Source organism: Choloepus didactylus, chromosome 4 (assembly GCF_015220235.1).
Source record: "Choloepus didactylus isolate mChoDid1 chromosome 4, mChoDid1.pri, whole genome shotgun sequence".
Taxonomy (NCBI): domain Eukaryota; kingdom Metazoa; phylum Chordata; class Mammalia; order Pilosa; family Megalonychidae; genus Choloepus; species Choloepus didactylus.
The window spans coordinates 84,442,671-84,514,759 of record NC_051310.1 but is presented as its reverse complement, the minus strand read 5'-3'; positions in this window follow the sequence as shown (position 1 = coordinate 84,514,759).

The following is a 72,089-nucleotide window of genomic DNA, read 5'->3' as shown; positions in this document are numbered from 1 at the left end:
TGACATCTCCCATGAGAAGAAAGGAATTTTGAAGTGTCAGTCTATGTTCACAGAACTTTAAATAACTAAGTTGGAAGTACAGGAAGAAAAGAAAGGGAGAGACGAGATGCTATCAGGTTTCTGTGAGATCAAAGAGGAAGAATCTTCTTTTCCATCAGAAAAGCGTGGGTGGAAGAGAGGGCTGTAGGGATTGCTCTGTGATCTTCAGGCAAAACACCACGTCACGGGGTTTGAAAGATTCAAGTGACTTGATAGATTCAGCTATTTACCCTTATTGTAAAGCTTTTATTAACATGGATATAAAACATACAGAGGGACAAGTATCCAGCTCAGTGAGTTACGTGTAATCAGCACCACGTCATAAATTAGGATCCTCCCAGAATTCCCAATTGCAGCACCCTTCCTCCACCCACTTCCCCAAATCACCCCTCTTCTCACTTTTGGGGTAACTATTTCCTTGCTTTTCTTTATACATTAACCACCTACATATATATCCCTGAATATAATAGGTGAGTTCTGTCTGGTTTTGAACTTCATTTAAACTTTGTATTCTTTTGTCTCTGCCTTCTTTCATCCACATTACATGTGTGAAATTCCTGATGTTTCATGGATAGCTATAGTTCACTGATTTTCCTTACTGTATATTACAGTATTGTATGCCCCAATCCCCACCAAATTTTACCCATTTAATTATTAAAGGACATTTGAGCTGTTTTTGGTCTATTAAAAATAATGCTTCTGTAAACTTTCCTGTATCTGTGTCTTGGTGCATATTTGAAAACTTTTCTATTGGTTATATACCTAGGATATTGAAGGATCACAGAAAAAGCTTTAGTAAAACTTTAGTAAAAAATCCCAAACAGTTTTCCAAAGTGGTTGTAACCAATTTACATTCTTGGCAGCAGTGTATGGGCTTTTTTTTTTTTTTTTTTTTTCCTTCATATTGCTGAGGTTTTGTGGTGTTTGCTTTTTCTTAATATTAGACTCTTTGGGGAATGCTTAATGGTATCATCTTGTGGTTTCTATTTTTGTTTCAGTTATAAGTGATGATGTTGAGCCATTTTGAATATTTATTGGCCATTTGGATATAGTCTCTTATGAAGAACTTTCTCCACTCTATTTTCCGTTTTTCTATTTGGTTGTCTTTTTCTTCCTATTGATTTATAGAAGTTCTTTATATAGTATAGACTCAAGCCATTTGATAATTTTAGAAGTTATAAATATTTTCTCTCACTGTGGGACTTGTTTTGTCACTCTTTTAATAGTTTCTTTTTATGAATGGAAGTTTTAGCTTTTATATAGCCAAATATATATTTTTTTCTTTTGTAGTATGTTTTTTTGATTCCCTCTTTAATCATGTTTTAAAATTGAGAAATAATTCATTCAATACATTAGATTATAGTCTAAAAGCTTTATTGTTTTGCCTTTCACATTTTTTCTACAATCTGATGGAATTGATTTTGTGTTTGGTGTGAAGTAGGAGTCAAGTTTCTCTTAAATCCATATGGATTTAAGAAGCATTTATTGAAAAGACAGTCTTATTCCTACTATGGGCAATGCCATCGTGGTCATAAAATTAAGTATCCAAATATCCATGGGTCTCTTTTTCAGCTGTCTGTGCATTACATTGGTTTCTCTTTCTCTTTCTATTCCTTCCCAAAAATAGTCACCCTTCCCCTCTAATATTGATCTCTTTGTCTATCTTTGCACCAATACCAGGCTGTCTTCACTGCAGTGCCTTTATACCAAATCTTGGCATCCAGTAGAATAAAACCTTCATCTTATAATTCTTGAAGAGTGTCTTGCTTATTCTTGATGTTTAAATTCCATGTCCATTTTAGAATCAATCTGATAAGCTTCACCAAAAAAATCTGTCAATATTTTGATATATATTGCATGAATTCTATAGAGTAATTTAGCGAGAATTGAGATCTCACAATATTCTGCCTTCCAATCCACTGATTTTGGCATTCTTCCTTTTCTGTGAATAACCTTTTATAGTTTTCTACATAGAGATTTTGTATACCTTAATTTGGATTTGTTCTGGGTACTTGATATGTTTTATGTTGTTATAAGTGGCATGTTTTGTCAGTTTCATTTTCTGTTTGTTGTTGGTATATAACAAGGAAATTGCTTTTATTTGTTGGCTTAAATCCAGCAACTATGCTGAACTTGCTCATTGATTCTGAAATGTGTTTATTGAATTTGATATAATAATTATATAATCTGTAATAATGACAGTTTTATTTAATCTTTTCTAATTCTTACACCTTTGACTTAACTTCCTTGTGCACTTCACTGGTTAGGATCCATAGCAAACATCTTTTATCTTATTTCCAATCTCAGAAGGAAAACTTGGAATATTTCACTGTTGAAGAGTGACTCAGGTCCCTCACAAATGGCATGTTGAAGTCCCAACCCCTAGTCCTATGGGTGTGAACCCATTTGTAAATAAGGCCCTTGAAGATGTTATTAGCTAAAGCATGTCCAAACTAAATGGGGGTGGGCTGTAATCCGTTTTGGCTGAAGTTCTTACAAGCAAAATAAATTGGACACAGAAAGAGAAGCCACAGAGAGCACACAGAAGCTGGAAGTCAACAACCATGAAGAGAAAGGAGAAGATACTGCCTTATATATTACCATATGACAGAAAAGCCAAGGACCAAGGATTTTGAGCAGCCCAGAATGACACAGTCTTGGGGCTGGGGGCAGGGAGTGGGGGTGGGGGCAAGAAGAAGCATTGCTTTGCTGATGCCTTAATTTTGGACTTCTCCCAGCCTCAAAACCATGAACCAATAAATTCCCATTATTTAAGCCAACCCATTGTATGGTATTTGTTGTAGCAACTCAGAAACAAAAACATTCATCATTATATATATTTCATGTATGTTTTGGCAGATAATATTAAATTAAATAAGTTTCTTTCTGTTCCCACCATGGTGAGATTTTTAATAAGATTAGGAGAGATGTTAATCTTTATTATTATTTGCATCTATCAAAATGTTCATATCATTTTTTCTTTCTTCTCTTAATACAGTGAATAAAATGGTTTTGAATTTCAAATGATGACTAACTTTGCAATGCTGGCCCCAAATTCATCATTATTTATTGCTGGATTTGGCAATTTTTATTTAATAGTTACACAGCTATATTAGTGAGAAAGTCTTGACTATAACTCTGTGTACTCCTAATACTCTTTGCAGATTTTGGTATCAAGGTTATGATGATCTTTTACACCAAATTAAGGATTATTCCTTCTTCGTTTATTCTCTGCAGTAATTTGGTTAAGATTTTCAACAAATGTACATGATTTGTGACATTTCTGATAAAGCTACCTAAGCCTGGAATTTTTCTTGAGGCAAGGATTTAAAACCATTGATTCAATGACTCTATAAGTTATACTGTTATTCTACTTTTCTATGTATTTGTGTATTCATTTTGGTAAATAACATGTTTCTAGGAATTTGTTCATTTCACCTGAATTTCTAAAATTATTGGCATAAAGTTACTCTCATAACATCTTCTTTTTATTTTTTGAATGCCATAAGATCTGTAGTGATGCCCCCTTTATTGTTTCTGACATGAGTTATTTGCAACTTCTCATGTTTTTTTCTTTATCAAAATCAAAACTGCAGTAATTTTCATTAATTTTCCCCAAGAAACAACATTTGGCTTTGTTTATAGTCTCTATTATATGTTCATTTTCTATGTCATTAACTTTGTCTCGTATTTACTATTTCATTTCTGCTACTTTGCTTAGGTTTAATTTGCTGTTCTCTTTATAACTTCTTGGGGTGCAGTTTTCAGGCTCTCTGCTTTACCAATCTGTGAGTTTCAGACTGTAAATTTACTGGTAAGCATGGCTTTAGCATGACTAAAAAGTTTTTAGTTATCATATTTTTTATTATCTCTCAGTTGAAGATTATTTTTAAATTCTCACTTTGACCTCTGGGTTATTTAGAAATGTATATGTCAATTTCCAAATTCTAGGGATTCTCTAAATAGCCTTTTCTTATTTATTTCTAATGTAATCACTTACAATTATTTGTGACTCCTTGAGATTTGCTTTAAGGCCCAAAATATGGTCCTTTTAAAAAACATTCTTTGTAAGAAGAAAGATAACACGTTAGGAAATTTTTGATGTGAGTGTTCTATATAAGTCCTTTAGTTCAATTGCTACTCATGTTGCGCAAATCTTCCATCTCCTTATCAATGCTTTTATCTGCTTGATCTGTCAGTTACTGAGATAAATATGCTAAATCCAAAATAATTGTAGATTCAACAATTTGTGTCATTTTTTATTTGTGTATCTTGAGGTTATGTTAATGCAAATTTAAAGTTGAAAATGTTTTTGGAGTTTAAGTGTTATGAAATCACTCCTTATCTTAGTACTTTTTATCTTAATTTATTTATGTTACTGTAGTTAAACCTGATGATTTTGTTATGTTTAGAAGACCCATACTTTTAATTTCAACTTTTCTGATTCTTATGTTTTAGTAATGTTCTTTGAAAATAATTTATAGTCAGGTTTTTTTTTTTTTGTCCCAGTGTGGGACCTTTGTCTTTTAATTGGAAGATTCATTTAGATTTAACATAATTGTGACCTACTTAGGTTTCAATCTATCATCTTTCTCAGGTATTTCTATTCATCTCATACTTGAGGTTATCTTCTCCCCTCACTTTGCTCTCTTTTAAGTATTTTTTATGATTCCATTTATCCCTTTTTTTTATCTTTGATAATGTAGACTCTTTTAATTGCTTATTGCTAACTTAGAGCAGTGATTATTAACTTGGATCAACTTTGCCACCATGGGACATATTGAAATATCTAGAAACACTTTTGGTGGGATGGGGGTGGGGGAGTTTGTTATGGCCTCTAGTGTGTAGGTGTCTAGGATGCTTCTAAGTATGCTACAATTCACAGAAGAACTTCCACACAAAGAATTATCTGACCAAAAATGTCAGTAGTGCTACTGTGAAGAAAGCCTGCCTTAGATGTTACCACATACATCATTGGCTTATCAAAGTCTAATATCAATTCATATCTTCACTCTTTCTAATCAATGCAAGATCCTTAGTATACTTTTCCTCTATTTGTCCCACTCCTGATTTATATGTCATTGATTTTGTGCACTATATTTATAGATGAACAGATACATTAAAGCCAAAAGATAGTACTGTTGTTGTTTTATAGTCAATTTGTAAGTAGATTTACCCAGATATTTATGCATTCCTTCCTGCATCTCTGAGCTTTTATATGACATAATGGTTACATTTGTCTGAAAAATAGCCTTTAATGTTTATTTTACTATGGGTCTATTTATGACAAAATTTCTTGTCTGATAATGCCTTTATTTCATCTCCATTCTTGAAAGATTTAGTTGCTGAACAAAGAATTCAAGATTAATTGGGAGGTATTTTCTTTCAATTATTTTATCCCATTTTCTCTCACCTTCTATTTTTCTGTTGAGAATTCAATTTTCACCCTAATTATAACTCTTGGAGGTAATCTTAAAATTCTCTCTGTGTGCCGTAAGATTTTATGTTTGTATTTGATTTTTTTTAGCAATATTACTATGTATGCCTTGTTGTGGATTTCTTTGTATTACCCTATCTGTGGTTCATAGTGTTTCCTGAATCTGTGTCATGATCTCTTTATTCAGTTTTGGGATGTATGAAGCCATTATTTCTTCAAGTATTATTTCTATCTTAGTCTCTCTCTATTCTTCTGGGACTTCAATAATATGTTAGTATACACATTTTGTCTGTAACCCTTCTTTATTTTCTGCCTTTGCTTCCTTGTGTTTCTTTCTGATATTTTCTTATGACTAAACTTTCAGTTAACTAATGCTCCATTTAACTGTGTCTAATTTGCTAAACACATCTATTGAGTTCTAAAATTTCTAACTGGTTTATTTTCATAGTTCTCAGCTCTATACTGAAATTATCTACCTTTTCTTTTATCCCTTTGAATCAAGTAAGCACATTTATTTTAAATTCTATATCTGATGGCTCCAAAATCTTAAGCCTTTAAGATGCTGTGTGTTTTGTCTCAGGTTTCTGCTAGTTTTTCTCCCCATTATTTTATTTTTATAAGTTGGTTAATTTTTACTGTGTGCAATAAATTATACTTTCAAATCTGTTTGGATAAATAATGTGATCCTAGGATGATGTTCCTTCAGAGATGATTTACATTTGTCTCTATTAGGTTACTAGAGGCATTAGCAATCCAGAATTCTCATAATCCAATTTGCTGATTGAGATGATTCAAAATTGACCTTCAATCTCTGTGAGTGCCCATCTACTTCCAGTTCACTCTTTCCTGTGAACAGCTGTAGCTGTTTGGTGGCTCAGCTCAAAGGAGAGCTGTTCATCTAGGCTCCTTTTGTTGAGTTCCAGACTCCAATCCCTGGTGCCTTAGTATCCTGAGATTGTCAAATTCACTGGCCATCTCTTCAGTTTCTCAACTACCCATTCTGAATGGCAACTTCTCCCAGTGTATAAGTGGCCACAAATACCAGGCTCAACTTCACAGGGCCTTTGTCCTCCCTATATCCTGGTTTAGACATTCCTCAGAGTCCAGTTAAGTTACTTAATTATACAAAGAGATCTATATACATATATTTATATATAATATGCATATTCAATATGTGTATGTTTGTATGCATAATGTATATATACATGTGTGTATCTTTGTGTATGTATAATTAGTGTTCCTGGTTTTACTCACCATGAGATTTTGTCCACATTGCCCATTTTATTATTACTAGAAGCAGAAGTCCAGTCAGAGGTATTTTTCTTACCCAATTATAAATGAAAGACAAGAATGTCCTTGCTTTTGATATATCATTTTAACTAGGCAGCGTAAGTTATCAAGCTTACCTTATTGACTGTATCCTAACTTGTATTCTGACACAATTTGCTTCCTAACTCAAGTATATCATTAGACTGTATGGCTCTGAGTGGCTGTCCCTTTGACAAGTATATACTGATTTCAGGTTTCCTGCTAATTCCTTTCCACTGGACTTCTGTAAAATATGCTCATTTTTTAGCTAGATCCTGGATTGTTCATGTAATATTTTTCTGCAATGTCTGGCTAGCTTCCTCAGGAGATGGAATTATGGGTTGATCACTTAGATTTGCATATAATTTCCAGGATTTCTTTGCAGAAGTATCAAATACCAACCATGCAAGATTAGAGAAAAGAGTTGTGCCATGCCTCACTAGCTTAGGAATTATTGGCTACCTTATTTCATTTAGAATGCTCTTGACTGAAGCAAAAGAAGAGTAAAAACATGGGAGCTCTCACTTGAGAGAATATTTGGCTCTCAAGTCACCTGAAACTATTCCAAAATTAATTCAGGGTTTACAATGAAGACTGACAAGAATATGGAGCTATATTCCTACATGGGCATCACAGTGGAATGCATTACCCAGAACTTCATGGAGCTGACAATAAAAATGAAGGAAAAGTAGTCAGTTTAAGAATGTTGGAAGAAAAATCCTTGTGTTTAGATTTCTAGTTAGAGTGAATCTGTATTGTTTTGTCTGTACTGAACCTCTTCTTTCTTTTGGGAGAAATGACTGCTCTTTCTCTAAACGAATATGTGACCTAAAATGGTGTCTCCATCTGCTTAAATCATTTCTTGTTCCTGGCCAGACTATTTTATCTAGGTGTTGGAAACATCTGCTGGTCAGCGTACCCATCTACCTATCCACGATTATCTCTCTAAGGGATGGGTACCTGACCTGTGGCTGGTGAATCAGAGAATTTGTTTAGGATTATGAGAATTAAAACTCATTTAAAAGGGCTTTTTCTTTTGTGGTGGCAAATGAAGGAAGCTATGAGCCCATGGTGTCTGGAAAAATGAGACAATAGAGGTAATGACACTCACACAAAGAAAAGATAGGTTGAGTAATGGTGAATCTTCCAATGATGTTCAAGCTCCATGTCCCACTGATCAGGAGGTCCAACTGTTCTCCATGCCCTTCCCACAGTTGGACAACCATCCTTTAAATTCCTCTTTTTTCAGTATAAGTTACTCTGAGTTAGAGTCCTTTAATTTGTTAGCTACATTTATAAGATTGCCAGATAAAAATGGAGGCCACCCAATTAAATTTAAATTTCAGATAAAAAAACAAAAAATTTTTAGAGTATGTTCCGTGCAATATTTGCAACATAATGATACTAAAAATATTTTTATCTGAATTCAGATTTAACTGGGCATCAAATATTTCCATTTACCAACTCTGACAACCCTGAACCAAAAGAATCTTGGTCAATATGAACGTCATATTCTGATTGTTCATTTTAAACTTCCATGGGTAAAATTCTTTCATTAAAACTGTGTTTATTTTTTATTAACTAATTTTTTTTCATAGAATGATTGGTTTATTTTTACTAAATCTCAATTTATCAATTCTACTTTTATTGATTACAAGACCCTGTGCTGTTTGCAAAAGAGGATAAAAATAGATGTGCAATCTTGGCTTGTAAGGATCTTAAAATCTATATAGGGGAGAAAAACTACCTTCATTGACATCATTAGTGGAAAAATAGAAAGTAGGCTAAGAAAAACTCCAATTTATGAAACCGAATGATTTATAAAGCATTTTCAGAGATCTGTTCTTATTGAATTCTTACAAATTCTGTGTGGTAAGATTATTACAATTGTAACCAGTTTCTAAAGAATAAATTGGAGTTCTAAGACATTAAGCGCCTTTCCTAGATCTCCTAGATAATATGTAACATCACCAAAATTTAACTCCAGTTACTTACAGAGTTTTCTGCTCTATAATTCTGCTATTCATTATTAAATTAAACACTGGAATATGTGGTATAGAGTATAGACAAAAGGTGATATAAAGTAAATATATAGTGGAATCAATAGAAGAGTGATTAGTCTCTTCAGGATAGAAGTATAGGAAAGTTGGTAAATTGAACTCTGACTATTCTGTGCCTATACTTGCATGAAAGAGAAAAACATCACCGTCAACTCAAGTTGCTGCTAGGAAATGAAATCACATCCTACTAGTCCATTAACATGACCACTCATCTAGGCAACCATTTCATGATTTTTCCTATTTATTCAAACTCCCAACTACCCTCCCCCATCTAACTCAGCTAATGACATTTATTTCTAGTTTACAGAGAAAATAGAAAGCATTTGAAAGAATTTGCTGATGTCTCCCAAATGCAAATCTTCAGACTAGACCTAATTCCTGAACTCCATACTTGTATTTACAGCTGCTTTCTCAACATATTCGTTTGGATATGCAGTAGGTTCTTCAAACTTCATATAACCAAAGCCATGTTGCTGATTTCTCCTACCCCATACCTGCTCTTCTTACATCTTCTTCAGTCTCAGCGAGTGGAAACTTCATTATTTACACATGCTCATGCCTAAACTGTTGGAATTATCTTCAACTCCTCTTCTTCTTTCACACCCCTTATTCAATCCATCAGGAATTCCTTTGGTGTAATACTTAAAATGTGTCTCGAATTTAACCACTTCTCACCAGCTACTGCTACACCCTTTGTGCAAAGCATCATTATCATCACCAGGATCATTGCCATCATCTCCTAACTGGTCCAACGTCTCCTAGCCTAGGTCTCCTTCAGCCTATTATCAATACAACATTCCAGTGACCCATGCTACATTTCTGCCATGGCATCCCATATCCCTCCTGGAAGGCTCAAGTCCTTTCAATGCCCTAAAGACACCAAACACCCAGGCCTTCTGTAATCTCTTTAACAAACATTTCTTACTGTCATCACTTCCTTTTCCTGAATTCCAGTTACCCTGGCCTTCTTGCTATATTTCAAAATCACATGACCAGCTCCCATTTCAAGGCTGTGCACTGGACATTCTCTCTGCCTGAATGTTTCTTTCTCTAAACTCCTGTCCTGGTGTTCTTCCTCAATGATTTCAGTTCTTTTACTCTCCTTTCAAAAACTTCATCCTTAACACCTGCAACTCTTATCCACTTTCCCTGTTCTATTTTCTTATATATGCATTTATCATAATACGATATACTATATATTTTTACTTATTCCTTTATTATCTGTCTCCCCCCAATAAATCATAAGCTGCATGAGAGCAGGGACATTCTTCTCCCTTACTGGATTCTTTGCACTGAGTACAGTGCCTTGCACACGGCAGACCTTCAGTAACTATGTGTTGAATGAATAATTGATGGAAGCCAACCCTGGTGCAATCTATGGCAGGCTTTGAATTCAGGCAGGAAAGTATAGGAACATGAGCCACTAAGATTGTGGGCAAGAGGAAAGTATATCAGAACTAATATGGCAGGAATACCCAGGATGTATTATATATTGGAGAAACTAAAATAATAATTCACTACCTGAGGGGTGGGAGTTGGACAGATGGAGGTTGTAGAGTCCCCTAAGAGCTTCAAGGGGTCAAGGGAGAAGAATTTCTTAAGATATTCTCAAGCTATAGGATGTGATCACTACATTCAAGACAGACCAGATGGGAGGCTGTCATAGGAATCCAAGTTTGAAATGACATGGGTATGAATTGAGGGTGTGACTAGCAATGACAAAGACAAAATGGCACAGATCTGAGACCGTTAAAGAAAATATATGGGATTCGAGGACAGATCACCATTCGAATGGAAGTTAGAAATAACAGGTGACAGATTTCCAAATTAGGGTACCAGAAAAATAATAGCACTCCTGATTTAAAAGAGCTGTATGGTCAAACTAAATAGTTTTGTTGTTGTTGTTGTTGTTTTAGAAATATTTTGTACTTTTATGATTTTTGGGGGGTGGCAGCAATAGTAGGTAAAAGGTGGAGGCTGAACTCGCAGTCACTAGTCGCTAGTGACTTCCCAATTTTGGTGATCAAATGTTTGAATATTCTCTGGATCACTCCAGATCTGCTTGGAGTGTGTCAGTTTCTACTTCCTCTCTCTATGGCATGATGGAAACACAAATTTCCTATAATCTTTTTATTAAAAAGGAACTTTTGTAAATTGTTTTGTTTTCCAGTTATGCTATCTGTAAAGTTGTGTTTGGTGGCACTATTCCAAAGTGAAGTCAAGGTCACTTGGGAGGTTTTTGGCTTTGCTGGGAATTCCCACTCACTAAACTCCCAGTAGTTGTGTACCAGAACAGGTCACTGTTACGGTTTGTCAGCCACGCTCAGTGGTGGAAGCTCGCACGCCATCTGTTCTGATATGGCTGGTTTTGCCCAGAGCTATTTGTTCTTCTTTTTCTTTTTCTTTTTTTTTTTTTTTTTTGCAACAATTTCCACAAATACCAAGCAGGAAAACCTTAACAAGTTTTGCTAGCATTGGGGTATTTGCATATTAAATGAATTAAACTTGGGGAGACCATGTCTTTAAGGGGATCTTGATGAAGTTCATACAGAGAGAGCAGATGAATTTTTTTTTTAGCATCTAGATGGACTTGTCTAAAAGGTTAAAAGATGAAGGAGACAAGTCTGTCTCTCTCTCCAGTGCAGCTCCTCTTGCCCACCATTAAAGCTGAGGAAAGAAGGGAAGCTAGCATTTACACGGTGTTATAATTACCTGCAGCAGCTAAGAGTTAGTATGTACTGGGCTCAAAACCAGGCATTTTCCGATGAGGTCAGGATCAAGAAGAGGTTCAGCTAGTTCCATCTATTCATTCTCTTTAAGACAGAGTCCATCTTTAAATATTAGAAAAAAGAACTGCCCCTCATCCCAGACTGAAGGCTCTGAACTCCAGGGGAGGAGTCTGAGAATCTGCCTAACAAGCATCCAGATGATTCTCAAGGTCAGGCAAGTGTGGGGATTACTGGAAAGGGACAAGTTGAGTTAAGAAGTCAGAGAAACTGATGTGAGGTCCAGGTCAACACTGGCCAGCTGAGGCCAGTTTATCCATCAACCTTCATAAATCTTGGTTTCCTTGGTATAAAAATAAGAAGTATAGTGTAAATACCTTTTAATGAAAAGTGAAATTGCAATTGCTCAAATATACTATCTGGTACCCAACGAATATAAAAGAAACTAAAATGATTATTAATTTAAAAATTAGAGAAAATAAATGCTTTGATACATTTGAATGAAAAGCATGTTCAACGATAAGTAAAGTTGTGGGTAAATAATCTTATGCACCTTCAAATTTAGTAACTTACTAAGAACTGAAAGCCTTCAGCCAGATATGAAACCACTCAGATCCTTTTGTTAACCTACCCTGTTAAACCACATAACTAACTGAACCAAATCCAGATGATCCGTGCCATGGTCAAAGGAGAGCAGGCATGGGGAAAATCCAAAATATTAGTCAAGCCATTGTTCTCTGGACTGGAGCTTGGGGTATAATATCAGATATTTTATAACATTGTTACTTTCTTGTTGAGTTTAGTTTTGTTGAGCTATTTTCAAACAGTATGTACTCTATTATAGGCAGTTTGGAATGAAACTTTTGATAAATGTTAACTATAAAATGGTTAATGTAAGTAGAGTTTACAATATCTATATGGGGCTCTCTCTCTATTCCTTCATTTAGAAAGTATTTATTTAGTGCTTCTATCCATAATGCACAGTGTTCGGCATGGGGAGAAAAGGACACTAACATTTAAAAGATGTCTCTACTTTCAAGGGATTTATAACTTAGAGGGCAAAAGAATAGAGGACTCAAGAGTAAGTCAGACTCCCAGGGATGAGCCTGGACCTGGCATTGTGGGACTGAGAAAGTCTTCTTGACCTAAAGTGGGGAGAGAAATGAAACAAAATAAAGTTTCAGTAGCTAAGAGATCTAAAGTAGAGTTGAGATGTCATTCTGGAGGTTACTCTTATGCATTATACACATACCCCTTTTTAGTTTTTAGTGTATTGGAATAGCTAGAAGGAAATACCTGAAACTGTTGAACTGCAACCAAGTAGCCTTGATTCTTAAAGGCGATCCTATGACTATGTAGCTGACAAGGTGTGACCGTGTGATTGTGAAAACCTGGTGGCTCACACCCCCTTTATCCAGTGTATGGACAGATGAGTAGAAAAATAAGGACAAAAATTAAATGAACAATGGGGGGATGGAAGGGGATGGAATGTGTTGGGCGTTCTCTTTTACTTTTATTTTTATGCTTTTGGAGTAATGAAACTGTTCAAAAATTGATTGTGGTGATGAATGCACAACTATATGATGGTACTGTGAACAACTGATAGTACATTGTGGATGATTATATGGTATGTGAATATATTTCAATAAAATTGAATAAAAAAAAGAAAGAATAGTAAAAAAAAAAAAAAAAAGATTAAGTCAGAGAAGACAACAGTCACCAAGGAAAGACTGAAAAACCAAGAGTTTCTTCCAGTGGAGATACAAAGCTTCAAATGCTTACATACCATATGTAAAAATCCATCTCTATATACGCATATTCATAGTCCTCCTGAGGTTCTAGTTCTACAGACTTGGAGCCAGACAAATATTATTGAAACTACACACTGGCCATGCTTCTTCAAGGCCAAGGCTCTATCCAGGGAGTTCAGAAATTAAGGAATGAAATGAAGCAAAGCAGTTGATGCAACAGATTGGAGCGGCACAGATTGTGGGGTGAGTCCTACTCCCACCCCTTGGCTGCCGTGCAACCTTAGGTGACATATTCATATATTCTGAGTCTCAGTTCTGCATCTGTAAAAATGGGATCATGATAACAAGAGTCTCTAGCAAACCATCCAGTGAGGCCTTGGTAGAGAAACAGGAAGTCTTTAAAATTCTGCAAATCGACTGGATATTTAATGATAACAAAGGATTACTGGTATAAATGTTTAGCAGTGACAATGATATTAAGTTAAAATATTTAAAGAGGCCATATCTTTTCAGGATATATACTGATAGATATGGACATTCATTATAGTATTATCTCTACTTATATATGTTTGAAGTTTTTCATAATAAAAGTGGAAAAAAATAAAAGAGCAAAGTATTTGAAGAATAACATGAAGGGAATGCCTTTTCCTAAAGCCCAAACATTTTTTTTTCTTATCTTTACCATGGGCTTTTGCATTTATTGAGTACACTGAATATACATAGGCAACAAAAGGAAAAACTATGGGAATAATTCCGCAGTCTCCATAAACTGAAAAGGGAGACCACTGCAGGCTGCCAAAATTTTGGAAGGCCCATAGCTTCCCCACTCTGAGTCCCCCTTTTATGGTGCCTAGTACAATGTGGATTTATGTTCACCAGAATATCACCCTCTGTATAACAAGTCAAGTATAAAGTACCATATTGGACTACCATATGGCTACTAACCTCAGAGGTTGGTTGCAACTATCAATGTAAAAATTTGAGAGCAGAATGAGCCTCAGGATAGAACCAGTTATCACTCAAGCATGCTATATAATTGGCTGTAGTGAGAAACTAAGAAATGTCTCAGAAACCAGATGGATTTGAAATGTTCCATTATTCATAAACACTTTTTTTCTTTTCTTTTCTTTTTTTTTTTTTTTCTTTTCTTACGGCTGTACTTGTTCCCATTCCCAAATATTCTGCCACAGAAATTTGCTGAAGACAGTGTGAAAAGGGGCAAAAAGCCTTTGCTTGTTTTTCTGGAAGGTGTCCCTGCAGCCGTGGCACCCCAGGAGCTAGCACAAATGTCTGTGGCAATTTGTTCAGGATGCCTCTTGGCTGTGTTCAGGATGTGCTGTATGTGAAGGTCTGTGTGGAAGGGACTATGGCGAGGGTGGGAGGGTTGGTCATGGACATAGCCCCAAGTAAGCACAGGCCTTTTGGGCTATGGTTGCCCATCCTCTCCATCCAAGCTGCCTGTTCTCCCTCAAGTGACAGTCATTGAGATCACTGATAATTGTTCTAATAGCAGTGGCTCCCTGAGGGGGTGACTTGCCCAGTCTACTTCCTACTCTCCCTGCTCCTTTATTTCTCAACCTCCTTCCTTCCACCCACTCCTTCTTCCAGCCAGAGAGTGAAGTCAGGGACATGTCAATTGTAAGTGAAGAATTTCTCAAGTAAATAATAAGCCTGAGCAACAAAGGAGAAACTCATCAGTGATACATATAAACCACAAGGGGTTATAAAACCTCAGAGAAGTAGCTTTGCAGTTTGGTAATTTACATACCGGATGAATGCATGAAGGAGCACACCTTTCAAAGGGTATTTGTGTGAAAGATGCTAAAGAAAACTCTCCTGCTATGGAAGGGACATGGTAATGGAGAATGCATGATTGCACAACAACTCAGGGACACCAAAGTTATGGCATTTCATCAGACATTTTCATTCTCCTTAGAAACAGTGTATCTGCCCTAGGGATATTGAGAAAATGTTTACTTAAGGCATTAGTGTGATTATTGTTTAGGGGGCAATTTGTTTTTGTATGATTTATACTGAGAATGAAAGAACTGATGGATTTGAGGTCAGTAATATATGACTAGTGTGAAAGATTAATCCTATCCATGCTTTCACACCTAAATCTTACTCATCACAACTTCAGTTAGTTAAATCAAAATTGCCGATGGTTATAACAGGAGAAAATTCACAATTGAGAACTTCAATTTAAATGAAGTGAATTGTAACTATCACAGTGATAAAATATAACATGCATTTTGTTGGGTTGTTAATGATTTTATTATAGGTACCTAATATATTTGTAGGGTAGTTTCTCAGTTATGAAGAATGCCCCTTTAGATGACTTGGATGGCATATAATCTATGAATGACTTAGCTAAGAATATATTTATGTTTTTACAGAAAATTTACCAGCCATTATCATATTAGTCCTGCATTAATGATGTTTTGAAGTTCTCTGGGCATGTATTGCTTGGCAATAGGAGTCCTTTCAAAATCTAACTGAGGCTCTCAAGCTAAGGACAATCCCACCTCCCACAAACTTCCCATACAGTTTTTTCCAGGGATGATCACCACACGTTTGTTCTTTAGTGTATTAGCTAGGATTCTCTAGGGAAACAGAATCAATGAAAGAGATCTATGAATATAAGATTTACAAAAGTATCTCATGCAACTGTGGGTATGCACGAGTCCAAATTCCAAAGGGCAGGCAACTCCAATGAAGATGTTTGAAGAACTCCTCAGGAAACAAACTGGCAACTTTGACGAACTCCTCAGAAAACACTTAGCTGGTCAGCTGAAGAAGAAGTGAAGGTCCTCTGTCTAGCTTAAAAGTCTTCAACTGATTGATTGGATTAAATTCAGCCAACTGCATTCTCTCATTGTGAAAGACATGCCCCTCGTTGACATCATCAGTCACAGAGGCAGCCAATTGACTGATGAATTAATAAACCAGCCTGTTGGTTTACTGACCAGCCACAAACGTCCTCGCAGCAATGGTTAGGCCAGTGCTTGCTTGACCAGACATTTGGACACCATCACCTGGCCAAGTGACACATGAACCTAACCATCACATTCAGGTATTCACTTTCCATAAGATATATTATTTCTGCCATACATTATTGCCTTTAGAAGCTCCCACTCCATTTTGGCCTTGGAGAAAGCTTAGAGAACATCACATTCAATCTTCTCTTTCTATAAACTGAGGAACTTCAAGTAACTTGCTCAGGGTCAAAGCTATCTACAAAACCAGGACAAGAAGTGAAGTAAACATATTTTTCTCAGACAATAATACCATCATATTATAGGTTGTTTTGTATCATTATGCAATTGCCTTTGATTATGAGATGCTTCACAAAAGGTTTAGAAAATCTCTCATGGCAGGGACACTTCATATATTTTCTTTTTCTCACAGAGCATAATGCTGAAAACATACTAGACAAGCAATGAGTAATTGAATATGTTGGGTAGTGATGAGAAATGCAATTTTGAGAATAGAAAATCACCAACTACAGCATGTTTTTTGGTACAAAATATGCCACTTGACTCTTTGGTAAGAAGTGCTGTGCAAAGATTGCTATTTATCTGCCCTGGCCATTTGTAGGAGGGAACTGTGACACATCCAGACTTTATGAGATGCATATGATTTTCCTAAGATATGCTCCATTCATGGGCCCTTACAAGTTCATACTGATGCAGCAACCTGACTAAGGAGTATTGGATTCTTTAGAATCATACTTTGCTCTCTATGATAGGAAGAGTTATTGATCTATGCTAATATTTTCAGTTATCTTTTGGAGCCCAAATATCTACTTATCTGCAATCAATCAACAATTTAATATCCATAATGTCATGTGCAAGTGCTTGTGCCAGGCATTCTGAGACACTCCGAAAGATATAAGGTATAGAAACTATCCTCAAAGAAATTAAAGATTATATGGAGAAATGAAACTGACATGCTTGAAAGGAAGAAAATAATCTGGCTTAAATGATTAGAGCGGATCCAGAAAAGATAAAATTTGAACTAGGTTTTGAAGATTGTTAAAAGACAGAGGAGAGAGGCTAGCATTCATGTTGAGTTGTGTGGTGTATGCACAAAGACACAAAGTAGGTTAACATATGGGTATGAATGGAAGACAGAATTTATGCATCAGAGTAGTGGGTGATGTGAGTTTGAAATGATAGTCTAGAACCAGCTAGTGGAAGATTCTGAATGCTCATTTGGTCTTCACTCTGAAGAACAGCTTCCTAAAAAGGGCATAGACAATTAAAAAAGGTTGTTGAGGTCAATTACCCCAGCAGAATGGACTGGAGAGGGAAGAGAGTTATAAAGCTTTCATGGTTATCCAGACATAAAGTGATAAGAAAGGATCTGAATTAAGTTAAAGACAGAAGAAACTGAAAGTATATGAGAGAAACTCAATGATAAAATCAAAACAACTTGGTGACTGTTTTAGTTTGGTGTTCGAAGGAAGGAAAAGAAGGAGTCAGTGGTGACTGTGAGGTTTCGAGTGTGGCAGACTGAGCAAATGGTGGCACCTTCCTAGAGTAGGTTCACCTGGAACAAGGGATAACAAAAATGGTAGGTCAAAGAACAGAGTGAGATGTTCAAGGAGAAATGTGTGCTATGTCATCATGGTAGAGAGGAAGCTGTGTCTAGTTAAATCTCTGACCTTTCTACAGATAGGGTTTTGAAAGTTGTTTCTATAAGGTGATATTTGAAGACGTTTGAAAGTAAATATGATCTTTGAGGATGTCTCTGAGTCTGCCTACTTGGGGAATCCCCATTATCTAGCCCAGGAAACATTTGTGATATTTTTATTTCAATGAGATATAAATCTCAGAGGAAAATCCAATAATTGAGATGACTCTCCTTTTTTCTATCAAGAACAATGATTAGCAAAATCCATATTTTATCTCTACTGCCTCCAGCCATCAACCTGAACCTTTGAATCTTCCATCTTTGAAAGATCCTAAGATTCCAAGCTGGTGTTGCTATTTGGTGGTCGGTAGCTCCAGAAGGAGGTGTTTTGACTATGGATTAGAGTCAACATCCTCTGGAACCAACCGCATACACATTTCAATATTGATAAGTGCTTATCTGACCATTTTTTATTACTCTCTCCATGGCACAAATTGAGATTCCATAGGAAAAGAAAAATCAATCAGCACATTTCATTGCCTTATTTGGTATAAAGAGGGACAAGCTTCTTCCTAATCTGTCTAAGGAGATAAGTGACAGAAAGAGCAGTTGATTTCTAAGCAAAAGAGGTTTAATTGGAAATTTTTAGATATTACTCACAGTAACCTTCCAGGCAACAGTGCAGATATCACCAAGGAGAAATGATCATAGTTGATGTATGAGCTCCAGCTGTTCCCATGAACCTATAACATTTTTACATGGTGGTTCCAAGTGTCCAAAATCCCAAGCAGGAGGTTCTGCAGTCTTCCCTAATATAACAAAAGAGAAGAGATGAATAGTGACACAAATAATAACATTTTCAGGCAGTTACTGGGTGTAAAGCCCTGTCCTGAACATTACCTTGTTTAATTCTCACAACATACATTAAAATGATTATTAGCCTTATGTTATTGATAAGAAAATGGAAGCTTAGAGAAGCTTACATTTCTAGGACAAAGGCAATACAAATACAGTGTTCTGGGCTATGGACTATACTTTTAGCCACATGGTTATTGCAGAATATTTAATTTTGGATAAAGAGAATGAAGGGGAAATTACTGGAGGATATAGAATTGGCTCTGAGGAGAAATATTCAAGAAGAGGGCTTATTAAGACATGTCAAGGAGGTACTCCTTGGAAATTAAGGAGAATGTAGATTAAGAAAGGACGTTAATCCAGAGACAGTGATATTTTGAGAGAGTACATTTGTAAGTTAGTCTTGATAGTAGGTATCAGATTCAAAAAGTTTAGGTGTTATTGGGTAGAGCTAAAAACAAGACAAAGCAAAACATAAAAATACTGTAATTCTAGATGTCTGACAGTGAAAAGTAGAATATAGTAGCTACCGCTGACGAGCCAAGTGTGCTTTTCTCAATGTGGAGAAACTTGTGCTTGAATGAAGGCAGGCAGTTGCTTATCGACCAAAAGGAAGAACCCAAAGAGTTTAGAGAAATGAGGGAGACCCGAAGGAAGAAATGAGAGCAGGAGCTCCAGGCAGGGAGTAAGTATTCTAAGGAAAGATAAATGCCATTTCTTCTAGGAGAGGAGGAGGGTGAAAAGAAACAGATGGCTAGAAAATGGAATTTCACTGCCGTCACCTTGCAAAGCCCAACTTGTTATTTATTTATTCATTTATTTGTTCCTTTGGAAAGGATGTCATTCTCCTACACCTCAAGTTTGAAAAATTTGGACCAATTTTGACCCAGGGTCCACTGCCTTGCTTTCAGGTACACTCAGGTGCTGAATGCTGATGGTTGCTTTTCTGTCCAACACTCCTTTCCATTCCCACCAGTCCTTGCAGTCTTTCCACTAGATTGTAGTGTTTTGATGAGAACACTAGTGCTACTATTTACTGAAAACCTGCACTGTGCCAGCACATTACATCCACTGTGGTCAAGCCTCAGAAGAGTGCTGCAAGAGACAGGCATTATCCAGCCATCCTGTGAGAAGATGCTGACTGTTTCAGAAAGTAACTTGCTCATGTCTTCATGATTATACATGAAGACAGAAATGCAACTCAGTTCTGTCTGTCTGCCAAGGCCATCTTCCTTCTACCACACCCCCATTCTTGAAGGCATATGTCTCTTATTGTACAGAGCAAATACAATATTTAGAATTTGTACTGACAGCACTGATAACCCCAATAGATTCAGATGGCTTGGGGGTGTATTGAGTCACTTCTACCCAATTCAGTGTCTTCCCTTAGGATGTGGGAACAGAAAAAAACAGACTTTGGGAATCATCACAGGTAAGGATTGTCATGACAAAGAGGACAAACTGAAGGCCAAGAGCTGAATCACAGTCTTGAGACTCAAGGAAAATGAGATTAAGCTCAGAGAAAAGTGAAAGAATCTCATCTGAGGGTCTTCTCTGTTGAGCCAGTTGGAATGATGGCTTCTATTCTCCATCTTCAGCCTTGAATGTGTATTTTGTCTCTAGCTTTTCAGGTTCTGGGTTCCTGTAACTCCTGATCTTAATTTATTCTTCCTCATCTCAAGCCTTTTCTTTTTATTTAAATTTTACACTTTTCTTTAGTTCAATCACTACACTCAGTTATAAAATGAGTACCAGATTTTAAAATATTTATATATGTATGTTTAAAACTGCACCACTGTAACAATTTACTGTGTTTCCAAGTTTCCACTTTCTCTCCCAGTCCTTGAACAAATAACATTTGAATTTTAAATAGTTCCAAAGATGGAAGAGATGTCATATTTAACTGCACATCTCATCGTTCTATAGCTTTCATAAGTTTTATTGGCTGTTCCATCCAGTTGCCCTCATTTTATCTAATCAACCCCTCTGATGAAGATTTAGGTTATTCCCAATCTTTTAATATTGAAAACTTTACTGCAAGAGACTTTCCCAGGAAAATAATTTCTTTCATTTCTCTTTTTTCAAAACTGTTTCTTTAGTTAAAAATTTCAGAGGTGGAGTTACTAGGTTTAGAGATTCTCTTTTTTTAAGTCAGTCTTTTATATTCTCTTTAGTTAGTATTTCATTTTTCTTTATCATCCCTCCCATGAACATGTTGATCCTTTTCCCAAATGTGGATTTTCAAAGACAAAACAATAGCTTCGTCACTCATACCACTTTTATCTCTGCCAAATAGCAATTTATTTAGAATGCACAGGTAGTTGGAAAAATTATTTATGACTTTGCGGTAAAGGACTTGTACTTAGAATAAAGCATTCTATACATTTCTAAATACTCAATACATTGGCCATCTTTTCTTCCTTTGAAATATAAGTTTATTCATTCAATAAATATGTATTTCCAACCACCACAATCCATTGCCATCAGATTTTCTTTACTAGAACAGTCAGTTTTAAGAACTATGGTGAAGTTTAGCCCAACTGGCAATAGGAACACCAAGGAGAGTCACCCTACTCAGAGAAGGCATGAGAAAATTATTTTTATTTCTTCTATTGACAAAAATGCACCATAAAATATATACATATGGGCTTTCCATTGTGAGGATCAGATTTAGAGTTTCAGGATTCTTTCTGAATGCTTTTCTGTGGACGAGTTCCTCACCCCAAGTAGTCTAGCACGAAGCCTCCTTACCCTAGTGTTATTTTATCACTTGCTTTAGAAAAGGAATAATTGAGAAAAAAGTAACCTAGCATCATAGGAAGTCATAAAAGTACTCTTTGTTCAATTTTATCTGGTTACTGGAAAGATATTCTTCATAGATGCCTGAAGACATCGGGCATTTGAAATAACCATTGAAGGGTTTCTGCTTCATAGTGATTTCCTCTGATCTAAACTGAGATCGCATGAAGTTTTGTTTACTTTGGTATTTTCCTTGTAATTATTTTAATAAAATGCAATATAATCTTAAAAACCCTGCCTTTTGGAAAATATAATGTATTCATTGTCTTTGCCATGCTCGTGACTTGCCTCTCTAGCCATACAACTATTCTGAGGAAATCTAATCATTTTCATGTGGTGGGTATTTCAGTTGTTTTACAACATATAAAAGGAAACAATATAATGAGACATGTATTAATTCATAATTTTTATTATGGAAAGCAATTTATAATAAAATATACTGACGTGGCTTTGCAACCAAAATGCAAATTCCAGGTTTATTTTCCTCTAAATCTTTGTATAAAGACAAATACTTACCTGAATCTGCTTCTGTCTTGAAAAGTTCCTTTTGCTTCTTAATAATCCTCTAATTGGTTCATGAGAGTTTTGTTTCTTTGTTTGTTTGTTTTTCCTATTACACAAAATGGTTCCTGCCATTTCTATTCTTTGGCATCCTTAAGCAACCTGATCATCAGGAATATTTTGAACATCCTGTGACTCCCCACTGACCACTGCCACCAAAGAATGGACACATGTGCTCTGTGCATCAGATATTTATTTATATTATATTTGTTGTCACTTTGTTTTTTGAAAAGATTCATTTCCACTAAGATTTTGAATCGTCACAGAGTATATACTAATTTAAAGTAGAATAGAGATGAATTCAAATTAAGAACTAGAGAAGTTATAATTTGAGGAGTGTGGAAATTGATATAAAAGTATTTTGTGAACTTTAAAACACGAGACAGACAATAATAATAACTAGCCTACTAAAGAAGATCAGAGTCAGGGTCACAAAGCTCTGGCTTAAGTATTTCTTTAGATGATTGATGAGGAAAGTATTTGGTAGACTAAGGAGATGAAAACCTTGAAGTGCAGAGGGGCACAGAAAAGAATCTGAAACTTAGGAGAGCAACTTCCTAGAGGCACTTCACCTCCAGCCTGTTTTCCTGCCTCTGTTTTTGGCCAACGTACAACCATCCTTCTCACCACCACCCCCATCTCCTTATGTCATTCATATGTCTCTATTCCTTGGAACAAAAAGAAGTATCCCCTTAGCCCCATCCCTGTCCCAACTCATGGCTCATTATGCTTAACTTACGTCAAAGATGCTCTTCAACTTAGAAATTTCCTATAAATATGCCCACAACCCTGAAAGGGGACAGAAGGCAAGAAAGAACAAAGTAGGGTATTTAGAGTATGTAATAGCATTGAGGTTACAGGGAAATGGAAAACACACTTGAAATTCTGCAATTTTATTTTAAAAACGTCGTCAACAAAAAACAAAAACAAAGTGCTTTACCAACAAGAGTCACCTTTCCTTGATATTTTTATTCCTCTTTAAGAGTTAGTTTCATTTTCAGTGATTCCTTGGGTGAGTAAAATGACATTTCACTCAAGAGTTAAAAGGGGTCACTTGAGTCTGCTCAGGGGTGCTTTAGATCTTTCTTGCTGACCTAGAATTAGTGCATGTGCATCTGAGTGCTACTCCAACCACCCAGCACACCATAAAATATGTTTTCCGCTACAATGATATTGCTGGCAGTGCATAAAACAAATGGACTGGGTCAGAAATAGCCTGACTCCACCTTTAAATGGATTCTTCCTGGTGTATATATTACTTTAGAGAGCACTTCCAAAAATCTCTTTTCTATTACAATTCTATCAGAAGTTTAACTTGGGTCTATAGAAGCTATTCATTAACTCAGTTCATCCTCAAAACAGCCTTAGGGTATAAGTTCTGTATTGTAAGCCCCATTGCACAGATCAGAAAACTGAGGCTTGGAATCTTTCAGACTAATCTGAAGCTAAGCTGGGAGACTGACCAGGTGCCTGGACCCTCAGGTCTTTGCTTTCTCTACTCTCCTGCAGTGCCTCATCTAATTCGAAACTGCATCAGATGGGATTTGGGTTCAGCTGGATACAACAGAGAACCCAAATAGCTTCAGCTTGAACAATAACAATAAATTCAAAGCTAGGTATTCAGAGCTGGTGAAAGGGAAATCAGGAACACGATGTTAGCTACAATTCCAGCCCTCATGAATGCCATCGCAGACTCAGCAAGGAGCTAGAAAGCAAAACTTTCCAGAAATACACAGTTGATGTCCACTCACATCTCATTAGCATAACTGTGTCACATGAACAAACCTAGCATTTGGTCTCCTTAGAGGAGGCTGATAAATGTCATTTTTATCTGGACACATTGCTGTCCCAACAACATAGAGAAAGAATAAGTAAAAATAGCATAAGAAAAACAGGGCAGAGGTGGATTCTATATAAGCAACCAGTAGTATCTGTTCCCAAGTTATCTGTATTTTTAATTCAAAAATAATCAAATGTTTCCTTTTGGGAATTTTTGCCACAATAGCAGACTCCTACTCCCTATTATGTATTTATTTATTAATTTAGAGTTTGCACATGTGATTACTGAGAGTCACTTTGGCTGACTTCTTCCCAGCTGTATAAGGAACATCTAGTTGAAAGCTTAAAGCAAATGTTTAGCTGTTCTACAGGTTTTTATGTTACTCTAGTTTACATAGACCCTTACTAAGTAAATTTACAAAAAAAAATATTTTCTAGAGAAATAGGAGGGAAACAGTTTGGAATATGTAATTTAATTATTTCTGGGTACTGGAGAACATAATAGAGAATGGCCACAAAGAAGAAAAATATTTCAGGGCATCCAACACTTCAACCATCAAGAGATGTCTTTAATGTTGAAGCTGACAGTATTATCCTGGGTATTTGTTTCTCTCCATGTTATTTATCTTAACCACTGATTCACACTGTTCATCTTCCCACTTGGTAGTGAAAACTAAATGGTTTTTGATTCACAATCTCAGAGAAGAGATTTATAATGAAAGAGATTTATAATGGGAACTAGTTACCCTTGGCCTCCTCTTCCTCCCCCATAAGTGCCTTCTGGACTGTGGGATTTTACAAGGGACTCGATGTCCTCAGGTCTTACAGAGCCAGCGAAGGTTTTTACAATGGGCTGGACTGAAGCATCCCTGCCACCAAATTTGCTAATCAGTTCCAGATTATGCTGAATGTGCAGGAAAGAACATTAACTTTCTAGCACGTGAGTCCATCATTTAACATGGGAGTGGGGTGGGAGGCTTGGGGGTGGGGAGGAGATCTGAGAAAGGGCTGACCAATGGGTTTGGAGGAAAGCCAGGAAAGTATGATGCCTCCAAGGACAGAGTAAGAGCTTCTAGAAGAATGGAGAGTTCAACGATGTGAAATACTCTGACTTCCGAGTAAGATGAGAACGTTGGGTTTGGCGATTAGGATGTAATTGATAAGATTTTCAAGGCAATTTTATAGGAGTGGTCATGGAAATAGAAAACTGAGCTCAGTGGAAATTTAGAGAAAAGGGGAAATTTAAAGTAGGGCTGTTAGTGACTGATTGATCATCTTTTGAAAGGATTCGTGGTGAAGTGAAGGAGAGCCAGAGAGCTAGGGTTAGCCATGGAGCTGGACAATGTTGATGCGGTGGGTTATTAATAAGGTGAAATCATGGGTATCATTTTATCTTGGAAGGGTAAGTAGAGAGGGAAAGATGGAAATGAATTTACAAGGATATGGAGCAAGATCTGGAGGAATAGGAAATATGTTATATCACATTTAATTAATATTGAATTAATGTCACAGATAATGTTTTTCTATAATGTTCGTTAAATCCATAGTGTTTGTTCTCCAAATATTAAAATAATATGCACACATATATACACACAGATTTAGATAAACTATAAGTGTGTACAGTGTTAGAAACCTCTGTATAATCTTAGTAGAAGTTAGAGCCCATTGCTTACCTCTCACTACAGAAAACTAAAAATTCTAGCTAGTTGCTTGGAAAAAGGAAAAGGAAAAGGAAAAGAAAAGAAAAAAGAAAAGGAAAAGAAAGACCTGAGTGTATACAACCAAAAATACAATATGGATAATTCAGAAGACTGATTATTTAGATGAAAATAAATATTAGCATTAAGAAAAATAATACATTTTAGAGTTCCTTTAAATGTTTGCCTGTCCCTCCATACAATTAGATAATATGTTTTTTGGACATTTAAATTCTTTTCAACTTTCCAGGTGCACATATCATAAGAAAGATAGGTTCTACATCTATTTTGAGTTATAAAAATAGAAAAAGGAATAAAAATACAAGTTTTGTTCCACTATGGCACGTGAAGATGAGAAACCATAAGATAGGAGGAGGATTGTTAATATTTTTACATATTATCAACATCATTGTAGAGCTCCAGGTTGTTTTTATACCTCCTCCCATATTAGTCATATTTACTGTCATTTTTTGGTGTTAATTTTCTTTTTTCAGCAAGCTCCTATAAGTGGAAAACTCTTAGATTTCAGATAAAATGCATTTATTGTGCCCTCATTCTGGGAACAGAATTCTAAGTTGGTCACTATTTTCCACTGATACTTTGAAATGGTCATTTCATTGACTTCTGGCCTTTATTACTTGTGTGAAAAGTTTAGAGTTGATTTAATGAGAGGAATACATTTGTAGGTGATTTGTCTATTCTCAATGGTTGTTTTAAAGATTTTTTTTTTTTGTAGTGTCCTGAAATTGTACTGCCTGTCTAGTGTGGGACTCCTTCTCATTTCTTATGCTTCAGTTACATAACTGTGGAATATGAGGGGCAATCCTTTGTCAATTTTGTGAAACGGTAAGACATTAATCATCCTCTCAAAATATCCTCTCCTATTTTCTTATCTGTAGCACTTGATTTCATCATCTTATTTTCCATCTCTTTACTTTTATGTTGAATTCCTTGATAATTATCGCCCAGGAAAAAAAATCACTCTTTCTTTCACTAAAAACATGATTTTCTTTATAGATATGTCTAACTTGTCATTTAACCAATGTATTATTATTATTTTTTTTTAGTTTAAGGACAATATTTTACAAACACAACTCTACTTGGTTATTGTATCAGGTAGGATTCTCTAGGGAAATAGAATTGACGTGTGTGTATGTATATACATATATATGTAAATATTATGAATTTTTTTATAAGAATTGGCTCATGACTGTGGGGAAGGGCAAGGGCAGGCCACAAACTAGGAACTCTAATGAAGGTTTTTCAATGAATTCCTCAGAAAAAGCTGGCTAGCTGAAGCAGAGATGGAAATTCTCCCTTCTGACTGCTGAAATCATCACTTCTTGTATTTAAGGCCTTCAATTGATTAGATGAGACTTCTCCTACTGTTGAAGGCAAGTTCCTTAGTAGATTGTAGATATAATCAGCCACAGATGCAATCAACTTACTGATGGTCTAAATCCATATCCTCACAATAAGACCAGTGCTTGCTTGACCAGACAAATGGACACCATCAGCTGGCCAAGTTGACACACGAACATAACTATCACAGTTCTTTTTTTTTTCACCTTTTGTCTATCAGTTTTGCTTTTTTTGTGTTGAAGTTTTGTTCCTTACTTATTTTTAAACCTTTTGAAAAATCTATTTTATAATTTTCAACACCTCTGTATTTACTTCTTGAGGCACTAAAATTTGTTGTGTTTCTCCATTCTTAAGATCTTGGTAGAATTTTTATTTCTCTATTTTCTTATTTTTTTTTTAATTGTAGACTCCACTTCAACAGGGATTAGTTTATCCTTCTGTGGGATTTTTGAGCAAAGTCAGCCATAATTTTTAGTTTTTCAGAAAAGGATGTTGAGTATATACGACTAAGCTGTTTGCCAAGGAGATAGGGGGAGTTAGAAAAAGAAAAAGAAAAATGATGCCTACTTCATAGGTTTACTCAGAAGCCAGATGGAACCACTCTACTCCATTCTTCACAGGATCACATAAGAATTAGAATTAGATTATATTACCACCCTGCTTAATAACTTTTAAAATAAAGCATAAACTCCTTTCCTTGGTGAAGCAGCGATCAGATAGAGCCTCACCAAATCTGTTTGTATTGGACATGTAACTTAACTACAATTCCAAACTCCTTTGCATCCCGGTGGGACCTTGCAGACTAGAATTCATCAATAGAATTAAGTTTATCCCACCGCCCTCTCCTGCCCATTGCCTTTGGAGGATGTTGAGCCACATCACAAGGTGAAAGGAGTTTGGGTCCCTTAATGACAACGTATTGCAGAAGTTCCTCACCACCTTCATTCTACCACATCAGAATGCACTATGAGGTGTGGAAGCTAGCATAAATTTTTTTATGCCACTGAGGTTTGTGAGATCATTTGTTATTGCAACATAGCCTAGAAAGCCCTGACTAATACACTCAGCCAATAAAGCCCTGCACGATATACTTCTTGTTTACTTCTCCAGCTTCGCTTTGCTGTATTCTCCCCTTTTTTATAACATTCCAGGCTCATTGGCTTTTGTTCAGTTCCTTATATACAGCAGCCCTTTTCTACTTTGAGGCTTTTGCACATGTTGTGGGGTACACTCTTCCTTTCATTCTTCACCTAACACAGTCTGCAATTCTCAGATCATACAGGATTTCCATAGGGAGGCTGTTCCTTATTCTCTATTCTGAATCACCAACTTTCATTTATTTTCTCTCTCACAGAATCCTGTTCTTTTCTTTACAGCATTTTGCTCAATGTTTGTGTGTTTACTTGTAAACATCCCTCTTCCTTCACTAGACTGTAAGTTTCATATGTGCAAGGAAAAGAATGGTTTTGTTCATTATTTACTATTTACAGGCCACAAGATAAGGGCTCAAAATACATATTGATTGATTAATAGTTAGTTGTTGAATGAATGGCTCATTTTGAATACTTGCATTTGATAAGCCCCTAGGTGAATGACGTCTAGTTGAAAAGTATCACAAGAATGTATAATTTGAATAAGATAGTATATATGAAAGTCTCCTGAAAACCTACTTGACATGAGCAAATTAGCTTTATTAATTATTATAACACACTAACTGTACAATCTTTGAAGACATGCCTAATAGAGTTCATTCAATAGATAAATGTATGACAATAACTTTATGCCATAGTTTTCCTTGAAAACAGAAAACCAAATAAAAATACATATATAATATATAAATATCACATACATAAATATATTTCAATGTTGATTATATAATCATTTTATTTCTTGTGTCATGAGCAATTTGAGGACAGAAAGTTTTTCATATTTTTTCTAGATCCCTGGGCTTTGTAGCATATTGTTTATCATATAGTACATGTTTAACATGTATAATAATTTTTATGAAAAAACATTAATGATTTTTATGAAAAAAACAAATGAATTATTAAATGAACTCATCTGCATTGGATTAATGGTTGTTCAAAGGTAGTGTGAGCTTTATGCAAAACAAAAATAAACAATTATAGGAATTTAATTCTAGAGCTTCATTTTCTTTAAGAAAGGGCTCATCCATAGACTCTGGGTTGGAAAGATGATTTAATAAATAAAAATGTCATAGAGTAAGAGCTTTCCGAGACTCTGAATCAAGTCCAGGCAGACATAAAGAACAGTGAAATGATAATATAGTACATGACCTGTTTGATATTCTTATGACTACTCTGAAAAATTCCAACACAGCTCTATTCCAAGCCAAACATAGAGATCTTGACAATTGGGCTTCAGTTTTGAACATAATTTTATTGTTCATTTAAACATGCAAGATAATGCTGTTTAATCAGAAAATGATTTTGTTCAAAACACATTTAAGAATTTTTTTTTTCCCATGCCAAATCAATTGCTTCTGCTAATACAGGCAAAAAGAGCACTCAGTGAGCCAATTCTGATGTAATATCGAAGGACTGATTAAGAAAGGTATTTAAAATAGTACCTCCCTGGCTTTGGTTCCTTGAAAACAAAGGAAAAAGAGGCACATGTCAGACAAAAGAAAAAGGAAAGTAAGAAAGTGGTCATGAAAAAGAATAAAATCCAGATAGCCAAAAAAAAGTTTCATTAACACATGCAGAACTCAAAACAAAACCCCCAAACCCCAAATCCTCAAGAGCTTAAAAGAGGGCTTCCTCTGTGTGTGTATACTGTATTTAATAATGGCTTACAGGTTAAACATCAGCAGACTCCGTCTCTCACTGAGAAGTTGAAACCTCACACTTAGGTTTGCAGCCCGGGGCGGAAGCTGATGGATGTGTGTCAGGGAGAAGAGCTAAAATGATTTCTCATTGTCGACTTCATTCCTGTCAAGGTTGTGGATGTATAAAAGGGACAGAGTAGAGAGAACATGAACACACAGGCACAAACAGCTTGGAATGAATCAAATATATTACGCAGAGAGAAGAGCCAGGACACTTTGTTGTCAGGCTGATTAGCTTGTAAACAAAACAGCTTGAAATCCCCACTGCCCACCGTTAACTAATCTGGTCCCTGAATTTGTTCCCGTTTCTGGGGCTGGGCAAGATTCATCTGGAGACATCAGACTACCACTCATAACAGTAACTTGGACTTTCCTTATGGGGACCCCCTCTCTTTGGGGTGATTACTTCTTTGCACCTTAAAACTCCTGACCTGCTCCAGCTTTTAATTCATTATTCATTGATTTTCACAGTCCACTTGAAAAACAAAGGTAGAAGGGTTGCTGTTCGAATATGGGAGTGGGGACTGGAGGGGTGGGGGGGTGGAGAGTGGCATTCTGGAAAAAAAAGGACAACCCTGTCAAAACATGACAGCTGATCCAATGCCTGTTTTATACTATTCATAGAAAATGCCAAATTCTGCAAATAGTAACCACATGTACATGGGCTTCACAGATTCAATGTTCTGCTGCAAAATGAGACGTTCTTTATTTTAGTGTGTCATCAAAGGCGGTGAAAATACCATTCTAGCCTTCTAGGCTTAACCCTCTGGGCTCCCGATTGCTGGAAGTTCAATTTGAGCGGTAGAGGCAGACACCTCAGCACCCACCCCGAAAGACGATTCAATTCACAAATTTGTTACTGGGCCATTTTCAGTCATATTCCAGGGACCACTACGGTGATAAGCCCATATCTGATGTGTATGATCTTGCTTGCTTTGCCAGAGTGGGGGGGGGGTGGGAATAAAGAATAAATTTTAAGAAATAAAACAGCTTGGGGGATCTGTGACAGGTGGAAATGGCATAGCTCAGAATCCTGCTAGTTTGCCAGCAGATGATGGGATTCTGAAGAGCTTTTCTTGTCCAGGCTCCCCTGGCTGGTGCCTTCCGGGTTTTGTTATGATGCATCAGGATTGGCAATTTCATTCAAATCTGTTGTATAATTGTCCTTTTATGTGCCTGGCTGATAGCCCTCTTGCACTAACATTGATTTAAAAGAGCCCTCATGCAGAACTGAACCAGGGATGCAGGTTTTGTGCAGAGCGGACTTAACTGGACAACAACCAGCTGGAGCTCCAGCCGGTCCTGCTCTTGCCCAGGAATGCTTCTAGCATCTTCCACATGACCACTGGCTCTGAAGGGGCCTCCTGTTTCTCTTCTCCTCCTTAACAAACAGTCTCTGTAGCTGCTGCAGTAAATCTCTTTCTGTCTGGAAGCCTCAGCCCTTGGGAGCTCACCCTCTTTGCTCCCAGGGCCTGTCTGGCTTCTCCCCCTCGGCTTGCACTGCTCTGTCTTTGGCAATTATTTCAAAATGTCTGCACTTGTCCTCTTGAAGAAAAACAAAAGATCCCATTAAGTGCAAGGAAACTTCTCTCTATTTCCTTTCAGACTTCAAAACACAGGCAGGGCAGCGTGTCCCGGGGAAATGGCATCTGCCTGCACTGCTTCCCAACTGAAGGGGAGATAATAAACGGCGGGGGCTTCTGCCTACAGCCGGCATGACCCAGGGCCCGGCTTATCCTTTTTAAGGGCAATAAATAAATGACGGAAGTTTTAGGCACCAGACTAGTGAATTGGTGGTTAAGCCTCAGGCTTTTATCTCCCTGACCCCTGTTTGAACTCAACCTTGGTTCCTAAGTGCAGGGCAGACAAAGTGGGGATGGGAGGAAGGCTTCTTATCGACACGAACACCACTTCCAGCAAAACGTAAAGAAATATGACGCCCCTTGTGTGCCTGTGGTTCAGGGGCTAAGGGGAGGGTGAGGAGGGATTTGTAGGAACAAAGTGAGAAGAGAGCTAAACACCAGCTACTATTTCTTGATGCCTAGTCTAAGGTTAGAAAGTGTAATAAAGAAAATATTAATTAATTAATTACTCTTCTATCATTTGAGGGGTGAGGCTCGTTTATGTGCAAGGCACCGTGCACACTGCTGGGAAGACAAGTTAAAAAAGGCAAACCATTTCAGGAACTGCACAATGAATAATCCGAGCACTGATACTATTGAGCTATAAATATGCAGTTGCTGTGTCCAAACACTCTGTAAGCTTTATGTCATTTAATCCTCAGGATAACTCCATGAAGCAGGTTCTACTGTTTGATGAGGAAGCTGAGATTTAGAAAGGTTAAAAAATTTATCCAAGGTTACATGCCCAGAAAATGGTGGAGCTGGGACTAAAGTCCTGATCTATCTAATCCAGATTACATCACCTCCTCGAAAAAGTGGTTAGCACATAAATTTCACTAGCTTTACACATGATGAATGTATTTCCCAGTCAACATCTCGCATGAATAGTCTATCAATTCTGAATGTATTTGCAAGGACTATGGAGACAGACTATTCTGTCCAGTCCACTTTCTCCTCTGAAAAATGAACATGACAATAGTGATCTCCAATGTCCTTTTGTTCGTTGAGATGGTTTTCAGAATGGTTTGGACAGTGAATGACACTTGGGAAACGAGGTTGAGATAACTCTTAATGGCAGCTGTTCGCCATGTCCTCAAGCAAGATTGCCAAGCTCACGGTCAAGTCAGGGCTTTCAAAATTACTGGTAACATGCTGAATTTTTGAGGAGTACTATTCAAATTAAAAATTGAGTACTGCTCTGCATTAGTCAGGGTTCTTTAGAGAAACAGAACCGAGAGACAATATATAGAGAGAGTTTTTATTATAGGAATTGGCTTGCATGACTGGGGGGGATGGCAAATCCTAATTCTTTAGGGAAGGCTGCAAACTGGAAAGGTCAGTGAAAGTGAAGATGAATTCCCAGGAAAAGCTGTCTGCTGAGGAAGAGGCAGGAATCCTTTCTGACTTCTTAAATCCTTGGTTCTGGCTTTGAAAACCTCCCACTGATGAGATGAGGGGACTCCCCCTCATCGCCGAGGGCTATCTCTTCTGTTGATGGCAGATTTGATCAGCTACAGAAGCAGTTAACAAAGCACACCTACAAAGTACTCTCATGGTAACAATCAGGCCAGTGCTTGCCTGACCAAACAACTGGATGCCATAACATAGCCTAGTTGACAAGTGAAATTAACCATCACATCCTCTAAATAAAACAAGGCAGAGGCTGAGCTTCAGTATCGTCTGTTGTTTTGTAGTGATAGCTGTGTGGATGACCAAGAAAATTTGGTCCTGTGGGTTAGTGCATGTATTTGGTGGAGGGATCACAGGGAGATGCCACAGATCTATTTTCTTGTTTAACAGTGAAGAGCAAGTGGGCATTGTCAGCATTTGCATATTTATGCTTTATTTTCTGCAAAAGAAATGCTTGGATAGCTTAGATGCCAGAGGATTTCATCTCACATTCCTGACCACTTTCCTAGAAGTCCATCCCCCTCCTTTACCAAGATAAAACTTATAGGTTCAGGCTGAGGTTGTCCAATGGTGTAAATGAAAACAATGAAGGTGTGATACCCCTAAGCAGAGGAGTTTACAGAGAATGGCCTCAGGCACAAAGACGCAAGTCTTAGGGAGTCCTTGAAAGGAAAACAAATGGCTTAGGTATTGGAACATACCCAGGTATTTCAACACCTACTAGAAAATTCAAATCTGTTTATGTACCCATACTCTTTTCACCCACACTTCCTCAACCACAACAACATTGCCCTAAACATGCCTCCCATTCTTCTTCCAAAATCACCGCTTTTATCTCTTACCTGAAGGTCCATGTCTGTCTTTCCTCCAGAGTTGGATCAAGATAAACATCTAAACGCCTGACTGATTCCATCTACTACAGGTGACAAACTACGGTAGGAAGCACCTGGTCTTAAATCAACCCCTCTACTGTTTAAATCATGAAATCTTGACTCTAGAGCAACTTGTCTGTGTGTCGTTTGTTAAGTTCTTTAACCTTTGGAGTCTCGATGCCCTCATCTAGAAAATGGGGATGAGATGACCCATCTCGCAAGGACACAGAGAAGCTGAAATTACGTGAGATAACACGTAGATCTGCTTTTAGAAGGTGTTTTTAAAATGTATCTCCCTTACTAATTATATGTAGGGATTGTATAGTCACTTCATATTATTCTCCATTTCCTCTATGAAGGAAATACAAAATCTCTTTTATTCCATTTGCTACATGAATCAGGCACTTAAGAAACACTTTGCCAATGAATGGAATAGAAGAATAAAAGAATGAATAAATTGGTTCATAGACAGATGCACAGTTTTAAAAGACCTCTTTGGGAGAAGAAGAAAAATACTCATTTTTTTTTTTTTTTCTTTTACTTGGGAAAAGTTTCTTCTCATTTCTTTTCCTTCTGTAGTAACATGTTGGGGATTAAATCATATTCCCTGCAAAAGGTATGTTCAGGTCCCTACCCCTGGTTCTGGGTGTGAGCCCATTGGTAAATAGGACCCTTGAAGATGTTATTCATTAAGGTGCCCAAGCTCACCGAGGGTGGGCCTTAATCGATTATGGCTAAAGTCCTTATTAGCAAAGAAATTGGGCACAGAAAGAGAAGCCACAGGGAGAAGTCAGAAGCTGGAAGTCAATGGACTCTGGAAGAGAAAGAAGACACCATGATGTGCATTGCCACGTGACAGAAAAACAAGGACCAAATGTTACTTGCAGCCAACCTCAGAAAACCACAGTCTTTGGGAAAAAAGCAAGTCTTGTCAATATCTTGATTTTGGACTTCTCCTAGCCTCGAAACCATTAGCCAATAAATTCCCATTGTTTAAGGCTACCCAATGTATGGTATTTCTTTTAGCAGCTGGGAAACTAAAACATTAGAATAATCTAATTTATTTGTATCAAACTTTTCTTTTGCCGAAGCTTTGAAGCATAATTACAAGTAAAATGAGTTCACTGGAAATTAGGTAGGGTACAAAAGTGTGAAAATATTTGCTTTGAAAGGTTATGCCGAGGGCCCCTGTGTGCATATTTGTCACAAAGGATTAGCATGGGCAAGTACACAAAGGGTTTAAAGTGAGTCCAAAATAGCTGAACCATGTTCGAAATGCAAACCCAAGCTGTGAATGTCACCTAGGCAAGGTCAGAGGACTTCATTTCTGGTTCTTTTTCTAGAATCTAGAAGAACAAAGGTCACTGTAATTCATCATTAGCATGAATATAAATGTCTAATAAAAATAACTTGATTATGAACATTTTATTTCAAGTTTTAAACAAATGTGGAAGCAGAGATTTTTAGGTTTTTAACTTTCAACATACTCCCCATTCTTCTGTTTCCCCTGAAAAGCCAAGTAACACTTTAACCCTACCCCTCATCTCTGTTTTGTAAGGAAAAAAATAATCATAAAATTGCTGAGAAGTGAGGTTTCTTTCTGGCTCTTGTAAAGACTGGGGGTGATGTTTAAAACCACAAACCAAATGGAAGTACTTGGTTGAAATTCTGCAACACATTGTCTAAGGCCAAATTCCTGCAAGTTTCACCCTTGCTAGACTGATGAGGCTCAAGTTAAGTGACTGAACTGGTTTTTTTATAGCCCTTGGCAATTTGCAGCTAGTAAAGAGCTATGGAACCAGTGACTACAGAGCCCCGACCAACATTGCCACATGATGTTGGATGCCATCCTGGGCTTCAGCTAAGTAGACGTGAGTGCGGGTACAAACAAGATAAGGCTTCAAACCTTTCCCCCCATCACTTTCTTACCTCGTGTTTTTGCCGAAGTCCCTTCCGGAATGCCTGTGAGAGGAAAGTAAAATTTATGCCCGCACAGACTTAAAATGCTGACATTCCATATTTACAGGGATTGTTTACACAGAAAATTAATCAGTTACGGTTTTAAATTTTAATTAAAGAATGTTTTCCGGTGTTATTGCAAAACAGACAAAAGCCCATAAAATGTATATTTGACTGCTGTTGTGTGTTGTCTTTGGATCGAGGCACAGTCTTGAGATCAATCATGCATGATATTTTTGTGAACTTTTCTTTTAACAGAACAACCTTCCCATAAATTAGGTTCATTAAAAAATATCCATCAAAATAAAAGCCGTTCTGAGAAACTGCTGGATGGAATTTCCTTGTGTTTTTTTTTTTTTTTTTCCTTCCTAATCAGCCACAAACTGCTTTATACTTGTTCTGTAAATAATAGTAGGGGAGGGAAGTAAGCACACACTCAGTTGCTCAATAGGTTGCTATTTGCCAATGAACCAGAAGTAAATTCTTAGGAAGTTACGTGTTTCACTCACATTTTAGTCAAGAGAGAAAATTATTGGTTCAGTGAACATCAGCATGGTGGAAATGTTTTGGATCCAGATGGTGTTAAATGCTAGGCTTAGTCTTAAGATTTGTCCTGCATTATCTCATTTCCATTTCATCTCTACTTTCACCATGTTTTTTTCCCCTCTGATTATAAAAGAAGTATACGATTCCTATTTTAAAAGGCAGAAAATAAGTATATAAAATCAAAAATAAGAGTTTTTAATAATCCCTCTCTTAATAAATTACTACTGCTAATATATTTCTCTATTTTTCATTGCATGTCCCAAAAACCATTTATATATTTACTTGCATAAAACCTTTATAAGGTTTGTTTTGTGAACTAGAAGTAGAATCAAGTGGGTATAGTCTTTGCCCACTAAGAGATTGAAAGTCTAGTGCTAAAAGCAGTGATAAGAATACTTCAAATTAAAAGAATATATACTAAAGTGGATAAAATGGGAAATCTTAAGCTGTATATGTTACCAGAATAAAAATTTAAAAAACAAACAAACCATGGAACTGTGCACACAAAGAGTGAACCCTAATGTGAACTATGGACTGCAGTTAGTATAATCATAATAACATTGTTTTAGTTCTAACAAAGATACCACACTAATGCAAAATCTAATAATAGGGAAAACTGCATGTGATTGGGAGGGAAAGGATATGAGAACTCTGTCCTATCTGCATGACTTTTCTTTAAATTTATAGCTGCTCTGATTAAAAAAAAAAAAAAACCTGAAAAAAAAAAGAATATATTTTATTTGCAGTATCTTTAAAGTAAATAAATTCATTGTGGAATATTTACCACTACCATAAAAGAATAAAAGTGGGATATTATATATTACTATATACCATATATTGTTTTATGACTTTATTTTTTCATTTAACAGTACCTACTGGATCTCTTTCCAGTAAGTACATATAGCACAAACTCGTACTTTTTTAACAGTCCAGAATACATTTGGATGACTCTTCTATTCCTAGCCATTGAGTTCATTTCCCATGAGTTACTCTTATGACAATGCTTATACGAACAGAATGTTTATTTTGGTCATTTACAGAATACTACTTGTATAAAGTCTTCTTTAGGGTAAATTTCTAGAATTGGAATTGTTGAGTCAAGGAATATCAACATTTTATTTTTATTATATATATTTCAGTTTTCACAAGGTAATACATGCACATACTTTTATAAATAAAAATATACTGAACAGCTAATAATGGAAAATAGTGGTTCCTTGACTCACAAATTTTTCATTGCCCACATCCCTCTGCCCAGAAGTACCACCCTCACATTTTCTAGTGCTTTCCATTGGTTTTTACCTCCATATTTCTAAATACATTTATTCTAAATATATTTATTTATTATATATATATTTAGAAATACTGCTCTATTTTTCAAATACACAAAATTTGGGCAAAATAGTATAATAACTCCCTGGTTACTCACCACCAGCCCTTGACCTACTCTGATCTACCTTCACACCCCCATCTAATTTGGCCCTCCCAGATTATTTTGAAGCAAAGCTCAGAGATTGTATTCTTACAGCAATACATATTTCAAAATGTATCTTTAATGTATAAGGCTGATTTTAACATAACACCAATACAATGATCAGACCTAAAGTGATTAAAAAAATAATACCTTAATATCATAAAAAATCCAGGCAGTGTTCAAATCTATAATTATTTCATAAATATCATAATGTCAAAAATTTTCACCATTTGGATTTTTTAAAAAGTCAGGATCCAAAGAAGGTCAATGCATTACAAATGGTTGATGATCACTGTCCATCTCTCTCTCTCTCTCTCTCTTTCCTCCAACTCCCACCCCATGAAATTTATTTCAGAAAGAAATTAGTCCTATTTTCCAGAAATCTGGATTTTTCTGACAGCATATGTGTACCATAATTTAGTATATTTCTGTGTTGTCTTTAAACTGGTAGTTGTATGTGGAGTCTTGACCAAATTCAGGTTAATTTTCATTTTTTTTCTTTTGCTAAGACTATTTCATAGGGGATTTCTTTTGTTCTTGCATGAGAAGGCACACACTGTCTGAACATCTATACTTCAGCAGAGTTAGCAGCTGCTAATGTTTAATATCTTGATCCATAAATTCATTATGATTTGCAAAATGGTGATATTCTGTCATTTCTTCATCATTTATTAGCTGGAATATGTCTTTAAAGAACAATTTTGCTAATCTAATATTGGTGGTTATCCTGGTGGGTAGTTCTTGAAGGAAAGCCAAGATAAATGCTTGATTCATTCCCTTTACTAACCAGTTTTCAAATAATGAGTTGGTTCTCTAACATTCTGCAATGATGACTTTGTTTAGCATCATTATGAACTCATAAATTCAAACATACTTCATTCCACATAGTTACTCTTATTGATTCTCATATTTCTCCATCTTTGTCCAAAGGAATCTTCTTACACTGACTCCTGAGTCATTTGGACATGGCCCTGGTAGTTTTTTTATAGTTTCTTTGCTCTCTGGTATAAGAAGATGTTTCAGAACCAGCTTTTAGATTTCCTGCATCTGTCCTGGAATCAGTGATTTCTCATAGGAGGGCTGGTTCCTTTTAGTGGGTAATGTATTTAGAGATTACAAGCTAGTTTCTAGGAGCCTTCATGGTTCCTGGGTTGATCATTGTTCTCAGGCATTTTCAGCAGGCAAAACCAAGAATATGTTTGTTTTTAAAATAAAATACACTGTGAGTTCATATTGATACCTCCTATTCAAATTCAGCGCTATAGAATTTTTAGTTAACCTCTTACATCTTACATCTGTACTTCCTTTCTCTCAGACTGAGAATTCTGATTTTCAAGGTCACTAGAGACGATGGAATTAGAATTTTACTTATTTATTCACTTGTTTTATCCCACATTACACCTCGACTAGTCTCAGAATAGCAACGCCAATTTACCACCAAAAATTACGATTAGTAAAAACAGTTAACATGTTTTTAATGCAGTTATTTTTGTCCTTAAGTTATATCCTATTAGGTATATGCAAATTATTATGTTTTAAAGTTGCTATTTTCTTTCTGGATTAATACATATTCCAGCTGTATGTGTTAGCTGTCTTTATAAAAGACCTTTATATTATTGAATCCAGTAATTATACTTCTAAAACTCTTACTTTAAAGCAATAATTAAAAACGCTGACAAAGTTTTATGTGAAGGAAAAAAAATAATTTTCAAGGCAAATTTCCTATTTATTACAGAAAAAAAAAACAGAAGTGACACAATTTGTCCAAAAATATGAAAAGAGTTAATTAAATTATGATACTTTATCCCTTGGAAAATTATGTAGCTGTTAAAAAATAGGCAAGGCCAAACCACCAACAGAACCAAATGGTTTCAGCATATTTGTGGCAGAAAGGGGAGTGAAGGCAGTGACTGATAACTCTAAGGAGAGGAAACTCCCCCAGTTATCATCAGAAAGCACTGAAGATCATTCTAAGAATATTAGATAAGACAGGGGGATCAGGGTTCTCTAGGCTCCAGTTCTTAGGGGAGTTCAAACATGGTGTCTGGGCTGCAAAGTCTTTTCATTTTCTTATTTTTTGATACTTTTAATTGATAAATCATACCAAACTTAAAGAAGAGTTGCAAAAATTAATACAAGGAACACCCATAAACTCTATATCCATATTCACTTATCCTTAGCATTTTATTCTAGGCTTACCCCATTTGCTTTTTCCCTGTGAGTGTCTGTCCGTGTTTGTGTATGTGTACATGTGTCTCTAGATATAGACATACACATACAATAATTTTTTTTCTGAGTGATTTGAGGATAAGTTACATACTTCTTAAGAATAGGAATACTAAGTACCATATTGAAGGTGAACATGATTTAAAGGGCTTATTTAAAGGCACGTATCCCATGGATTAGCACCACAAATATAAATAAGTACTTGCATGATCTACTTCTAAGGTATGACACTGGTACAAAGAGGTAACAACAGAGTGGTATATGGGAAAAACTACCTATTACATACTGTTCTGGTTTGCTAATGCTGCCATCATGCAAAATACCAGAAATAGATTGGCTTTTATAAAGGCGGCTTATTTGGCTACAAATTTATAGTTCTACAGTCATAAATGTGTCCAAACTAAGGCATCAACAAGAGGATACCTTAACTGAAGAATGGCTGATGGTGTCCGGAAAACCTCTGTTAGCTGAGAAGTCATGTGGTTGGCGCCTGCTGGTCCCAGGTTGTGTTTCAGCTCCTCTCTCAGCTCCTGTGCATCCTTAGCTTAGCATGTCCAAATATCCTCCTATGAAACTCCAAGCATCTCTGAGCATCTCTGTCAGCTCCCAAGCTTTTCTCCAGAAGTCTCTCTAAGCTGTTCTTGGGGAATTTTGTCCTCTCATAGCTTTTCCAGAGCAAAACTCAGGGCTAGCATCTCAAAGCTCTCTTATATACTCTAGTGAACTAATCAAGCCCTAGCCTGAATGGACAGGGCCAAATCTCCATGGAAACATTCAATCAAGAGGTCACACCCTAATCAAGAAGATTAATGTCTGCCCCCCCCCCAAGACTGCATTAAGGAATATGGCTTTTGGGGGGCATAATATATCAAAACTGGCACACATACTGTGGACCATATTTAATAGGAATGCTTTATGAGCACTACACTAATACTAGGGATAAATAATTAGGGGGTGCTAAGAGCTTTGGGGTATTTTTGGTTATGATAATTGCTTAAAATTGAGACTGATGATGACTGTACAACTAAGTGAAGATAATGTGAGACTTTGATTGTTTACCTTGGACAGAATATATGCTATGTAAAATCAGGAACCACCCTCTCGCCTATGTAGGATGTGACTCCCAGGGGAGTGAATCTCCCTGGCGATGTGGGAAATGACTCCAAGGAATGAGCCTGGCCCAGACATCAAGGGCTTGAGAATGCCTCCTTGACCAAAAGTGGGAAAAGAAAAGTAACAAAATAATGTTTCAGTGGCTAAGAGATTTCACCTAGAGGTGAGAGGCTATCATGGAGGTTACTCTTACGTAAGCTTCACCTAGATATCACAAATGGCCACAGTATGCCAAGCCCAAACCAACAGAAGTCCTGAAAATTCTAAAGAATGCCCTAGTCCTTATCTGAGATTCTATACAAGTTTCACTCACTAAGTTTATTTTTCAAAAACTTAAATCCTCCAGAGTGTTCCTATGTCAGATAAGTCCCAAAACCCAGAGGCAACAGCCTCTCCAAGAGCATCAACCAGATGCAGTCCCCTTCCCGATAATGTTGACACTTCTTTTCAGCATGGACACGTGAGGTGGTCACAGCTCAGATATCACTGAAGATTGAGACAGTGTTCAAACGAGAAGGAGGAGTAGCAACAGACAAGATAGGATTTAACAAATGATTACAAATACTGAATCTATATAAATACTTTTTAGTCTCTAGGGTATTAGAATGGCTAGAAGAAAACAACTGAAATTGTGGAACTGTAACCCATAACATTCTTTGAAATTTTCTCTCTATCTCCTTGTTAAATCATACTTTGAAAGTTATCACTTTTCTGTATATATATTTCACAATAAAAAGTTTTATTAAAAAGATTAGGGATATTATATCATGCAGTTGCAATGTATTTATAAAATTCTGTGCAGTTTATATTGATTAATTATTTTTTAATTTAACCAACCATCCACATTCCAAATTTTTAATTGACCCATTAACGTCCTTTATAATATTTTCCCCCATATGGTATAGGACCCAAAGTAGGGGGATTTATTGCATTTAGTTGTCAAAGTTCTTCTTCTTGCCTTCACCTGGAAATTCCACTATCTTGCTTGCCTTTTATGATGTAGAAATTTTTGAAGAATACTGTTGTGCCGGTTTGAATGTATTATGTCCCCCAAATGCCATTATCTTTGATGCAGTCTTGTGGGGCAGACATTTTAGTGCTGATTAGATTGGAATTCTTTGAGTGTTTCCATGGAATGTGCCCCACCCAACTGTAGGTGATAACTCTGATGAGATATTTCCATGGAGGCATGGTCCCACCCATTCAGGGTGGGCCTTGATCAGTGGAGCCATATAAATGAGCCGACCAGCAGAGGGAACTCAGTGCAGCTGTGAGTGATGTTTTGAAGAGGAGCTACAGCCAAGAGGGACACTTTGAAGAAAGCACAGGAGCTGCAGATGAGAGACAGTTTGAAGACGGCCATTGAAAGCAGACTCTTGCTTCGGAGAAGCTGAGAGAGGACAAATATCCCAAGTGCAACTAAGAGTGACATTTTTGAGGAACTGCAGCCTAGAGAGGAACATCCTGGGAGAAAGCCATTTTGAAACCAGAACTTTGGATCAGACGCCAGCCACATGCCTTCCCAGCTAACAGAGGTTTTCTGGACACCATTGGCCATCCTCCAGTGAAGGTACCCAATTGCTGATGTGTTACCTTGGACACCTTATGGCCTTAAGGCTGTAACTGTGTAACCAAATAAACCCCCTTTTATAAAAGCTAATCCATTTCTGGTGTTTTGCACACCAGCAGCCTTAGCAAACTAGAACAACTGTCTTTAAAAAACTTTGTTTTTTGGTGTGATATTTTTACTCATCATTACCTATCTTTCCCCAGCTTTAAAATCAGCCATTTTCCAACTAATATCCTTTCAGTGGGATATTAGAAATCAAGTTTTGGGTTCTAGGTGTGCTCATTGCTACTCGATTGTCAACATTGTGTGCAGTCTATGAATTTTTTATAAGAACAAACTGGTAAAGTTCCACACTAAGGAGAAACTATAAGGAATAGAAATAAAATTGATGAGGACAGTGATAATAATGGTAAAAGAAATACATAAAATCCAGATAATATTGGGAAAGATAGCAGGGGAGGCAAATTTCAGAATGAGACATTTTTATTACTTTCTGCAATAAAAACACAAGATATATGACTATAATGACTCAAGAGAAGCATACAATAAAAAGGAGGAAAATTTTAAAAATCAAAAAGAAATTAAGAAAGAGTTAACATTTAAAATCATGATATCAATATGAAACAGGAAAATAAAATCTAACATACCTATAATAAGAGAATAAGAAATAAGAAAATCAAAGTAACAGAATAGAAAGAATGGCAAAACCTATAAAGCAAGAAAATTTCCTGAAATAAAAGACTATTTGGAGCTACATGTTAATTTTTTTTTTAATGAAAGCACAACTGTGAACTTGCTTGTATATTACATGGGTGCACAAGTCCTAAATTCTTAATAAGGATTCAGTGCAAGTCTGGAGGGTAAAGAGCAGAGGTTCAGTCACTGAGAGGACATTTTTCTGGGGAAGTAGTCATTAGGCATGAAGAACTAAATATGGGACCTTGGACAAATCATTTATCTTCCACAAGCCTCGGTTTCTTCATATGTACAACAAAAATATTAATACCTTTTTGGCTATTTGATAAGACTGTTCTGATGACCAAACTACTTAATGAAGGTGCAGGTGTTTTCAAAATTATAAAAAAGCAAAAACCACATGCCCGTTGTTGCTTTGTCAACAAGTCAAAACAGCTATCATCAAAAAGATAGGTCAAGGTTCTGTTTCTAAGTTAGAACAGATCTGACTGCTGATTCCCACTAGCAATATCAATGCAATAAAGGCTTTAGAGGAAAAATACCGAGAGAGAGAAAACTCTGAGTAAGCAAAAGAAAACCATGGGTAGCAGGGAAGTAATATATATGAGGTAGTGGCTTTGGCCCCAGGTAAAAGGCACTCTGAAATAGTTACAAGATGGTAAGATAAAAAAGACACCTTTGTCACTGCATTGGGACAGAAAATGTCTTTCCACACTTGCAATGACTCAAGTCCACATGTTTTCAAGAGTAATATTAGGCCAGCCTTGTGCTTGTGAGGGGTGTGACAAAATAAGGCAGAAAGAGAGACTACCTTCAGATGGCAGGTTTTCACACCCTCCACCTAATAATCCTTAGCTGATGAAATATAGTCTACGGAATGTTTCCTCCTAATGCAGCTTTTAGCTGACCAGAAATGTGTAATATCCTGACCTGTTTTTTGGCAAGAGGTATGGTTTGGATGTGGGGTTCTCCATTCTAGGGCTCTTCCAGTATCTCCCCTCTCCCCACTCCCCTGGTGACCCATTGGGGCTGACTTATCACGGGGCCTGTTTTTCTGCCATATGAATTACTCGACAGAGCAACTGATAGTGTCAGGGGAAAATAGGCTCACATGACCAAATAAGAAGTTCAGATGGGTCAAAAGAGAAACAGCGGGATGACAGACACCACCAGAAGTTCAAGTAATATGGACAAAATATTTAAAATTAGTATAATGGATATAAGAAAAAACATAAGAAAATACAAAATACGAAGAATGAAAAATAGACTGCTTGAAATATAGAATTTAATAGATGGGATTTAAAAATAGAATAGATACAGTAGAGAAATGATTTAGTGACTGGAAAACCAGATTGGGTCAATCTCCCAGAAAAAGAAGGAAAAGGAAAAAAAATCAAAACTATATAGTAAAAGAGTTACAAAGAGTAGAACTAAAAGAACTTACATCCAGAAGATGCAACATCCAGAGTCTCAGAGAGAAATATAATTGAAAAAAGAGGAAATGTTTGGGAAAAAAATTGAAATAAAATTTAAAAAAAGAACAAACTCAGATTAAAAGGCACATAAGGTGTCATTCCTGAAATTTAGGAAGAGCAAAGAAAAATTTAAAAAAATATAAAAGAAAAAAAAAGCAGATTTATGTTGTATTTTCAAACATAAATATTCAGTGCAAGATAGCAACGTAATGTTTTCAGAATATTGAAAGAAAGTAATTTAGAATATAAAATATTACACCAGCTCAAATTCTTAATATGATTTTTGACAGACTCATGTTAAAAACCATTTGGAATGAAATACTAAAATGAGACTATAGACAATCAAAGTGACATTGAAAAGACATATTAAGTAATAGTGATAAACTCTGGTTTGTAATAATTTTTAAAAAATAATGCTACAGCCAAACAAACAAGAAGCTCTATTCATAATAGCCAAGAAATAAAATGACTTGATATCAACATGATGAGGGGTATAAAAGGAAGTATGGAGACCAAGAGATAAGTGTGAGTGTTAATGTTCATTGCTTCTTGGGATTAGGTATAAAAATCAGTTAAGTACATGGTTTTTAAAAAAGAATTATAAAAAATAGGACAAACTGAAATATTAAATGAAATGAAAGAACAGGTTCAAATTTCACATTAAATATAAATAGAATAAACTCAAAAATTAAAAGGCAAAGGTAAACAGGCAAAGACATATAAGGTAAATATCAACCTGAATAAAGATGATTTCAGAATATACAGAATAAAATAGATTTTATGATAAACATAGAAGTAGAGACAGTCAATATATATTCAATGATGCTTTAATTCACTAAGAAAATATATCAATTTTAAACACACATGAATATAATGAAATAGCTTTAAATGTATGAAGCAATGATCACAGAACCTTGGGGAGAAATTTATAAATCCAGTATCATAATGGAATATTTTAACACACTTTCTCAAGTTTTACTAGGTAAAACATGCACAACAGGCAAAGAATGAGACTATCTGAACATAGAGTTCTACAATCTAAAATTAGAAAAATATACATTTTCTCAGGCACACATGAAACATTTATTTAAAACTGATCATGTATTAAACCATAAAATGTCTCAAAATCTGCAAAGAATAGGTGACATACAGAACATAGTCTCTGATCACAACTCAAATTAACTTAGCAGCTAATAATAATTTAAAAATTAGTTTCAAATATCTGTGCATATTTGGAAGTTAAAAATTATCTCACTGCTAAATAACTTATGGGTTAAATGAGAAATAATAATCTTAATTTAGAAATACCTAGATAAGGAGTTACTACATATCAAAACTGGAATGCAGGAAAACAGTTGCTCCAAGAGAAATTTACAAACACAAATGTTTACATTAAGAAAAGAAGAAATCTTCACAATTAAAGTTAATGAATTAAGTACTCAATTTAAAAAGTTAAAAAAGGAACAATATGAAAAAATCTTTGAGAACTGAAAATCAAATAATAATGAATATTATCAATAATAATTAATAAAATAAACAAGGTATATTACAGAAGATCAAAAAGCCAAAATTTGTCTTTTGCAAAAGCTAATTTTACAGACAAAACTCTATTAAGACTAAATGGGAGAGGAAGAGAGAATGCAGAAATACTACTCCTATGATTCCAGGGAGAATAACTATAGATAAATCTACATTAAAAAGATAAACAAAAGAGAAACAAGAAAATAGAAGACTAACAATACTATAAACCAACTAGACATATGCATGTAGACATTCTCCAGGATAGACCATATACTCTCTCATAAAAGAATCCCCAACACATTTTAAAAGGTTGAAATAATACAAAATATATTCTCTGACCACAATGGAATGAAATTAGGAATCTATGAAGAAATTGAAGAAATTTACAAATATGTGGAAATTAAACAATACACTCCTAAATAAGCAATGAGTCATAGAAGAAATCAAACAATAAAAATTGGAAAAAATTTCAAATGAATGAAAATGAGCACACAATAAACTAAAACTAATGGGATGCAATTAAAGTAGTACGTAAGGGAATTTTGTGGCTGTGAACACCTGCTTTAAAAGCAAGACAGGTCTCAAATTAATAATCTAAACTTCCACCTTAAAATACTGCAAAAAGTAGAAAACTAAACCTAAGGAATGCAGAAGGAAAGGAATAATAAGTATTAGAGAAGAAATTAATGAAATAGAGCATATAAAACAAAAGAGAAAATCAACAAATGCAAAAGCTGGTTCTTTGAAAAGATCAATAAATTTCACAAATTTTCAGCTAGATTGACCAAATAAAAAAGAAGGCAAATGCTCAAGTTACTAGAACCAGAAATGGAAGAGGGGGCATTACTATTAACCTTAAAGAAAAAAAGTATTGCAAGAGAATACAAAGTCCAATTTTATGCCAATAATTTAGATAACAAACATGAAACGGGCAAATTCCCGGTATGACACAAACTATCAAAACTTTAGAATCAATAGAAAACCTGAATAGAACAGTAACATGTAAAGAAATTGAATTATTAATCAAAAAAAAAAAAAAAAAAACCATAAAGAAAAACCAGGGCCCAGATGGCTTCACTGGTGATTCAATCAAGCACTTAAAGAATAATTAATACTAATCTTCACAAATTCTTCCAAAAAATGGAAGACAAGGGAATGATTCCAAACTCATTCTATGAGGCTAGTATTAGCCTGGTACCAAAACAGGATAAGAAATTACAAGAAACCATCAAACCACTGTCTCTTTTTAATATTGATGTAACTATCCTTGACCAAATATTAGCAAATGAATGCAGCAACATATAAAATGAATCACATAGCGTGACCAAATGGGATTTATCCCAGGGATACAAGGTTGGTTTAATATTCAAAAATCCAATTAATGCAACAGGCCATAGCAATAGAATAACATTAAAAGAAAAAAAAATCTCAATGGACACAAAAAAAGCTTTTGACAAAATTGAATACACTTTCCCGATAAAAACAATCAACAAACTAAAAATAGAAGGGAATATTCTTAACCTGATAAAGGTTATCTATGAAAACCCTCAGCTATCATTCTTAATGGTGAAAGACTGAATAATTTCCTCTAAGAACAGCCACAAGACAAAGATATTTGCTCTCGCCACCTTTTTTCTACATCAAACTGGAGGTTCTAGACAGGGTGATTAGGTAAGAAAATTAAATAAATGACAACCAAATTGGAAAGTAAGAAGTAAAACTATCAGTGTATGCAGCTGATATGATCTTATAAAGAGAAAATCCTATAGAATCCACTAAAAAATCTATTATAGCTAATAAATGAGGTCAGTGAGTTTGCAGGCTACAATATTAACATATGAAAATAAACCATATTTTTAAATACTTGCAATGAACAATCTGAAAATAAAATTAGGAAAACAATTCCATTACAATAGCACCAAAAATAATAATAAACTTGGGGCCAATTTAACAAAAGAAATTCAACAGTATACTCCAAAAACTACAAAACATTTGTGGAAATGAAGATCTAAATAAATGGAAAGATATCCTGTGTTCATGGATTGAAAGATTTAGTATTGAAAGATTTAGTATTGTTAAGATAATAACATTCCCTAAGTTGATCTACAAATTCAATGCATTCCCTGTCAGAATCCCAGCATGCTCCCTTGTAGAAATTGACAAGCCAATCCTAAATTCATATGTAATTCTCCAGGGACCTAGAATAGACAAAAATGTTTGAAACATGACAAAGTTGTAGGACTCGTATTTCCTGATTAAAAAACTTAAACGATTAAGCAACAGTAAACAAGACAATGTGATAGAGGCATAAAGATAGTCATCATAGGTCAGTGGAATAGAATTAAAAATCTAGAAATAAAAGCTCACATGTACAGTCAGTTGATTTCCAATGGGAAAAGAATAGTCTCGTCAAGAATTGGGGCTGGTGTAACTGGATATCCACATGCAAAAGAATGATTTGGACCCCTATCCCACACCATAAACACAAATTGACTAATAAAAGCTCAAAGGTCTAAATATAAGAACTAAAACTGTAAAAATCTTAGAAGAAAGCATAGGGGTAAATGGTTTCTTAGATATAACAAATGGAAAGTAACAAAAGGAAAAATAGGTAAATTGGACTTTATCAAAATTAAAAATTTTAGTGCTTAAAGGACATCATCAATAAATTGAAAAGAAAATATTTGCAAATCATACATCTGGTAAGTACTTGTATCTGGAATATATAAAGAATCCTTACAACTCAATAATAAAAAGACAAATAACTCAATTAAAATGGAGACAAGATCTGAGTAGCTATTGCTCCAAAGATATACAAATGGCCAATAAGCACATGGAAAAATGGTCAACATCATCAGTCATTAGGGAAATGCATATTAAAACCACAATGTGATACCACTTCACACATCATAGGATTGCTATAATGAAAAAGGTATATAATATTAAGTATCGGAAAGCATGTAGAAAAAACAAAACCCTCATACACTCCCAGTGAGAATGTAAAATGGTGCCACCACTTTGGAAAACAGACTGACCATTCATCAAAAAGTTAAACATAGAGTTACCACTTGATCCAGAAATTCCACTCCTAGGTATATACCAAACAAATAAAAATATACACCCACATGCAAAAAAGGTACAGAAATGTTTATAGCAGCATTACTCATAGTAGTCAGAAAGGAGGAACAACCCAAATGTCCATTATTTGAAGAAAGGATGAGAAAAATGTGGTATAACTTTTAATGGAATATTATTTGGCCATGAAAAGGAATGAATCATTCTAAGTCCAGCATAAGTTTGATACCAACCTAATGATGCTGCAGAAAAGAAAAAAGACAAACAAGCAAACAAACATAGAACAACTTCACTTAATGAATATAGATGCAAATATCCCAAATATAACATTTCCAAATTGAATATAACACTGAATTTAAAAGATAATATATCACAACTGACTCGGAGTTATTTCATGTGTGCTAGAGTTATTAAACATTAGAAAACCCATTAATATAATTCACCACACAGTAATACATTTTAAAATGAAAATACTATACGTTCAATTCTAGCAATTTTTTTTAAATGTTGATAAAATTTAGAAACAAGTCAAGGGACCTCACTAGTTCCACTTCTAGCCAGCACACTATTGGAGGTTCTAGCCAATGAAATAAGGCAAGAAAGTATATGACTGACATAATAATTGAAACTGAGGAAAGAAAATAGTTATTGTAGATGATATACTCATCTATATACAAATCAGAAAAATTTCTGAAGACAAATTATTAGAAATAAAGAAGAGTGTAAAAATCTGGATACAGAATATGATAGGGTTATTGTCAATGTTTTAGATTTTTCTTTTGAGTGGTAAGTTCATTGGTCCTTATTATTATTTAAAATAACTAAATAAAAGCAGCCTAAGCATTGATTCATGATCCAAGGATTATAATTAATTTACTTTTGTGCACCTGAGTCCTAAAGTGGGGGTAGTCATTTAAGAAAACCAGCCTGATACCTAGCATATTCTCATACAGGAATAAGTGAAACAGTGTGGCTTGGTTATAGCCCGTGATTTTCTGAGTCCTGAGAATCTGAAGGTGTAGAGGTTTGTGAAATGGGTAAGAGTCAAGTACATTTCTTGTATATGGGACACCAAAATATCCAGCAAGGTACAAAAAAATAACAGGCTTGAACTGACAGTATAGGAATCCATTAGGAATGATAATATCCAGGAAATTTTTTTTTAATTGAGAAAGACACTGTCAAAGTTGAATTATTCAATTTGACAGACAAATAGTTAATTAACCTCTATTTGAGATCATTGGCTGAAGAGAGGTTTACTGGCCCATTCCTAATTCTACCCTCCTGTAATTGTCTAGGAATCGACACTCATCTCCAGATAGATTTTAAACCTCTTCTTTGCTCATACAACATATGATAAAAATATTCATCTCAGCATCAATGATACTTGCTTGTATTATTTACTTGCATATTTATCCCTAAGACTAAACCGTATGCTATTTGGTGTTCTCATTCATCTTTGTACCTCCAGTGTCAAGCAAGGATCTAGTTCATAATAAACATTCAATAATGGTTATTGACTCAATCAATAAAAGAATGAATGAATGAGTGAATAGTTAAATAATGAACTCTCAGCTTATGGCTTATTGTTTAGCCTGGAAAAGTAATCAAGTAAAATTTTGAAGATCTACCTCTTAAAACCACAACATGACTTGCCTATTGGGCAAACTGAGGAAGCAGGAACAAGGAACAGGTCTTTGTCAATACATGACTGAACTAAGGAATGCCAGAACTCTCAAATACCTAAGACAAGTTCTCCTGAAAAATGAAATTATTCCTCTCTGTGCCACTGGCCTCCCACTGACATGATTTTCATTTTAGGAGAGAGAATTTGAGCTGCATCTAGGACCTCTATACCAGTCTCTATCCCAGATTTTCCCACCGATATGGGCTAATAAACACTAGAAGAAGGCATTAATGGTATAGTAAGAAGAATGTAGAGAGGACTGACTTAAAGCTGTCCAACCCAAATAAATATTTCACCTGTTTCTAGCGCCCAGGTAGGCCAGAGCTGTGATGTCAGGACTGCATAGGTGAGGAAATCTGGCTAGTGGAGTTTTATAAAACGTCTTAACAAACTTTCACTTTTTTTCAAAGCATTGAACATTGGAAGACCAAAGGTTTGGTTATTTTGTAATAGTGAGGAATTATTTAGCCTGGAAAAGTAACCATATAAAAATTTTTGAAGATCTACCTCTTAGAACCATAACATGACTTGGCTATTGAGCAAACTGACAGGAATACTGAGCCAAGTCTTCTAAAAATCAGTTAAATCTTCCTGTGTTTCTTACATTTAGTATGTAACACCACCTCCTTCCCACCTCCTCTTTCTTATTGCTTCCTCTCCATTGTACCGTTCCCATAAACTGTTTGTTCTAGTGCAAACAGACCAGTTCAGGAGTGTTGGTTTTTCCATGAAGGCTATGATTTTCAAGATTATGATTTTCTTGTTTCTTCTCCTTGTTTCATTGGTCTTTGGCCCACGTAGATAAGGTGCAAAAGAAACAATAATGATAGCTTTAAGTACATCGAACAATATACTTCCCTTCTTTTAGCCCAGAGGTTTTCATAGACTTTGAGTTACATTCATGTAATATTAACCTTAAGTATAGAAATGTCACCTTTAAAAATATCTCAAGGATCTAAACTGAATTCACTTTGAAACTTTATTACTGGGCATGCACAAGGATGTCAGGTCCTCAATTAATAGATGAAATATTATCTCCTTTTCCAGTCTTAAATGTCTTCCAAAGCATTTCATGGGCATGCAAAATAGTTGGTTGATATTTTGAGGAGGATCCCTGGAAGTAATTGAGCTCACTGGCTAAGAGTATTTTTTGTGCTAATTAAATATTCCAAACTTCTATCAAGATTATTGTCACCTGTTTAATGGCTCATTGAGTTTATGGGCTATGCAAGTTCTCTTTCATCAGTAGAGTTAGGACATTCATTCTAGAAATGACAAATTAGTGAGCAGGCTAAAAAGATTAAAGACCTTCCAAAGATTATTCCTGTTTCAAATTTCCAATATGGACAATTCCATTTGTTGATGAGATAAAGCATCTGATCAGCTTGGGAGATTTGTTTCCTTCAAAGATTTCATTCCCATTTGTTTTACATGACCGAGGACTTTGATAAGTTACTCTATGGGGAGATTTTATGCATTTAAATTGTGGTCTATACAGAAAATGAGTTTTTATATAGTTGATAAATCTTATTTTCAATAGAAACCCTTTGTGCATGTGGTTTAAATGGTTTAAAACATGGAATCCTAAATAAATTTCAGCATTTCTAGCATGACAAGGTAAGAGAAAGATGGCACCAGAAGTTGAACATTTTGAAAGTTTTATTCATTCATTAAACAAATAATGATTAAGCAACTTAATGATTAAGCTATATATACTATGGAGTGTATTGGACCTAAAGTATAAAGTGGAGAATAAAGAGGAATAAAATAGGTATGAACCATGACTTCCTATTACTTAAAGTTTGGGGAGGAAGATGGGAAAGATGTGAAAACACAAATAAATACACAGTTTTGAGTTTTGATAAGTGTTGTAAAGAAAATAGAGATGTAATGCTGCTAAAGAGGAAGAGCAGAGGTATAGTCTTAGGTGGAGTGGTAAAGATATTTGAGCTGAGGTATAAATAAGTACTCAGCCATGCAACAATGGAAGAGAAGTGTGCTGCAAGTATACGGAATAGCTCATACAATGACCCTGAAGTGGGAAGATCTTGAAGCCCTCAAAGGTTTGAAAAGTCACTGTTGCTGGACTATGAACAGCAAAGGGAAGAGTAGCCAGAGATGAGGTGAGAGACATACAGCCTACCAAATTAATTAAAACTTTGTACTCAATATTCGGTGAGTTCAGATTTTATTCTAAATGCAGGAGGAGGCTATTATAATATTACTTGGTTTGCCATGTGAAGAGTGGATTGGAAGAGGCCAAGATTTGGAGCAGGGAGGAGGCTATTATCATATTTGAAGGATGAGATGCTGGTGGCTTGGACTCAGTGGGAGCAGTGGAGATGGAGACAAATGGACAACCTCGAGATCTGCTTTTGAGGCAGAAAGAACAAGAGCTGGTGACAGATAAGGCTAGAGAGTTGTTAGACTTGCTGAATGGAGATGTTTTTATGGAAGTAGGGAAAATGAAGAGAGAGAGGTTTTTTGCCACTGTTTTCATTTTTTGTTTTTTTTTGGGGGGTGGGAAGGGGGCGGCATTGTGAATGTTAAGAAGGTCATTGTCTAGAGTGCTGAAGTTCAGATGAGACCACTACCCTGGAAGTTCTTAGAATACAGATAATCTTTGAAAACCATCAGACTAGAAGAAATCACCCAGGAAGAGAATATAGAGAAGGAAATGAAACTAGCCAGAACTGAACCTAGAGAATGCCAGACTCGGGAAGTAGAGGTAATCAGCCTCTAAAGAAGGCTGAGAAAGTTTGGTTATAGAGATACTAAGGGGCAAGCAAGAGGAAGAAGGCAAGGTACCCATTAAATTTTGCCACATGTTTGAAAAGAACACTTTAGGTGCAGTGATTTAGAAACAAGCAAGATTGGAGTAAGCTGAAGAGTGAAAGAGAAGTCAGGAGGCACAAAGTGTACTTATAAACAATTCCTCCATATGTGACGATCAGAGGAATGTGGTGTCAAGGGAGGGATTTTTAGAGACGAGTTAAACTAGAGCAGTGATTCTCAGACTTTACACACCTGGAGATCTTGTTATCACTGATTCTGAATCAGTAGGTCTGTGATGACAGTTTCTACATTTCTAATACGTTCTCAGGTGATGCCAATGCTGCCGAGCCACAGACCACACTTTGAATAGCAAGGAACTAGAGCATGCTTCCATGTTGCTGGAAAATGGTCCTCCCTCAAAAAGAGATACTGATGATGTAAACCAGATAAAGAATGTCCAAAGGAATAAATGATTTGTGAAGGGAAGAGGGGATGACATCAATAGTACAAGCCAGATTTGGTCTTTGACAGATGAAATGACATAGCCTCATTTGTAATAGAAATATGAAGGTAAAGATGGGTGCAGATGAAAGTAAGAGTTTAATTTGTAGAAGGGTTGGACAGCTTCTATTTTCTCAATGCAGTATGAGACAAGGCCTCCAGATTTGGAAAATGGGAGAAAACAAGGTATATAAGAGGAGAAATGAAGAATGGCTGAGAGAGGAGAGAAGAAAATCTAGGCAATATTAATCTTGAGAATGAGAAAATGAACATACTAGAAGAAGGTAATAAGATTGCTGCACTGTATGGTTTTATCATAGTAAATGTAGTGCTTTCTAGTTTACAAAATACTGTATTAAATATTGAGAGCCAGTTTCAGTAGATGTTCATAGTGATCTGTGGGGTACAAAGACCAGGTACCACTGTCTACAGATGATGAGGCTCAGAGAACATAACCTACTTCAGCACAAGTGGCTCAGCTACTATGTAACAAATAGGGAATCCAACCCAGGTTTTCAGACTCTAAATTCAATGCCTTATTTCTCCCATGAAGGCGTACAAATTAGACCACATTTAGCCTTAAGCAGTAGTGACATAGAAATCTATGATGCTTTAGTTTGCTATTTTAAACTCTTGATTGTTATGGTTAAAGTTTAAGAAATACAAAGAAGTCACTTTTAAATACAAGGACCATCATTTCTCATACATTCCCTCTGGACTCAGTGGAAGGACCCAGCTTTTACCAGAGATGACTGAGGAGGTGCATGGGATTATACTTTTAGACTGACATGAGTGGTCAAGGCAGCTGAACAACCAATTTATTTGATGTTGTTCCACCGAGTTGACTGGTCAGTGGACTGAATTGGCCAGAAGGCACTATCATGTAAACACAGGAGGTTATATTTTTCTAGAGGATGCAACTTAGACTATGAAAGCTGTATGAACCCTTTCCAGTTGCTTGCATAGTATTCTACCACTGAAATGGCCATCGGTTTTGCATCATCTTTATATACAGCAAATTTTCATTTCAGAGAGAAATATAATATCTGAGTTTTCTCACCTGCATGGGTCAAGCCTCTTTGGTTGCAAATGGCACAAATTTACATCAATTCATTTAAGCCAAAAAGAAATTTATAGAAGATATATTAAATAGTTCACATTAAGGAAAATACAAGAATTGGGCAAAAGACAAAAACAAAGGGCATCTACTAACTAATTGGTACTGGGCCCTAGATGGCTGGGACCAGGTTACAGGAAGCTGGTGTCTGGGCAGTTTGTTCCCAGTGTGTGTTCCTGAATGTGTGTGTGTGCATATGTGTGTGTGAGAAGCTGAGTTCCTTCATTACTATGATTACAACAAGTACTACTACTACTAATGGTGTTGGCATATGGAACATAACGAGTTCTACGCCACCGTGCTAAGACTTTACATGCTCATACAAACCTATGAGTTAGTACTATGTATAGCTCCACTTAACAGATGAGGAAACCATAGTTTCCAGAGGTTGAACTTCCACAAGGCCACGCAGTTAGCAGGTGGCAGAACTCTGCCTATATAAAGTCAAAGCTGGTATTTCTTAATTTCTATCCTAAATAATTCACCAACTCAGTTTAAAATAATGGGAATTCTGGTTAGTTAATACCATTTAAGGAGTACTTGAAATAGAAAACAGGTTCTCTGCTGTGAATTCTGAAAAGAAAAATAGCCAATAGGGAAATTAAGAGTGGTAAACTTAATATCAGCTCATGATCAAGACAAGGTGCAAAAGATTTGGTCTAAAATAATGTTGAGATTGGAAAATGGTATTGGAAGCTCTTGTAAACAATAGAACTTCTTCACTGTATTAATTGTAAATCCGCTTCCCACTATTTAAATTTACCTTCTGGTGCAGACACAAAGTGAGGATACAAAATGTTTCTCACCATAAATTAATTTTCCAAATTTTAGCAAAAAACCTGGGTGTTCAGAATTCTGACTAGGCAGAAATAGGATATACTGATTTCCTCTAAGGTAACATACATAGAAAGACTCCCTGATTTTTTTTTTTTCCCAAAACAGAATGCTCAGTGGACTAGGATGAGAATGACGAGGACTATACACAGATGATTACATTTAGTTAAAGAAACATGGTTGCTATTTTTTCATCAACCGATGGCCAAAATTAAAGTGGCAGCGGCTTTACTCCAAAATAAAATTTATTTACATTTTATGTCTCACTCAAAATAAAATATACCTTCTATCTATGTAAGATGCAAAACGAAATCCTTTAAATGAAGAAAGAAGTAGAACCGCTGAAAATAAAGTGTTGAAAAAGTTCTCAGGGAAGTGGTCACAGCCTCTTTGGAACACTGAACTAAAATAAATGAGCGCATCCTAACCTCACACAGACTCCTAATCAGGCCGCCTTTGTTCTGCAGCTCACATCTTAACTAGAAGTTTGTTTCCAATACCTGTGCATATTCTTCTATTCATATGTAAATTTCATTAAAGATGTTATTCTTTCTTCCCCACAATCTTCTTTTAAAGTAATAATACAATCTGCGAAAGAGTGCCAGCGAAGGGTGGGGCCAGCGGACCCCAGAGAGGGGCGAGTCCCCAAGCCCACAGGGGCAATCTTGAAGGAAAAGCCTGCGCCCCGGTTCCCTCAGGGAGCTATTTGCACGTTAAGCGGTTATTACTGGAGCCGTGAGGGGCTTTAGACATTTCCTCTATGACATTTGGATTTGAAGGCAGTTTTATGGCTCACTTTGCAGCTGTTATCTCATAGTGGAAGTGTGTAAAAGGCCCCATGGCCTGTCAGGAGAGGGAAGGACGTCTGTTGGACAGCGCAGGGCAGAGATTCTCGAACCCCTGGTTCTGCTTCTGACTTTGCCAGTCACCTACTGGATGCCGTTGAAAAGTCACATAGGATTACAGGGGCCTCCCTTTTTTTCTGTGCACAGATTAATTGCCCGTGGCAAATGTTGCGTGCAAATTTCAAGGGCAATTGAGTCGTGTGTGCTTCCCCGCTTGCTCCTCTTTTTTCTTTTTTTTTGTTTTTAAGGGTATGAGTTGCCAATGTGGATGTGCAATTGAGTTGTGCATACTCCAAGCTAAGTAAGGCGCCTCAATCTCACTTTAGAACAATTATAAACATATCCATGACATCTGAGGTTTTAGGCAAGCAACCCAATTCTGTTTAGCTGGACTCATTTTATCTGGATGCTTTTTCCTGTTTTTACAAGTGCTGTGGTTACTAATTTAACCAAAACAGGACATTTTATTCTTATGTGCCTTGGTTTCCTGGCCTGTTAAAGGATACGGAAAGATATATAGTGCATCTATGGACTGTCTCAACTTGTTAAAGATGAGAAACGGTTTAAGACGCAATTTCACGTTTATAAATTTATCTACAGCTCTTGCTTATACTGTGTCCCAAGTTGTGTTCTCTATTTAAAATGATAGCTATTAAATATAAATTTAAGATATTTATAATATATTTACTAAAGAACTGAGTTAACTATTGTCTCTCAGGGAGGAACTTTGTGTCAGGAGGGTGGATTGGGATCAGACAATTGTGATTTTGAATCTCAGTTTTGTCAGATAACAGTGTTAATCTTTGTGAGAGTTACATTCCCCTAAGCCTTAGTTTCCTTGCCTTTGAAGGAAAAAATCCAGTTGATTCTCATTATCCAGGGTAACTATGTTCTAAAAAGTCACCGAGAACACTGAATTAGTAAATACTGAACCGTTACTCCTAAGGGAAATAGAGGGTTGAGTTCCTGAGAGCCTCTGATAACAACATTTTTGTCAACTGGTTAATATATAACCTTGTTTTATTTTGTTTCTTTTTAAAGAAACCTCATTTAATATACTGTATATTGTTCATTCATTATCACTGAAGTTGACCAAACGGCACCATAACTCATGCCCGAATAAAGCTTTTTTCCGACACAATGTAGTTTTTATGCAACATGCATCACAGCCTTCTTGCACTAGACAGCACTTCAGCACTAAGCTTGGAGGCCATTTTGAACAGTGAAATCATCCACAAAAAGTACGAAAATGTGACCATGCCACTAAATATACCATGAAAAGGATGCATGTTTACAGTTTGAGGGCTGAAACAAGAAGGCAGAGCATCTCCTCGTTCAACCTCAGCTAGGAACATGAGTTTTGAGTGACTCAGTTTTTACTGCTCTGCCTGTTTATGACCACCAAAGCGTCCAAGAATTGATTTGGGGATTAGAAATAAATTTTAGTTAGTGTATGAATTCGGAAAAGTAGAATCTGTGAACAATGAGATTCGATCCACTGTACACACCTTGCAGGCTTGTTTACAGATTAAATTAGATTATATGTGAAAAACCCAGTCTCCATCAGTTGCTCAGAAAACAGTAAGGGTCATGGTTATTTACAACTTCTCAAAAGTTCTCTTTCATTTCCAGAAGACCTGAGAACCAAATTGAATAACTACCACAAGTGTTCAGGGGAATTAGCTGTTACCTGACACCAGGTTGGCCTTCAAATGAAATGTATATTGCAATTTATCATCTGTATCACTGGAACTTGCATAGGCAGAGTTGGTGATTACCATGCAGGTTGCCTTTTGCTCTCCTTACCAGCCTTTTCACTCTATTGTAAACCCACAGGCTGAGAGATAACCCTTCTACCAATGTTGGCAAAATTCTCCCCATCCTTATCTGAACTGCCTCATTCCCTCCTCAGTGGCTTCCCATTTGGTATTCTTGAAATCATTTGCGTATTGTAAAATTCAGCAAGCGATGTTAGAGATAATAAATCCCACAACTGCTATTTCTGTTTGAAAACCATGACACAGTGTGGTGAAAGCACCAAATAGTCTGGGGTTTGTTCTTATTTGCAGGGCTTTTTCTTTGCATATTTTACTGTCAGTTTCTTGACATTTTTGTCAGTTTAGAGCTGGAGGGCATAGGTGCTGGCGGCAGGTCTTACCACATTTTTTTCTCCATTGCATTTTCAGAGACTATGAAAAAATAAAATAAAACCATTGGGTGGAGAGGATTGCTGAGGAAGACAGGTGAAAGTGTCAAAGGCAGAATGCGGAGTGAAGCTATGAAAGTCAGATTGCACGCGGGGCCTTTTCACTCGCATCTGGGGCGCCCATGGAAGGTAAAGCAGCTCCATGCCCCACCCCCCGAAAAAATCCTGCTACAGAAAGGCAAAGAGACTTGCTGTGGAAGATGCCATTTCATTTCCTCAGTTCCTCATTAGGCAAGGCAGATAGAAAGCAAATATTTGAATCTGTTGGCAGAAGAAATCTGTTTTCTCTTTTTTTTTTTTTTCTCCTGAGAAACTGCATTTCCGGACGTTGGAGGAGTCTGCACAAGATGCTATTGTTTTCCCTGTAACATCACCTCTGACTCTAATCAACTCTTAATGTTGGCTTTCTACCCTTTAGAGCTAATTTCTTTTTCTTTTTTAATGCATGAAAAAAATTTGCAGAGGCTCATGTTACACAGCATTCAAAAAACGTTAATGTCGGAAGCACCTTTTTCTCACCATCACCAGCCTTTTTTGTAAACAAAGGGGGAGGGAAATGAGCACACCATTATGAGCATCTACAAGAGTTTGGCCCCCAAACCACACCTAATAAAAAAAAATATACAACCATATTGCAGTGCAGAACTGTCTTAAGAAATACTTGATACAATTTATTTTAAATTTTTTAAGACTATATTTCACAAATTTTCCATGGATGGGGAAAAGTTTCTCTCCATGTCAATCTGAATATTATAAATTTCCAAACTTCTTCTAAAATGGAGCCCTTTTTATCCCCATCAGAACATTTAAGTCTGGGAGGCAGTGTGGAGAGGGAAAAAGGATGCAGCGCTCTAGTGCCAATAAGCACAGTTTGGCAAACAGCTCCAACACACTAGTTTAAAATTTACCTTTGTGAGCACATTAATTGTTGAACTTATTTAGTGCATCTTGTTACGTGCTTTCATTTGCAAGGAAGTTCAAGTCTTTGACAATCTCAGAGAAGTCCAAACCATTCCCAGGGTATGCTGATGTTCTCTCGGATATTAAAACAAAGTAAAACTAAATGTTTATTGTGGCTTTTCTTCTTTTAATATAGAGACAAGTATAAAAATAAACAAGGTAGCTTTTAATAGCCTGCCTAGATAACCCTGCAGACATTAAACATATATACAAAGTAAGATGTGAACATGGGTAAAAGAGTCAAACAGTACAAGTATCTTAGTGAAAATCTGCATGCATGTATCAGTAGAGTAAATTGCTGTCAGCAGGATTATTGAATCAAAAGGTACACATGCTCTCACACATGTCATAGATGTCACCAAACTGCCTTTCAAACAGAGCACATTGGTTCACACTTCTGCAAAGCTCTTTTTGTATATATATATATGGTTCTTTTTTTGTTACTGTGCCTTTTCATATCCTTTCCTCGTTTTTCTGTTGGGCTCCAGATGAACTTTAGTTGATATATTAAAAGTATTGTATCAAATTCATAAATCATTTTCAGAAAATTTGACACCATTATAGTATTGAATCTTAATAAAAAAAAGAGCACAAAATAGCTTTCATTTTTCACTAAGTCGAGTTTTAGTTTCCTTTAAAGAAGTGACCAATGTTTCTTGTTATAATGGTTGGGCATTTTATATCTTGTGTTTTTAGTTTAGATCAGGGGTCAGCAAACAACGGCTGCCTACTTTTGTAAATAAAGCCATGACCATTTGTTTAGGTACTGACTGTGGCTGCTTGGAGTGAAATATGTACAACAGATACTGTAGGGCCCCACAAAACCTAAAACATGTACCATTCTATTCTTTACAGAGAAAGTTTGCTGAGTCCTGCTTTAGATAAATTTTCTTCCGTTATATAGTCAATATTTATTTCTACATAGAAAATGACACTGTATTGTTAATTTTGTAACTGGCCACATTACAAATTTCTCTTGTTTGTAATAGTTTCTGATGACTTTCCTAAGATTTCTTGGTATGTAAAATATCATGTGCAAATAACTAAAATTTAACTTTCTTATTTCCATTATTTTCATCTGTTATTTCTTGCGTTTTTCTCATCATATTGACATATATAAGAATATCTATATCCATATCTATGTATATATCTACATTTATAGCATAATATGTTTCCTTTAAACACATATAAAGTTAAATATATTGCTTTATATATAATATAGTACTTCTGTTTTTTATTCTTATTTTAATAAATCTTAATCATCAATGTATGTTAAATGTAGACAAATGTTTGTCCACATCCATTGAGATGCTCACACATGTTTTCTTTTGATCTTTGGATATAGTACATTTTATAAATAGATTTCCTTTTTAGGAACCACCAGAGATAAACCTCACTTGCTTAGAATATTTTGTTCTCTTGATGCCCAGCTGAATTTTATTAGCTGCTATTTTGTTAAGATTTTGCATCAATATTCCAAAGTAATCTTCATCTATATTTTTCTGTTTTTGTGCTTTGTAAGTTTAGGATTTCATTGCTATGCTGGGTCTATAAAAATCATTTACATGTTTTCCTTTTTTCTCATGCTCTGGATTAGTAAAATAGCATCAGAATTGTTTCTTCCTTAAATGGTTAAAAGAATGCACCTGTGAATCCATTGTGCATAGCGATTTATTGGGAAATATGACTTTACTACATGGATTAATTTCTTTCATTGCTATAGACAAATGCTTCTGCATTTGTGGGAAGAAATGTAGTATCTTATATTTTAATTAAGAAGTCTCCATTTCAGTCAGACTTTCAAATTGATTGGTATGGAATAGAAGATTTAGAAAATATTTTTTTCAGATATTTAAGGACTTAAAAACCTTACTTCTCTTCCCCCTTGATGATATTACCTGATGATGTACTTCAAGACAATGAGGTGAATATCAAGAAAAAGGAAGACATGAGATACAAAAAAAAAAAAAAAAAAAAAACAAATAGTGGAAATAATCCTGGATAATTTTCTGGATAATTGCCTTAAGTAGCAACTAGCCAAAAAATAGAATAAGGAAATCAGTGAGTCTCTGGAAAAATAAAAGAATGAGTTCCAAAAAGAAAGAACACAAAAATGGAAGTTATAATGATAAAAAGGAAATGCATCTTTCAAAAGAAAGCAAAAAGGCAATTAGACACTCAAAAATAAACAAGACTGCACAAAGAATATATTTGACGATTCTGAAGCAAACCATAAAATGGCATGATTACGACCACATTATATAGAAGGAGTTTAAGCAAATAGGTAATGTTCCTCCTGGAAATTAGGGACATTCTTCTTCAGTTGCCCAGGGAAAATGTAATTGTAGCACTCTGTGTTCAGCAATGAACAAAATTTATATAGTCATATTATGTATTAAGTTTTCAAATTGTAGAAACAACTAATAGACAGAACTTGAAATGTTTAAGTACAGCCAGAAACTGAATTGTTTATGTTGAAATTGGAAAGGGGAAGAGGGGGTGAGGCAGCGGTGGAGGAACATAGAAAGAAATATAGGAGCTTCAATATCCCTATCATATATAGAGAGCAACAAAGAGACGCCTTAACAAGTGATAAAGCATAAAATAGACTTTCGGCAATCTCACTTAAAATTACAAAGTAACCAATAAGGAACCAGTAAAACTATTAATTCAGTATACCTGTAGAAAGTTGATGGGGTAAGGAAGTGGGATATTTTAAGAAGGCTACATTTTCTTTCCTAATGGAGAGGCAATCACTAATGTGTAGCACTGACAAAAGCATTTGTATAAATATTATTTAGAGTTTTGGAGGTAGCACAAGGATTAAGAACAGAAATGGACAAACACAGTTGCCTTTGGAAATCAGGACTTGTGGTGGCAGAATTTACTTTTGAAGAGTATGAGCCCATTCATTCTAGTTTTTGTTTTTTTTTTTTTTCCTCTACTGTGCTCATGTTATACTGCTGCAATTGTGTGTATAATTATGTTAATTATGAAAATTTTCTCCAGATTATTCTTTTTAAAAAAATTCCAAAGAATAATAGATAGACAAATAGGGCCAATACTTTGGAATCTAAAAACATTATCTTGAAAACAATCTTCGGGCAAAAGATCTACATACTCTTAGGTAGGTTTCCTAATTTTATTGGTGTTACCCTTATAAAGTTATTTTCCCCACTTACATTTTGGTTTAATTAGTTCAACTTTCTTCAAGGAAATCCAAAGACATATTTTATGAAAACTACCATATTGAAAGATTGTTGAATATACATTCCAGACACTGTAGGCTATATAATATGACTCCGTGAGTCTTCATAAAGTGCTGGAGAGTTCTGAATTGCTATCATATTCCTTATGAATGCATAAATTCAAGTCATCCACCTCAGTGGTTTCCAAACCTGACTAACTGCGGATCTACCTGGGGAGTTTATAAAAAGCATGAGTATGTTGGCTCCCCTTCTGGAGATTTTGGTTGAGGCAAGCTGGGGAGAAGCCCAGGAATCTTTCTACTTAAAAGTGCTCTAAGGAATTCTGAGGCATAGCCAGTTTGGGAACCACTCAGGCAGAGGCTCTTGTTTCCTATTCCCTGGCCAATAGGAAACTCAGGGCCAAATTCACTGTTCAACTTTAATAAACAGTTAAGATTCTATAGCCCCTATCTCCAAATTTTGAGATGCTGATCCCTTTGTGTATAACCTGATTGGTCTCTGGAACTTAAACATCTGTGTGACACCTGAAATTCAGAGCTAGAGCTCGGCAGATATGAATGTCAGTATTAGCGCATACAGCAACTGTTAAAAAAGCTGAAAAAGAGTCCAGATTTCAATTAGAGATATGAATGAAGCAGATCTGGTTGGGGCTAGGGTAAATCAGGCCGAAGGGTAAAGGATGATACTGACTGTTGTAAAACTTCAACTTCCATATGAGGCCAAGGGAGGAGATGTTTAGTTGGTGCAGGATCTATATTTTCTAAACAATTTAACTTGTACAGTTTGCTCAAACACCATAATTATACAGAACTTTGAATAGAAAGTGAGATCTGATAGGTTTATAAGGGTTAGTGTGAAATAGCAACACATCCCAAAGTAATTTGGGCAGAGAATAAAAATACATATACAGGGCCCCCCGAGGAGCTGGGAGAAAATGCAGAAGTGTTGGACTTCCACACCTGGGTTGTTGCTGATGTTCTCACAAACATTGAGGACTAACAGTTTGGTGTGCCGAGCCCTCTATCTTGGGGCTTGCCCTTATTCAGCTCGTTACTGCAAATGAGAGGCTAAGCTTGCTTATAACTGTGCCTAAGGGTTTCCCTCTGAGTTGCTCAGATGTGGCCCTCTCTCTCTAGCTAAGCCAACTTGGTAGATGAATTCACTGCCCTCCCCCACTATGTGGGACCTGACTCCCAGGGGTGTAACTCTCCCTGGCAACATAGGATATGACTCCCAAGGATGAATCTGGGCCTGGCATTGTGGGATTGAGAACATCTTCTTGATCAAAAGGGGGATGCGAAATGAAACAAAGTTTCAGTGGCTGAGAGATTTCAAATGGAGTCCAGAGGTCACTCTGGTGGGCATTCTTATGTACTATATAGATATCCTTTTTAGGTTTTAATGTATTAGAGTAGCTAGAAGTAAATACTTGAAACTATCGAACTCTAACCCAGTAGCCTTGACTCTTGAAGACAATTGTATAACTATGTAGTTTACAAGGGGTGACAGTGTGATTGTGAAAACCTTGTGTATCACACTCCCTTTACCCAGTGTATGGATGGATGAGTGGGAAAATGGGGACAAAAACTAAATGAAAAATAGGGTGGGATTGAGGGGAGGGATGATTTGGGTGTTCTTTTTTAGTTTTATTTTTTATTCTTGTTTTTATCCTTTCTGGTGTAAGGAAAATGTTCAAAAATAGATTGGGGCGATGAATGCACAACTATATGATGGTACTATGAACAGTTGATTGTATACCATGGATGATTGCATGGTGTGAATATCTCTCAATTAAATATATCTGAATTAAAAAAAAAGATTCTATAGCCCTTCTATCTTTTCCCCTTGACCTTAGCTTTTTTATTTCACTTGGATATTCTTGATACTGATTTAAAAAAAAAATTAAAGATAAATGCATAAAATTCGAGGATTTTCTAAAGAGGTGATTTGGATGGAAGTTGTTTTCATGATACCTTTGAAATCTAAGAAAATATAATAATGCACTCTGCTAAGACTTGTAGCTGTCTGGGAAGCAGGGAATTTGCAGCTAATATTTCAACAGGACTGTCAAGAAGGACCCTGGTGTGGCTATTGCAAGCTGACTCTATCCCCAATTATAGGGTATGCAAAAGTGAGGGCATCCTCCGAGAAATAGGCACTTGCTTTATTTGCTTCTTGCAAAGAACAAAACTCTTTAGTAACGGGGAAGAGAGGCAAAGCTCTCTTAACGAGGACTCTGGGTGAGATCTCCATTGTGGATAAGGGAGAGAGAAAACTTGGGAGCTTTGTGGTTTGCAAAGTACTGACATGTTCTGTGTGGAGAGAAAAGGCCATGCTTTGGACTTTTCTTTGACAAAGACAGCTCCCTGTGCTGTCTGCTTTTGGTATCGTGGACAATTTTAAAATATGCATGTTGAGATGTTACAAGGCTCCCACTTCAGTGAGCCTCCAGAAAAGATCTAGCCAAAATTCAGGAAGTAACTAGAAAGAGTTTTCCTGAGATTGCTGGCCCAGACTTCAAAATTCTTTCTCCCTTGATCTTCAAAACCAAGCTCCTTTTAATTAGCATGTTTACGAGGCGTAAGGGGGAACAGAGCTGGTTATCAAGAATTTACCTTGATGTAGGATTGTCTAACTCACAAGGGTCACTGTTTCTTCCTATCTTAAAAGGAACTGGGGGTAGGAGGAAGGGTAGGGATGGAAAGGAGACTTTCAAGTCGTGAAAGAAACTGTGTGGTGAGCAGGCTCAGACAATGTGAACCATTCTGGAATCACTGATCTTCGCCTCGACATCAGGTGGGGACTACTGTATTTGAACGGTGAACTGGGCCTTCTGCAGCTCATTAGCCACGAGACCCTCGGGCAGGTGTCTTTCAGAGTATGAAGAGAAAATTAAGCATGACAAGTTGGTTGTATGTCTTGTTTTGTGTTATAGCTCTAGCTGAAACAAAGTGAGTTTTGTAGACTTCTGTCCTCTCTTCCCTGGTGAGCTTGGAATTGGATATTAAAGGAGAAAAACAAAGAGATACTTGTCTGAGAGCTTAAAGCACTGAACAAAACAGAGTGTGGGAGGGCAGTTAACCCTTCTCATGTGCTCCAACCTACCACACATCCATAGAAATCATATAGAAGGCATCATATCCATGTTCATGTGCACACTGAATTTGTGTATATACCATACACCATAATATAGTCAGAAGAAAAGAATGTGAAGTTCATGTTTAAGCCACTTCAACAAGAAATGCTTTCTTTCTGGTAGATCAAGGTAACAAGATCCAGATGAAAACAAATGTGACACCATTTAAAGCAAAATAGCATTTATAACTCACTTTACATAGTGTTGTGTGTGAGGGGGCAGATGTCCTTTTTTTGACTAAGATATACAAGTACTAATCTCCTCTTCATGAGAGGAGAATTCTGGAGATGTTTATGAATTTAAGAACATTTCTAAAATTTCTAAATTTTTGAAATTGGAAAGGATAATAATAATGAACATAGACTGCGAAACAAACAAGCCCATAATGCACCACCACCATCACCCTCCTTGCACCCCCACTTGTTCCAAAAATGCAAAAACAGAAAAAAAAAAAAAGTAATCCAAAGAGTTCTCTAATGTTTGGAATACTAGCAACGAAGAAATTCTAGGAGAATTCAAATAGGTCAAATATCATCTTCCTTTCATCTCAGAGTCATGGAATTTCTAGTGATATGACAAGCCAGGTATGTGTTCAAACTATACCACAGCCTTTTCCTCATCCGCCTTCAATTGTGGGGGACCAGTATTTACACAAACCAATAATCCTTGCAAAAGAATAAACCAGGGAAGAGGGAAGCTTATCATGTTTTCACATTTATGGGCAAAAGTAGCTTTTCTCAACAACTGACTACATAATCCTGTTGCCTTGAATTAAGAAGACATTTTTACCACCTGACAAGTGCAATAAATGACAGTTTTTCTGTCACTGCATTTTTTTTCCTACACCTCACTTGAAAAGCCAAAAACTTAGATTTTTCTGGAATGTTCTGCCACCACCACCACTCCCCTGGGAAAAAGAAGTTGGCCTACCCCTCACTCCATTTGGCCATGGGTATGTTACAGATGAGTGAATTAAATTTATGTGTGGTGGCAAGAGATGATACACTTGTTTTCCTTTGCCAAGGACATCTTTTTTGAACTTTCTTGTATAGAAGGCTTAGGCCATATGAGAATATTTAAATAGGGGCACTCTGTGTAACAGTAACCAAAACCCTCCTTTCTCTTTGTTCTATCACATTCTCAGTATGAAGTCAAGGGTTATGACGTATGAGCTTCTGGTCCACAAAGACTGCTGCAGTCCTCAGCAGTGGTTCCCAAAGCAGTTTGCTTATTCCTATCAGGTCAATAAGAACTGAGAGTAAACGGACAATCATGGTGTACAAGCTTTCTGAATGGCTTTAAGATTTAAGGTCTTTGCTTAATGATAACTACCATTTCTACCATATAGTGCCAGGCACTATACACACAACTCTCATACATTTTCTGAGAAATCTTATCAACAACTTGCGAAGTAGGCTGGTCATTCTTTTTACAGACAAATGGAAATTACTCCGAAATTTTGGATATGCAATTCTAGACCTAATGATTATGCAGAATATATTAGAATTTTATTGTTGCATGACAAATTAGCACAAACTTAGTGGCTTAAAACAATATTCAGTTATTAGCTCACAATTCTGCCAGTCAGAGGTTTAGGTACAAGTTGGCTGGGTTCTCTGCTCATGACCAAACAAGGCTGAAATTAAGATATGAGCCGGGCTTGGTTTGCACCTGGACTTCAGGGTCTTCTTCCAAACTTATTCTGATTGTTGATCAAATTCATGTGATTGTGATTGCAGAGGACTCGTGAGGACTCTATTTATTTATTCATTTATTTGAGAGGTTGTAGGTTTACAGAAAAATCAGATAAGCAGAAAATAGAAAGTTCCCCAATACCCCCCTCACACACAGTTTGTATTAGTGTAAATGGTTCCTTTGTTACAGTTGATAAAAGAATTACCATAACATTATATTGTAATAGTATTATTTACAGTTAATAGTTTACATTAGGTTTGACTGTGATGTATGGCTCTATGCCTTTTTTTTCCTTCTGTTTTGTCTTTTGTTTTTAATTTTGTAACTTTATTTATCAAAAAATTAAAACAAACAAACAACAAAAAACCCCACAACATTTCAAACAAAACACAGTATTAGGAAAAACAAATAACCTAAAATAACTACTTTGCTTCCAACATGTTCCTACCATACCCCAATCAAATTAATAAACCATATCCAAACAAAAGAATAAGAAAAACAAATAATCTAAAATAACTACATGGCTTCCAACATGTTCCTACCATACCTCAAGAAAATTAATAAACCATGATCAAAGGCATAAGAAAGAAAAGTCAAATAACTTAAAATAACTACATTGAAACTATTTTTTTAATGCAGTAGCTTTTTTCATATTTTATCAAAAAATTAAAAAAAATTCAAACAAAACCAAAGGAATAAGAAAAACAAATAACCTAAAATAACTGTATTTTTAAAAAATGATTCTAGTAACATATATACAACATAAAATTTTCTCTTTTAACCACATTCAAATATGTAATTCAGTGATGTTAATTACATTCACAGTGCTGTACGACCATCACCACCTTCCATTTCCAAAACTTTCCATCACCCCAAATAGAAATTCTGTGCCAAATAAGTATTAAATTCCCATTCCCTACCTTCACCCCAACACATGTGTTCTAGTATCTGATTCTATGACTTTGCTTATGCTAATTATGTCATAATAGCTGTTCTTTTGCATCTGGCTTATTTCATTCAACATGACGTCTTCAAGTTTCATCCATGTTGTCACATGTACCAGAATTTTATTCATTTTTAATGTCTGAATGTCATTTATGTATGTACCACAAAATGTTTATCCATTCATTGGCTGATGAATGCTTTGGTTGTTTCCATCTCTTGGCAATTGTGAGTAATGCCACCATGAGCATCAGTGTGCAATTATCTGTTTGCATCCTTGCTTTTAATTCTTTTGGATATATACCTAGAAATGGGAATGCTGGTATACTTCATACGGTAATTTTATACTCCACTTTCTGAGGAACTCTTTTTCACAGAGGCTACACCATTTACATTCCCACCAACAGTGAATGAGTGTTCCTGTTTCTTCACATCCTCGTCAACGCTTATCAATATTGTTTAATTGTAGACATTCTTGTGGGTGTGAAAGTGCATCTCACTGTGTTTTGATTTGCATTTCCTTAACGGCTAGCAATATTAAGCATCATTCTTGTGCTTTCTGGCCATTTGTATGTCTTCTTTGCAGAAATATCTGTTCAAGTCTTTTCCATTTAAATTCTGCTGTTTCTCTTTTTGTTGTTGAGTTGTAGTAGTTCTTTATGTATTCTATATATTCAACCCTTATTGGATATGTGGTTTCCAAATATTTTTGCCCATTCTATAGGTTGTCTTTTTTTACATTCATGATGAAGTCCTTTGATGCACAAAACTTTGTAATTTTTATGAAGTCCCATTTATCTATCTTTTTCTTTTGTTCCTTGTGCTTTTGGTGTAAAGTCTAAGAAACCATTGCCTAATACAAGGTCCTGAAGATGCTTCCCTGTGTTTCCTCCTGGTAGTTTTATAGTTCTGGTTCTTATATTTAGGTCTTTGATCCAATTTGAGTTAGTTTTTTTTTAATTTTATTTTGAAATAAATTCAAAGTTACAGGAACAGTTGCAAAAACAATACAAAACCCATACACAGCATACCCTGACCCCCCTCCCCTGATACTCCAATCCATCAACTTTAACATGCTGTCACATTACCATTTCTTTGTTTCCCTCCCTCCCTCCCTATGTATCATCCATCATCTATTGCTCTGTCTTCTGAACATATGAGAACAAGCTGCACACATCCTTGAACATACACTATAATTCACATATACACTTCCCATGAACAAGAACATTCTTTTATGCAATCCCATTAAGCACAGCTAAGAAGTTCAAGAAATTCAACATTGATACAAAGCTTACATTTTATATTTCCTTTTTTTTTTTTCTTATGTCCCAACTGTGTCCCTTTGAGCCTCCTGTCCTCCATTCTCAGACCTCATCCAGGATCATCCTTAGCATTCAATTGTCATCTATTTAGACTGTCTTTTTTTTTTTTTTTTTCAATTGTGGAAACATATATACAGCCTAAATCTTCCCATTCCAACCCCTCCCTAGCATTCCATTAGTGGGATTAATCACATTTAGGATGTTGTAATGCTATCAGCTTCCCACCATCCATTACTAGAAATTTCCCTTCACCTCAAACAGCAACCCTACACTCATTTCTTAACTCTCCATTGCCCCTTCCCCCACTTCTCATAACCCTTACTCTACTTTTCATCTCTATGGTCATATTCGCTGATAATTTCTTTGTGTTTACTGTGGGGCTTAAATTTAACCTCTTAAATCCATAACAATCTTGGTTTTCTTTGATACCAACTTAACTTCAATAGGACCTGTAAACTATGTTCTTATACTCCTCCATTCCCCTGCCTTTATACAGCTCTTAACAAAAATTTCATATTTCACATTGAGTCCAAAACTACTGATTTGTCATTAGAGTTTATGTATTTTATATCCTGTAGGAAGTAAATAGTGGAGTTACAAATCAAAAATTATTGACTTCTATTTGTATTCCATTGTGGTCAGAGAATGTGCTTTGAATATATTCAATTGTTTTTTTTTTCTTAATTCATTGAGGCTTGTTTTATGTCCCAGCATATGGAATATTCTGGAGAAAGATCTGTGATCACCAGAGAAAAATGTGTCCTGGTGATTTGGGATGTAAGGTTCTATACGTGTCCGTTAAAATTCTCTATATCTCTCTCTCTCCTTTCTTTGTTTCTCTGTCATTAGGGATCCCTTTAGTTTCTGAAGTAGGGCAGGTCTTTTTTTGGCAAAATCTCCCAGCATTTGTTTGTCTGTGAAAAACTTAAGCTCTCCCTCAAATTTGAAGGAGAGTTTTGCTGGATAAAGTATTCTTGGTTGGAAATTTTTCTCTCTCAGAATTTTCAATATGTCATGCCACTGCCTTCTCGCCTCCATGGTGGCCACTGAGTAGTCACTACTTAGTCTTATGTTGTTTCCTTTGTATGTGGTGAATTGCTTTTCTCTTGCTGCTTTCAGAATTTGCTCCTTCTCTTCAGTATTTGACAGTCTGATCAGAATATGTCTTGGAGTGGGTTTATTTGGATTTATTCTATTTGGAGTTCACTGGGCATTTATGCTTTGTGTATTTATATTGTGTAGAAGGTTTGGGAAGTTTTCCCCAACAATTTCTTTGAATACTCTTTCTAGACCTTTACCCTTCTCTTTCCCTTCTGGGACACCAACGAGTCTTAAATTTGGACATTTTATTTTATCTATCATATCTCTGGGATCCATTTCAATTTTTTCAATTTTTTTCTCCATTCTTTCTTTTGTTCTTTCATTTTCTGTTCTGTGGTCCTCT